The 72,089-nt window shown below is 35.1% G+C and overlaps 3 protein-coding genes and 1 pseudogene across 3 annotated transcripts; all 4 read left to right on the top strand.

Annotated features, from left to right (window-relative positions):
- Positions 1–15,350: 15,350 nt before the first annotated feature.
- LOC132609687 (probable LRR receptor-like serine/threonine-protein kinase RKF3) lies at positions 15,351–17,861 on the top strand. The gene has a single exon (XM_060323794.1). The coding sequence runs from the start codon at positions 15,710–15,712 to the stop codon at positions 17,642–17,644; it is 1,935 nt and encodes a 644-aa protein (XP_060179777.1). The 5' UTR covers positions 15,351–15,709; the 3' UTR covers positions 17,645–17,861.
- A 983-nt stretch (positions 17,862–18,844) lies between these two features.
- LOC132611734 (probable LRR receptor-like serine/threonine-protein kinase RKF3) lies at positions 18,845–23,007 on the top strand (annotated as a pseudogene).
- Positions 23,008–40,539: 17,532 nt separating this feature from the next.
- LOC132610069 (sugar transporter ERD6-like 7) lies at positions 40,540–45,569 on the top strand. The gene is made up of 18 exons (XM_060324322.1): positions 40,540–40,932; positions 41,202–41,264; positions 41,878–41,967; positions 42,066–42,125; positions 42,213–42,278; positions 42,385–42,450; positions 42,923–42,998; positions 43,150–43,214; positions 43,298–43,390; positions 43,499–43,579; positions 43,670–43,754; positions 43,968–44,011; positions 44,114–44,176; positions 44,256–44,315; positions 44,396–44,449; positions 44,560–44,619; positions 44,691–44,805; positions 45,085–45,569. The coding sequence occupies exons 1-18, from the start codon at positions 40,759–40,761 to the stop codon at positions 45,201–45,203; spliced, it is 1,434 nt and encodes a 477-aa protein (XP_060180305.1). The 5' UTR covers positions 40,540–40,758; the 3' UTR covers positions 45,204–45,569.
- A 17,491-nt stretch (positions 45,570–63,060) lies between these two features.
- On the top strand, positions 63,061–71,532 carry LOC132610747 (sugar transporter ERD6-like 7). Its single transcript, XM_060325100.1, has 18 exons — positions 63,061–64,035; positions 64,145–64,207; positions 68,085–68,174; positions 68,278–68,337; positions 68,424–68,489; positions 68,587–68,652; positions 69,037–69,112; positions 69,261–69,325; positions 69,409–69,501; positions 69,608–69,688; positions 69,771–69,855; positions 70,130–70,173; positions 70,274–70,336; positions 70,421–70,480; positions 70,558–70,611; positions 70,741–70,800; positions 70,870–70,984; positions 71,294–71,532. Exons 1-18 carry the CDS (start codon positions 63,829–63,831, stop codon positions 71,407–71,409), a joined length of 1,464 nt encoding a protein of 487 aa, XP_060181083.1. The 5' UTR covers positions 63,061–63,828; the 3' UTR covers positions 71,410–71,532.
- Positions 71,533–72,089: the final 557 nt, after the last annotated feature.

Here is a 72,089-nt window from a genome sequence, read left to right on the forward strand (position 1 = left end):
ACAAATTTCGGTATGGTAGCACACGTAGGTTATATACCCTATAAAGTAAGTTGATTTGGACTCTTTGACCATGAAGCTACAGTATAAGGATGATAGTTCAGATTTAAGACCCCACGGGGTAGCATGTTACGAAGTTAACCGCAGCAGGCATAAATTGTCCACGGTAGTTTTGAGCAGGGGAATAGCCTAAGAGCCAACCACTTGTAATACTAGAAAGTCTCGACTTTTTCAAGGATATATATATATATATATATATATTTGCCACATGAACTATGCACATTACTAGGAAGGGACTGATGCGATAAGAAAACCACGAGCAGACGATATTGAATTTTTTGTAGGGTTAGTTTTAAATTATTTAAGCTTATTCAGATCAGACCTAGAGAGTATGACGTTAGTAATTTACTACAAGAAGCAGATATTACTATGAGATAAAAGATATGACAATCCCCTCTTAGGTTATGCAATTAAGTATTTATCCCGGATGTGTATAGTATGATATAATTTTGAAAGTGTATAGGGAATTTGGGGTTAGTTGTTATAATAGTATGATATAATTTTGAAAGTGTATAGGGAGTTTGGGGTTAGTTGTTCCAATTCCTTGTTTGAGACAGATGAAGTTTCCTAAGTGTGATTCATGTCTATAGTTCAGAAAGACAGTATACAACCCCAAAATAGAGTCAGATAAGGAGGAAAGGTTAGAAATAACCTTATGCTTCACTTTAGTACTCAGAGAAGAATTAGAGGATATAATGCTAGAAAGTGGTTAAGAGAAGCATAGTGAGTAAGTTTGAATAGACACAGTGAATTAGAAATTTTCAGCAGAGTTAGTAGAAGTACGATTTGAGTTACTTAGTCAAGTTAGCACTACTAAGGTAACTGTCTGAATACACCGAAGGAGTGTTAGAACCCAAAGGGTTTAAGTTAAATTTGAGGTACAGAAATTGGTGAAAGAAGAAAACCATCTAAGCAGTAAGAGAGCAAGCTATAGAAGAAGAGTCTTTAAGAGTTATTAGAAAAGAGTTTTCCCCAAGACTGAAAAAGCTAGTATGCCAGTTATGTACATTAGAAACCCGTTCATTTAAGTAATCCAGTTTTCCTAGTAAGTAATACTTGCTTGAAGTAAGCGGAAAAAATGAGTCATCAGTATTTTAGAGGAAATTAGCAGATCCACTAGATGACCACTTATCGCTAACTCGAGAGATCCACAGGCTTTAAATGTCAGCTTTTGAACTAAGGGGGAGATCGTGCGATAAGGTGCCAATATAGATTATGTGTTTCGTAAGTTGATAGGTGTTAAGGAGATTATGTTAGAGGATCAAAGTTTCATGTATCCAAGATAAGATACGTAAAATGTGATTTTTGTCAGGCTGTTGAGATCAAGTACTAGGTAATTATGTTATAAGATAAAGTTCTAGAGCGAATAGCGGGTTTTAAGGGTATAACGGTTCCAATTCCAGAGTAATTCATGTACTATGTGGTACTAATGCCCAGATGTACTCTACTCATGCCTTTCATACTTATATCATGCCCATGTTAGAGATTGATACTCCGCGTTTAAGATACAAGAATTAAGACTCCATACGATAGTAAGCTATGCAAGGGAATGTTCTTTCATGTTTCTCACATCAGGTTGTACTCATGTCCAAGGTTAAAGACCACATTCATGTCTCACGTATCTATCGTGCTTTTATACCCATGACCACGTTCTAGCTTCTAAGTGCTTTCTGAATATGATGTTGATTTTGATAATGATTGAGGAAAAGGTAACACAATAGTTGAAAGACTAAGAATCCTATGGAATGCCCACATGGTCCTTGAACAAGGAAAGAAAAAAAAATGCCTTAGGGAAATGATTTATTTCAACTCCAAAGATATGCTACCTACGTTCTCACGTACTCGTGCCCACGACCGACTTCTTTGATCATCCACATATAGAAATAACATAACAGTGGGGTTGGTAGGTAATGATAAGAGTAAGACAAGATGGATGTCCTACCCACGATTCTACATAACTCATGCTTATGTTCCTCTGGTTACTGTTTTAAAGCAGCTCGTAGCTTGGCACAAAGGATGCCATTTTCTTTTCCGAAGTACTTATGCCCTATTTAAGTTCAAGGTGACTTTCTACTTATGCCTTAGGTGCTTGACGAATGAAGCATTCAAGCCTATGATCTTTTCCTTCATGAGTTTTATTTTATAATGAGGGTGACGACTTACAGTAATAAGAGTAAACTATGTTTAACCATGTCCCATTCTGTAAGTATAGCTAAGTTCCAAAAGTGATATCTTATCCATCCCTATGTCCCTAAGCACTCAAGAGTGAAGCCTACAACTTATACTCTATTTAAGTCACACTTATGTCTTATTCACACTTCAATATTCATGACTTAAATGTCAGGATATGTAGCTTCGAAGTACTTATGTAAACGTCGTGTCTCTCATGCCCCATGCCATGCTACTCATGTATTCATGTCTTATGCCATATTAGTCCCATTTCCATGTATACATGTTCCATGTTATGTTCTTCAGTCTGATGTACCCATGCCATGTTTATCTTCGAAGATGAAGTGTCTGATTCGTATGAATGATCCCTTTCTCTCACTCCTTAATGATCCGCCTACAATAATAAGCAAGGTAAGCCAAGATATTCATATCTATGTTTCAGAGCGAACAAGGTAAGGTTTGAAGTAAGGTATGTTCCAAGTTCATAGTGAGATCCCTTCAGGTATCCTATGGTACTTATTATCTCAAAACATTCTACTCAGATTTGATGTATCATGTCATGCCTACGCTAGAGCTTTATGAACACCTATGTTAGAATCATATTCCTAGTATATGACTCAACTCTATCTCATTCGCACCGAGTTGCACTTACATTCAGAGCCTAAGTCGTACTCTTATCTCGTATGTCTATCGTGGTAACATATGAACATCTATGATCAAGTCTCTAAGTGTTCAGATCCTACCTGCTCAGTATTCAACCCTCATATTGTAACAATCATGTTTTCGACATTCAGATCTCATGTTGATGTCCATGTTTACACGTGTTTGTATCTTATAAAATTTTAGCACTCATGTTTTCATGCCAGCCAGTCTTCATGTATTTATGTCCCACGTCATGCTCCTCACGTCCAGGTAATCATGTTATGTTCGTGCCTATTTTCCAGTACTCATGTCATTCATGCCTACAGATTTTCTTCCAAACCCCATGTATAGTAATCATGTAATCATTCAGCCAATAATCATGTATTCAGGCCAGGTCAGTATTCATGTCAGCCACATTCAAGATTCAGTAATTAAGATTATGCCGCATCATACGTATTAAGATACCCTGTGAGGTTTATGTTGATACTTTAGTTAGCTGACAGGCATTTGAAAAATGTCATGAGAGTCCGAATTACGAAGGAAGTCTTGCCATAATTTTCATAAATTCTAGAGTTAGTAGTAACTCTTAATCATTATTATGAATCGAGGACAATGGTTTCATGATTCTAGTTCATGTAGGTGCTACTCAGTTTCATGTTCCTATGTACATGCTTATATGTAATCACGTATTCAGTTCTCATGATTCATGACCATGTTTTCATGTAATCATATCAAGCTCTTATGTTTCACGTCATTTTCATCACGTTCATGTATTCATGCCATGTCCAGTCCCATACCTAACCAAGACCCATCATTCGAGGACGAATGATCCCAAGGGGGAGATATATTGTAACACCCCGTATCTTGGAACTAAGTTCAGACTCATATCATTAGAGTTTTAGTGGAAAAACTGAAGGTTTGAACGTTTTGCGAAATGGTTGATAGGCCTACTTCGGGCAGCCATAAATCCTTGATTAGTTGGGAATTTGGGAAATCACCCTTAATGAAAGTTGTAGTATGTAGAAATAGCTTTCTAACTACATAAGGACCAAGCCAATCAGAGATCGGAGCAAGGAGATATGATCGTCTCAATATGGCTAATAGTAAGGCACTTAAAATTCTATAGAATCGGCTAAGTTTTCGATACGTCTGCCTTCCAATCATATTTCGTGAAAATACATTGGGAATTTGAGGAAACTTAAAACATGAAAGTTGTATCCCTTTGAAATAGCTTTCCAACAGTATATTGTGGAGCCCAAACAGAGCTGTGTACAAGAAGTTATGTCCATTTTACCGAACACTGTGCAGAGCCGACACACGTCGCTTTTTCAGGCGCGTGCGATGGCTCCGCGCCGCGGGCCGATCGCACCAAAACCCCCTCTCTGACTATCGATATGCATGGGGGTCGCGCGATGCACGTGAGTCGCGGAACCAACGCATAAAAGGTCGGGTTTCAGGTCAAAAGTCGGATTTACGCGTTTTAAGTTATATTTAAGATTTGGGGTTTATTTCCCCAACACCCATTCACGAAAAATCACCCTAAATTCATAGAGAACAAGTCCCAAACCTCAAGAACCTTCCAAGGTAAATTTTATCTTGATTTTAGGTTGAATTCAAGTCCCTAATCCCTTTCTAACATATACTCTAATAATCTAAGCAAGAAATCATTGTTCCTAATCTAGGGTTATCAAGAAAACCCATCTCAAGGTTCAAGAATCAAGATTTAGGAAATCTTCTCCAAAATTCAAGTCTTTAATTCAAGATTTTGGAGCAATTAAGGTATGTAGAACTTCCATCCACATGTGGGAATCTGTACGTTCTTCCCCATGCTCCGTTTCTTGATATTCATGAAGTTCAAATCCTAGCGCATTAAACCCAACATATTGGTAGCCCGTATTTATGTATTTATGTACATGAATTTTGTATCTATATTCGTTATTGTATTCTTAATCTTCCATTACGGTTATTAGGAACCCTAGCTTAATCCATGAATCATGAATTCTTTCTCATGTGTTCTCATTGTGTTTATATGAAACTTTATGATTTTATCTAGCAAGTTACAAGCATGTTTTCAAGTCAATTATATATATAATTATGAACTATTGTTATTACTCATGAATCAAGAACATGTTTGCAAGGCTTTGATAACTTATCTCAAGAAACCATATTACAAGATATTTCATGAAACCATATTATAAGTTATTTCGTGAAATCATGATTACAAGTTATTTACAAGTTATTTCACGAAAATCATGGGCTTCTTAGCCAACTATATCATGTTCATGTTTTTGGGAATTGCTTAGTTAACCGAGAAGGCTCAGGTAGCCTGAAACTACGTTGCTACCGTAGGATAAGGGTTGTCAGCAAGGAGGCAACACCTTCATTATGCAGTTTGGATCCTTACATGCTTATTATCACGTAAATCTCATATCCCTAGCAAGGTGTCACTACAAAAAAAGGGTAATTTACGGAGGTTGAAAGTTGGAATTCGCGGGGATTTTAGCCTCCACTAATTGCTTGAGGAGGCTAAAAACCCCACGAATTGCAACTTTCAACCTCCGCAAATTACCAATTTTTTTTGTAGTGTGTGAGTGTTCTGCTGGTAGGACGCAAGTACCATATCATGTTGTCGGTTATACTATAGCGTTCCCCACGTTACAAGCAGTTTTTACATACATGTATTTACATTGATTTACTGTTTTCAGACTTTACTCACGTTTCATGCTCATGTTCAAGTTACATTCAGTTTCAGTTCATGTCCTATACCTATGTTGTGCCATGTTATTCATTTCAGCAGGTTTTACATACTAGTACTATTCACGATGTACTAACGTCCCTTTTGCCCGGGGCCTGCACTTCACGGTGCAGATACCGGTTTTCAGGAGCATACACCTGCGCAGTAGGATCACTTCAGTTATCAGCTTATTGGTGAGCCCCACTTCTCTCGGGGTTCAACATAGAGTCTGCATTAGTATTCAGTTTGTGGTAGTCCAGGGCCATGTCCTGGTAGTTAGTATTCAGACATGTTTTAGAGGTTTCATAGACAGATGTTAGTTCACAGAGTCAGTTGTGCATTCATGTTTGCAGACTATTATGTTTTCATGATATTTCATGCTATGAGATAATTTCAAGACTTTATTCCGCAAATTACATTTTCATGACTCATTTAAATTGCACCATATATAGAGTATATTGATTTGATGCCCATGTTGACAAGCAAGCCATGTGGTTCGCTCGGTCACATGCAGTATGGCACCGAGTGCCGTGTTTCGCCCAGGCCATGGTTCGGGGCGTGACAACTAATAACAGACAAAAAAACAAAATGGCCATTGCCGTGTACGCCCCAAGTCTCAGCAAATGTGAACATTGAATTGCCACCTTTAAAAGGCACTTGTAATTTGTTGAAGGTCAAATAATATAATTAACAGAGATCTAGACACTAGACAGTAATAATAAAGAAAGGAAGAAAATTAATTAACTTAAAAAAAAAAAAGGATTGCAATTGACTCGATAAAAAATGGGGAAAAATAATTGGGTTGTGAGGGAAGCATCCTGTCATAATAACTGCAATCTAAATGACTTCCATCATTATTCCTACACTTAACACATTAAGAAAGCAAGAATGCTTCACTCGATCCCTCTTCACACGTACGCAACTATATAGTATACATTTTACAATTCTGTAATTGCTTTTGAGTTCTCATCAATCATCATCATCATCATCTCCACTACGTGTTTCTGCTAGTATAATTTACTCCAACTCTTTTTCAATTTACGTGGCAGAATAGAACGTATCACAATATTTGTATCCTTATAAAAGTGTATCATTCAGGTAGAATAAAAAAAAACACTTAAGTTATTTTACTTTCAAATATAAAAAGGTATTGCTTTTTTTTTTTCCTTAGATTGTCTAATAAGAAAATATTGCTACATATATAGAACGGAACAGAGTGAGTACTATGATTTATCGCAATGATAAACTGTTTGTTCCATGGTTACTTTCTTTTGAATTCTATACAAAATTAAAGAAAAGAAAAAGAAAAACCTTCCATGCAACATTATAAGCTGCACCAGTCCAAAAAAATAAATTTAAAATTAAAATTAAAAAAGCAGCACCAGTCCCTTCCATGCATGATGGAAGATTTGTGAATTATTATGTGTATTCCACCACCATTTATCAAATTATGAGCAGATATAGGTAAAAAGAGGAGTAAACGTGGAATGCAAACCTTGCAAATACGACTAATAAATAATTTACTACTCCTACTAAATCAATACAGTATTATGGATCTTTAGTGGATGTGCGGACGTCGTTGCTTTCAGTGGATTTCTGTGGAGATTATAGACTTCTGGTATAAGTTATGTCAGTGTTAGGAGACACTTTTTGGTTGGCGTTTATTTTTCAACTCACAACAATTTGTCTGGGATATATACGGTATTGCATTAACTAAGTTTTCTCGTGTGTACTTAAGTAGTCATTTCCTTTTATTAATATACATATGTACGTTCCCTTCCCTTTCCCTTTGATCAGCTAGCAGCCTTTAATTAAGAGGACTCATCTTACTGCCAATGAGATCTAGAACCATGCACCAAACTCATTTAGCTGGCTCCACATAGTATAATGACCACGTCCAGAGCTGAATCTAGGATTTTTGGAGCATGAGTTTACCATTAAAAAAAAAAAAAAAAAAATGTATTAAGCGGGAATTGATCCCTAGTCCCTTAGGTAAAAACTCAACTTTCAACCAAGTGCACAATTTAGTCTTTTGTAGTATGTGTTCCAGTGGGTAGTATTTATACTAATTTTAGAAAATATATACATAAATTACCTAGTTTTACGGCGAGATCATGTGTTCACGTGCTCCAAAAATAGTGCTAAAATCGCCCCTGGCCACGCCACATGCATGGAATGAATTTAGTCCTTGTTCTACTCAAGATTAATTTATATTTAGGACTTTCAGATTAATTAAATTAAGTAATTTTTTAATTTGAAATGTATAGACTAAAAACATTTACTAAGATTTCTTTTCATACCACTAATAGTTTAAGATCGAAGTACCTGTGTTTTTGTTGACTTATATATGCTAGGGCTATATTACTTTGAATTGTATATCATAACAAAAGAAAGGCGGAAAAATAAGTAAAATGAGACGGCCAGGTTAAGCCATGTAATTTGGGTAGAATGCACTGATAATATAAGTGTTGCACCCTATTTTTACCAAAGGCTAAACAAAGCACAACTTATGGAACTCAAAAATAATTAATTATGTACAGAGTCGCCACCTAGCATTTAAGGTATACTAGGGTACCTATGAATTATTAATATATGCAGCTTAACATGATCTACGAAAATAAGTGAGATTCTAGGTAAGGGTTCAAATTATTCCGAAGGGAAGGTGTTAGGCATCCTTCAGAATCCACAAATGTGGTTCCCGGCTGGACCAATTTAACTATACGAGGTATGTGTAAAAGGCTTGATTATTATTTACAAAAATTAATAGAATTTAGACTAAGAATAACTAACATGAATGTTTATGTAGTAAAAGGTGTAAGTATTTACATATGTATAAAAATACGTATTACGTGATAATTTACAAGTAAATAAAGTGCGCAATTACCGTGACTAAAAATTTTAGCTTTAAATGAATATATTATAAAGATATTTACTTAACAATGAACGATTTGCTTTTGAATGAAAAAAAAAACAGATTTAAACATATGTGATATAAACAATTATTTAAAAAGGTTATCTACAACTTAAGAGCTTGAGTATGTGAAAAGGTGTAAGGAATGGACATGAAATTATTCTGCACGCAAAGTGTGTTAACTAATTTAACTAGCTAAGTATGTACACCTAATCAATTAATTATGAGAGTACATTTTAAAACCTAAATATTGAGGCAAATCACCCTATTTATTTACTTAAGTGTGCTAAGCTACTAAATTAAAACTCTGGCGAAACATGATAACTATAAGAATATTAACTACAAAAATAATAACTGTCTAATATTAATTTATCTAAAACACATGAAATTTAAATCACCTAAGCAGATCATAAATAAATACCACTAGCCTACACCCTAAAAAGTAAAGTTTCACTATATTTTATGCTTGCATAATTTAAGAATGTAAAAAAAAAATATATATATATAAACAAAGAATTTAAGAAGCTATTTGAACTTCTTTTGAGTGTCATCTTCAAAAAGTAACTCCGGATACCTGCGTGAGACTTAATAAAAAAATGTTAGTAAGAAAATAAATAACTATCGGATGAATTAAAGAAATAATGAATAAAAAAAAACACCCGTCTTTGTACATGGAAGGCCTTGGAAATCGACGGAAATTTCTTCATCGGCCAACAAAGAATTTTATTCAATATCAGTCACACAACATAAAAAAAAAATAAAAAAAAAATAATAATAAATAAATAAAACAGCAAAAGTGAAACCAAAGCCTCAAAACAAAAAAAAATAAAAAGATACGAAAAATGATGAGACGATGGTAAAGATAGCGAGATAGCGGTGTAGCAGTATGTTCAGATAAATCACCGCAAAGATTCTACCGGTGGCCAGCCACTAGTGAAGTACCCAGCCAAGCCTATCAATACAATAAGTTGTATGTACATAATGTGTAATATAAAAAATATGTGTATGGTATATAGATGCACATAAATGCAAAGTAGGTAAAAAAAAAAAAAAAAAAATTATAAATAATGTGAGATGTAAAATGCAGAAAATAATTGACAAAAACGTATGGAAGTAAGAGTGTGGATAAAGAAAAAAAAAGTCTTTACAGAAATCGCTATTGTATGCAAAGTGTTGTTAGGCAAAGAACTAAAAATGAGAGCCCCCTTTTGAGCAAAAAATGAGGGGATCGGAAGTGATGAGCAAATGAAGAGGAGAAAGTATTTTTTTCCCAAAATGAAAGAGAGGGAGCTAGAAGATGGAGACGAAGTGGTGGAGGTGTGATGGTTCGCAGCTGTTGTTGGTCGTAGCTCGTCGGAGCAGTGATGGGAAAGAGGGTAAAGGGAGGAACGGAGGGCGTAATGGGCTGGTGGTGGTTACAAGTTGTTTGGTGGTGTGGTGCGTCGGTGGTTTGTGGTTGTGTGGGTTGGTGTTCGAAATTTGTTGGTACTGATTGTAACTTGGAGGAGGGTAGTTGTGTTTAGAAGAAGAAGAGAAATCATCTTCATCCATGAAAAAGTTGATAAGGGAATAATAAGAATGAAATGGGGATTTGGTTGCTATTCTTTAATCTTTCCTAGTCATTCTTCTAGGGAAGTCATTCAAACGATTGAAAATAGTTTTTTTTTTGTCATGGAGATATAGAAATTGTCTGACAAAAGAGATAGATAGTGCTATGCTATGTATAATAATATCATAAATACAAAAAGTCAAGACCAAGAAAGAGCTTAGGAGATTAGCTTTTTATTATTTTTTATACACATAGAAAAAAGGGAGAAACTTAAATATATGTGAGTGGGAGTAGGCATGAGAAAAGCTGTCGGCGTGCATCACAGTGATGATTCAAGAATTCATGATCATGTCCCATTATTATTTCACATTCTTTTGCCTCCTAAATGCTTATTATTTCACATTCTTTTACCTCCTAAATGCTTACTTTAATCCCCTTTTAAAAAAAAATGATGAAACCTTGACTTGACTTGATCGAATTTTACTCTGCGTTTAAAAAATTAATTACTTCGATTTTCTCTACACTGTCAGACTGTACTAAAATATAGTTAATTAATACATGTATAAATAATAACGCAAGTATAAAATATAAACATTAATGTCTATGATATGAAAATGTATTGCTATAAAATTAAGAAACAATTATTAATTGCACAAAAAATGATAGTATTACGCTGTACATGTGCAAAATAATGATTCTTGAAAAAAATGACAATAAATTGAGAAAATTCCTAAAATAAGGATGATCATCAATAAATTGTTGAAAAAATGTAAAAATGTGTAAAAAATGTATTTCGTGCTCTTTAACGAATCAGGGCCCCCCAAAACGTTAATTTTAAGCACGTCGAGCCAAAATTAGGTGTCAACAATAAGCATTTTACTTTACTGTATAAACAAAATAATTCTTGATATGGCTATGAGGTACACATGTGAAGAATGTAACTACAAACTAGCACATGTGTATAACTCCAAGACAATTAATTAAGAAATTAATGTGTACGAGAAGATTATTACTTAGTAATTAGTCATCGGGGAGCAAGCACAATTATCCAAGATTGGGAAGATGGTTGGCAATCCAAGATTGGGCAGATGGTTGGCATGTTTACACAAATTTTAAATTCACTGGTTGATTATATGATTTTCTTATTAGTCTCTCACGTGATTGATAGTAAAACAATGCATACGGTGTCATTCTAATCCACCTAATTAGGTTTTTAAGTCATGCTTAAATTTTACCAATTGTGGCTAGCTAGCCTCAATTACGAAGAACCTTAATCTTGACCACCACTTTGTCCATTTATAGCTATACTAATATACTAAATGAATAAATTACAAGTTGCTAGTATGTAATTTAGATATAACTAATTGACCACAGCCAGCGAGAAACTAGAAGCTAATTAAAGAAATAAACTACGTAGATAATTACCTTATTTTCTCACGTTTTACACACTATATATGGTCGCTTAAAATTTCAAGAAATACAATACAACTTGTATTAAAGTAAACAAATTCTTTATTTGGTTATAAGTTATAAATAGTCAGAATATGTAACTAGCTTTGAAAAGTATATCACTTGGATTGTCATCAAACTCTTGGCCATCAGCTTCTTAGTTATGGGGTTATGCGTAAGGAAGTATACAAATTTCACGTTTAGATTCATCAACACATAGTGATTAGTGTTTACGCTTCATTTGGTGGATAGTTGACTTAACTACTTTATGTAGTCCGTATTCAAGATTAATCTAAATTCAGCAGAGTAAGTAAAAAGGGTTCTGAGCATCTTTAGCGATGCGGCTAAAAACTTTTTACCCCTTAACTGTAACTGTTTATAATTATCGTCAGTATATATTCAATATATAACAAAATTATACTAAGTGCATACACAATGTATGATATATACACACTCATTATTATGTAGTGATTGTACTAACTAAGATTTTTGAAAGATAAAGATTAAAGTTAGTTTTAATTTGGATATTATTTAGCTGCTGTATAGTGTAAAAATACCCAAGTAAAAAGAAAGAAAAGGTGGTAAACTTTGGGCCATTGTACTTTGGAGCAGAGTGATTTGGGCTCGAAAAAGTCTTGCAAATACAGGAATGGCTGGATCACCATGAAGCCTGGTTGGTCATTCGCACTTTTGTCCTGTTTTGTGCAGGTATGTAGTTTCTGTCCTTCAAAAACGAACTTATGGATATAGGGACATAAGTTACACATTATAATTTTCACAATTTATGTTCGTACCCTTAAAGAGCTTATGTCCCTATAAGCATAAGTTTGATTTTAAAAGGCAAAAATTAAAGACCAGTCCATTTGAAGGGAAAACCGTGCAATTACCTTAAGCACTTGGGGGTTCTTCTGATTAGGGCTGTGCATATTAACGGTTAAACCAATAACCCGAACCAATTAATGGGCTATTGGGTTAATGGTTCGGGTTAATGGATTACTGGTTCGGGTATCGGGTGGTGCCCTGTGGTTATTGGCTTATTGGGTCGGGTCACGGTTTGGTCATTTTTGTTAACGGGTGAACCAATAACCCGATAACCATTTATTAATTATAATTCTACCGTTCCATATATAAAGTCACTTGACTAAATTTAGGGTTCACTTGATTTCCACTTCATAAACTCAGTCTCTCAAGAGGTGTATCACAACAGAAACCCTTCTTCTCCAACTCGCAAGACGCAAGCCCGACTTGAAAACGTAAACTTACTAAACTATTTTTTACTTCTTCTACATTGCTTTCAATTCTCACTCTTGTTTATGTGTTTTTGTATTTCTCTGTTTTGGGGTGTTTGTTGGGATTGGGAAATTAGGGAAATCACTTCCTAGCAGAAAAAGTTCTTCGTTCTTGAATTTTTTTTGTTCGGCATAGTCTTAGGAGATGAAGCGACTTTCAGTTTTGAAGATGGGTTCCTTGTTCTTGAATTTTTTTTGTGTGAAATCTTAACGGTTAAACCGATAACCGAACCGATAACAAACAACAACCGATTAACCGATAACCCATTAACCGATATCTTAACGGTTCTTTAATGGTTTAACATGTCTACAAACCGATAACCGATAAGTTGAACCGATAACTTTGAAACCCGAACCGAACCGACCGATATGCAGCCCTACTTCTGATGTGGAGGACTCTCTTTCCTTTCTATTTTTTTTATTTTTTTTATATATAACTGAGAAATATATTATTTCCAACTTCCAACATTGAAAAATAATGAATTCGTCCTTTAACATTTCGTTACTTAAAAAATAATGGTGCGCACTGATTCGACCATCTATATATTTAAATATAATTATCGTTATAAGTGATTTGATTGTGTACATTTTTTATATTAATACATGAAATTAAACGTTTTAAAAAAAAAGTCCTACATGTTCCAAGAAAGGTGAATTTGGCAACAGTTAAACCAACTGCTAATTCAAATCCACCTACTGGGTTCAGACTTTTCGTTGATAAATCATTTTTTGTAAACAGATGTGCAGACTAGCATCCAAATGAGAAATGGTTACCATATCAAATTGACTTTTCCTACCATTAGCAAGGTCCTACTATAGAATCCAGCCACAGCCATTAAATTCCAGAGGTGGGAGTTGGTGTTACGTATAGCTGGGCCAATCCTAGCAAGACTTGAATCAGCTTTTGTACTACTAGTAGTAGCATAAGTTGGTGTTTTTGACTTTTTTTTTTTGGCTGTGCATACCTAATTTGTTTCATGAATACCTGGTGTCGTTTGGTTGGAAACAGGTTATCCCATGTTAATTTATTTTGGGATTAGTTATTTCATTCTTTTACCGAAATAAAATAACATTATAATTTCGGGATAATTAATCTCCAGATTAATTATGCTGCTATTTTATTCCAACCAAACGTGGAATAAATTCATCTCAAATATAATCTCGAAATTATTTATCCTTATCCTCATACCAAACCAGCCCTACTGGTGTTGTTTGGAAATTATACAAGATGCTTGGATGATTACTTCAATTTAGAATATACTAGTATAACAAAATTATTGTATTTTAGTTATTTGATTTGCTTTTATTTTTTCACTTCTAGATTAATTTATTGGGAACGTGCTACCTTTCATCAACACATATATAAAATGATTTGAGCGTGTCTGGGGAATCTTATAAGCCGGTCAAATTGCCCATAAATACCTTTTAACTTATCCAAGAATTTGATAAATTTCAAAAGTGCTTATAAAATGATCTGAAAGTCATAAGCTCGCCACCCCCAACTTATGATTTTTCAGCTCATATAAGTATTTTAAATTTGATCAAAATTTTATGATTTTATCCTTGATTTTTTTCTTCTAACTAGCTCTCCAAATCAAAATCCCTGACTCTCCTCCCCATTTCATACCCGTCATTCCTGCTTTTCTTTCTTATTGCTCTTATATTTAAAAGTTTTTCTAAGGAATTTAAAAATATCTTAATCATTTTAGCAATAAAACAGCTTACCAATATTTTTTATCAAGTACATTCACTACGTGTCTAATCCGTCGGTAGTTTGTCTCAATTTATGTTACCTTTTACTTTTTAGTATGGCCCAAAAAACAAAATATTTTCATAATTAAAAGTAACTTAACTTTTAAAATTTCTCTTTTATCCTTAATAAAATGATTATAGTCACACAAATATCTAAGATTTGTTTTAAATTACAAATTTCAAAAGCCTTTTTTTCTTTCTTAAACTTTGTGTCACGTCAAACAGTGTCTCATAAATTGGGATGGAGGGCGTTCACTTTTACTTGTCCATTTTTTTAATTTTGCATTCCCCTTAAGAATTACTCCATCCGTCTCATATTAGTTGTCTACATTACTATAAATATCTGTCCCAAAATACTTGTCCATTTACAAAATCAAGATAGAATTAATTAAATTTTTCCTACTTTGCCTTTAACATTAATTTTTTTTTAAAGTAACCAATATTGATTAGAGTATAATTAATTGGAGAGAGATAAATGTATTGTAATAAAAATCCAAATTTATTTATGAGTTCTTAAAGGGCGTGTAAAAAGAAAAATACATAAGTAATATGGGACAGAGGGAGTAATATATTAAGTATAGATTTTGCCATAATACCTATATTAATTAGTGTATAGTCTCAATAGAGTTGAAAAAAAAGTTATTTTTCTCTTAACATGCTAAAATGGATCAAGTAAAAGTGAACGGAGGGAAAACTAGGTGTTCTTCACTTTTAACTCTTTTGACATTTGACTAAACAGATACACAAAGTGGGACCCACTTTCCTATGTGACAAAATATATCTCAAATCTCAACCAAGACATTTCCCAGAACCCACACAACTTCAAGAACTCAAAAACTCTAAATTCCAAGGCTGCCTGCCAGATATGAATATAGATTCATTGCATTAAAATAATACCACTAAACAATAACTAGCAAATAGTGGATGATTATTGATTCTATAATCAACTCCAACTCAACAATTATTTCTCCTCCATAACCAACACCACTATTGAGCAACCGGTTCATTAGATCGAGTGTTCCCCTCGAGTTGCCCTCTATTCTGTTTGTCAAGTGGATAGACGGATGTATGAGTATGTGTATTGATTATCGACAACCGAACAAAGCGGCCATAAAAAACAAACTCCATTACTAATCTTGTTTCTTCAACTCTCAACCATGTTTCCTGTTCTTCATCTCTTCATCTTTCTCCAATTATCCTTAACTTGTCATGGAACACCTCATCATCGTACTCTGCTCCAACAACCTAGTACAAACTCTTCATCATGTCCTCTTGACTTCAACTCACTTCGTGGAATCATAGATCAAATACCAAAAAGACCAACTACAAACTCAACAACACAGTGTCAATACATTCGTCAAGGCTTACGTTTAGTCCAAGCCGAATATCTTAAACTTACAAACTCTTTCTTTCCACCTCTCATTTCTGCTAATTCTTGTTGGAAGTCTTACGAATCTTTAGTCGACAACTATGTCCCTAACTTCAATATCCTTAACACTTGTGGTTTTCAAACTTTTTGGATATCTCAAGGTTGTATGAATATTACAACTCGTTTTGAATTTGAATCTAAAGTCTCACCTGCTGCACTTTCAAATATTGTTTCTGCTTGTAATCAGTCTTTGGAGAATAATTCTCCTTGTGCCACGTGTACTACTAGTTTATCTAGTCTTGCTTCATATCTACCTGGTCCTTCTGTTGGGAATGTTTTTGATTGTGCTTCTTATCCTTCGATATATGCAGCAGCTTTTGCTAACCATTTTGGACCTACTGATAGGGGTACTGCAAAATGCTTGTTTTTTTTTGATATTACTGGTGTTAGTTCAGGGAAAGGTAAAAAGAATGTGGTTATTGTTGTTGTTGTGGTAGTTTGTGTGTTGGTTATTGGACTTGCTCTGTTTGGTTATTGGTTTTTGTGGAGGAAAAGGAAAATTAGATTGGCTAACCAGTGGAATACTACTAGGAGATTGGAGAGTAATTTGAGTTCTCGTATGGATTCGATTAGTGGAAGTACTACTTTGGTGAGGTTTACTATTGATGAAATTAAGTTGGCCACTAAGAATTTCACGAGGACGAATATAATTGGGACAGGAGGGTATGGGAATGTGTATAAGGGTGTTTTGCCTGGTGGGGTTGAAGTAGCTTTGAAGAGGTTCAAGAATTGTTCGGTTTCTGGTGATGCAAATTTCACACATGAAGTGGAGGTTATTGCCAGTGTTAGGCATGTAAATTTGGTAGCTTTGAGAGGATACTGCACTGCTACGACGCGTTTCGAGGGTCACCAGAGGATCATTGTTTGTGATTTAATGAAGAATGGGAGTCTTTATGATCATTTATTTGGGACGGGGCGTGAAAAATTGAGTTGGGGTATTAGGCAAAAGGTTGCGATTGGCACTGCTAGGGGTTTGGCTTACCTGCATTACGGAGCACAACCTTGTATCATTCACAGGGATATTAAGGCTAGTAATATACTTCTAGATGAGAGTTTTGAGCCTAAGGTGGCGGATTTTGGATTGGCAAAGTTCAATCCTGAAGGGATGACACATTTGAGCACTCGTGTGGCAGGGACGATCGGATATGTAGCCCCCGAGTATGCTTTATATGGCCAGTTGACAGAAAGAAGTGACGTTTATAGCTTTGGAGTTGTGCTTCTTGAGCTTTTGAGTGGAAAGAAAGCAATAATAGAGTTTAATGATGGGCAGCCGACGCTTGTGACTGATTGGGCCTGGTCATTGGTCAGGGAAGGCAGACCGTTAGATGTTCTTGAAGACAACATTCCGCATTTAGGCCCTCCAGAAGTTGTGGAGAAGTACGTATTGGTAGCTGTTCTTTGTTCCCATCCACAATTGTACGCGAGGCCAACAATGGACCAAGTTGTGAACATGTTGGACGCCGAGATACCTGTTCCAACCATACCGGAGAGACCAATTTCTCTCATTGCTGATCTTGATGACATTGAAAGGTCTGTTAGCAGTAGTACTGGTGGTTCAGGTAATCTGTCCACTGCTACAGGCTATCAGCCATACATATTTGAGCGTGAGGCACCCTTAGCAGATAGTGATTCCGTCAAAGCCAGAACATTGGATCACAGATAGTGATAGAGCTGCACAGTATCATTTTTACTGCCTGCTTCGATAGACATTCTATGAGTTTTGATGAATTGCTCATTCATTGGTTTATTTGCCTCCAATTTGTTTCTGATTTAGGAACCAGAACACTAACACAAATTATACAGTGGCTATGTATGTATACTCAGTTTTGATTCTTATGTACTACAGTTAGGCTGAATAAAGCTTGATATTTTGTATGCAACTTGCTCTCCCAATGTCCCTTGCTTTACCAAGACTAAAGATACTGTTTATCCTATTATGTAATGCATTTGATTACCTTCAACTAACTGATCCTGCAATTACATATGTTTCATTTATTGCTTCCTACAATAGAGTGACGTTAGGTGGGAAAGGCCATGTTAGGAATAACATGGGTGGAGCTAAGTTCATGGCAAGAACTACATCACCTCTAGAGCTAGCATAAGTCAAATGTAAATTGCATTATCCATTCCCCACACTTGAGGACTGATGATCTTTAGCTAAGCGTTTTTGTTTGCCTCGCTATAGAAATGTTCATTTGTTCCTTATTTGGATCAAAATTTGCATGACCAGGTATTGTTCTGCTTTCTACCTTCTTGTCTATAGCAGTATAGACAGTGGTTGACAGAAGATAGTTTGTTATTTAGAGGTAAGGGTTTACTTATTTACATTGTCAGTTTTTACGTCTTTTTTTTTTTTTTTCCTTTGACGACAAGGGAACCACAGTTTTTACATATTTTACACTATTAGTTTAACTGAGTATGACATGTTACTAACTTTTACACTTACCCGTATTAAAAAATCCATTATTCTGGTGGTTGTACTGTGGTGACTCCTACATTATGGATATAGAATATTCTTCAACAGGAGGTACTAGCTAAAGAGCAGGAGGAATATGTATACTCAACTTTGGATTCTTCTGTAGTAGGTAGGAGGAATTAGGCATTATGTTTAATAAGCAACTGCTCTCCAAATGGCTGTTGCCTTACCAAGACTAAAGATACTAATAGATCCTATTTTTTAATACCTATGATTACCTTGATCTAACTGACCTGCAATTACATAGGTCTCATTTGTTGTTTCTCAAGAATAGAGTGACAATAAGTGTGAAAGAGCATCCAAGGGTGTGGCCTAGTGGTCAATAAAGTGAGTTGAGCACCATGAGGTCTCAGGCTCAAATCCCAGCAGAGAAAAAACACTAGGTGATTGCTTCAAACTGATAATGGTACTGCAAAATGTTTTTTCTTCTTGATATTACTGCTGTTAGTTCAGGAAAAGGTAAGAAGAATGTGATTATTATCAATGTGATGGTGGTAGTTTGTGTGTGGTTTTTGCACTACTTGTGTGTGGTTATTGGTTTTTGTGGAGGAGGAGGAAAATTAGATTGGCTCACAAGTGGAATACTAGGAGACTAGAGAGTAGTTTGAGTTCTCGCTTGGATTCAATTAGTGGAAGTACTACTTTGGTTAGGTTTACTGTTGATGAAATTAAAGTTGCCACGAAGAATTTCGCTAGGGCGAATATAGTTGGGACAGGAGGGTATGGGAATGTGTATAAGGGTGTTTTGCCTGGTGGGGTTGAAGTAGTGTTGAAGAAGTTCAACAATTCTTCATTTTCTGGAGTTTCAAATTTCACACATGAGGTGGAGGTTATTGCTAGTGTTAGGCATGTAAATTTGGTAGCTTTGAGAGGATACTGCACTGCAAAGAATCGTTTTGAGGGTCACCAGGGGATATATATATATATATATATATATATATATATATATATATATATATATATATATATATATATATATATATATATATATATATATATTTTGTGATTTGATGAAGAATGGGAGTCTTTATGATCATTTATTTGGGTCAGGGCGTGAAAAATTGAGTTGGGGTATTAGGCAGAAAGTTGCAATTGGCACTGCTAGGCGCTAGAGGTTTGGCTTACCTGCATAATGGAGCACAACCAGGTATTATTCACAGGGATATTAACACTAGTAATATACTTTCAGATGATTTTGAGCCTAAGGTGGCGGATTTTGGATTGGCAAAGTTCACTCCTGAAGGGATGACACTCCTAAAGGGATGACACATTTGAGCACTCGTGTAGCAGGGACGATGGGATATGTAGCACCCGAATATGCTTTGTATGGTCAATTGACAGAAAGGAGCGACATTTACAGCTTTGGAGTTGTGCTTCTTGAGCTTTTGAGTGGAAAGATAAAATAATAGAGTTTAATGATGGGCAGCCGACGCTTGTGACTGATAGGGCCTGGTCATTGGTCAGGGAAGGCAGAGTGTTGGATGTTCTTGAAGACAATATTCCGCATTTAGGCCCTCCAGAAGTTATGGAGAAGCATGGATTGGTCGCTGTTCTTTGTTCCCATCCGCAATTGTATGCGAGGCCAACAATGGACCAGGTTGTGAACATGTTGGATGCTGAAATTCCTGTTCCAACCATACCGGAGAGACCAATTTCTCTCACTGCTGATCTTGATGACATTGAAAGGTCTGTTAGCAGTAGTCCTGGTGGTTCAGGTAATCTGTCCACTGCCACAGGCTATCAGCCATACATATTTGAGCGCGAGGCACCCCTAGCAGATAGTGATTCTGTCAAGGCTAGAACTTTGGATCACAGATCATGATAGACATTCTATGAGTTGTGATTAATAGCTCATTAATTGGTTTAATTGCCTCGATTTTTTTTATATAGGAACCAGAACACTAACACAAAATGTACAGTGACTATGCTTGTGTACTCAACTATTGATTCCTATGTCCCACAGTTAGGACGAATACAGCATGATGTTTAGTATGCAACTTGCTCTCGGGGCGTCCCTTGCTTTCCCAAGACCAAAGATACTGCTAAATCCCATCATGTAATGCATTTGATTACCTTCAACTAACTGATCCAGCAGTTACGTATTTCTCGTTTATTGCTTCCTGCAGTAGAGTGACGACAGGTGGGAAAGGCCATTTTAGGAATAACATGTGAAATATCAAAGAGGCAATCTCCATGATATTGAAGGTTGTAAGGCCATCAAAGAGGAGACGTTTGATTAGAATCAACTCTGCTCCATATTAGATTGAAGTGCTCGGGAAAGGTTGCGACTCAGTTTCTTCTACAACAGCAATCATGATGAGTGGAGCTAAGTTGGCTAGCATACGTCAAATGGTAAATTGCATTATCCATTCCACACTCTTGTAGACAAGTGATCTTTAGCTAAGCGTTTTTGTTTGCCTCGCTGTAGAAATGTTCACTTGTTCCTTATTTGGATCAAAATTTGCATGACCAGGTACTGTTCTGTTCTCGATCTGCTTGTCTATAGCGGTATAGACAGTCCTTGGCGGCCGATCTAGTTTGTTATTTAGTGGTAAGGTTTTACTTACTTACATCGTCTGTGTTTGGAATTTTAACACTGTAAGTGTATTTTAACTGAGTATAACATGTTACTAACTTTTACACTTACCTGTATTAAAAAAAAACCATTATTCTGGTGGTTACACTGTGGTGGCTCCTACATTATGGATATGGAAACATTCTTCAACAGGAGGTACTACCTAAAGAGCAGGATGGAATATGTATATTCAACTTTGATTCTTCTGTAATAAGTAGGAGGAATTAAGCATTATGTTTCATAGGCAACTGCTCTCCTAATGTCTTCTGCTTTACCAAGACTAAGGATACTAATAAATCCTATTTTGCAAGGCATTTGAATTACCTTAATCTAACTGACCTGTAATTACATAGGTCCCATTTGTTGTTCCTCAAGAATAGAATGACAATAAGTGTGAAAGATCGTGTTAGGTATAACATGTGAAACTTCAAAGAGGCGATCTCCATATATTGAAGCAGAGCATGTAAGGGCATCAAAGAGGAGAAACGTTTGACTTGGATCAATTCTGCCTCATAAATCAGTGGCCGAGCCAAGAGTTTGAGTGAGGGGATTGAAAAAAATTGTATAAAAATATTACACCTAAGATATGAACCTATGTCAAGGAGGTTCTACAGTTTATAGATATACAAGGGACTTAATTTTACCCTTTTTGCACAGTGTTATTTTTCGGTAAAGTGATTCAATTGAACCCCTTTCATCATGATAGGTGGAGCTCAGTTCATAGCAAGAACTGCATCATCCCTGTTTCTAGCATATTGCGTAACTCCAATGCTAAATTGCATGATTCGTTTCAATTTCTTGTGAACAGGTTATGTTATCGTTTGGTAAGGATTTGTGTTTTGCCTCTCTGCAGTTACGCTCTTTTGTTCCTTATTTCAATCAAATTAGGCATGAGCATGTATTGTTATTTTTTTAATCTTCTTGTCTATAGCTAGCAGTATTGAAGGTGCTTGGGCGCGAAGATATTTAGTGGTAGGATTTAACTTATATACATTGATAGTGGATATATTTCTTACATTATGTGTGCAGTTTAACTGATTGTAACTAGTTACTAACTTTTACAATCTTAGTGCGTAAAGTTAAAACATGTAGTGATAAACCGTGATTCTGGTGGTTGTAAATTTGTAATGTGGTGACTCCTATATTATAGATATGGAATATTCTTCAACAGAACTATACTTACCTTCTATCTAGGCCACTTATTTAACCAAAACTCCAGTTTTACTATTTGTCTCAGTCGGTCTTAATATTCTTAGTGTTCTGTGTGTGTTTGTATGGCGTTCGTGGACGTGTTTTTTCACCATGTCACTCCAGGATTACTTATTTATGAAAGCAAAACAAGAAAACCTGTAAAGTTTATCATGGTTCTGCAATATAAGATAGGATATTAGGAGCTTTACCTTCTTTTACATAACTCGATATCTGATTGTTAAACACCACTTTATAACGATCGCTCTTCTTGTCAAGCTGAAAAATTCTTTTACTAGTATTTTCATTTATCCAGAAATTGCCTATTTATCGGGGTTATTGATGGGCAGTAAGATTTTGCAAAAGAAAAAGACACTATGTGCTTATTTTTGGACTACAAAATGTCAAACAGAGAACTCGAGAGCACGGATAGTCAGGGGCAGAGCTAGGGGGCTCAAGAGGTTCATCTTAATCCCTTTGCTGAAAAATTACATTGTATATATAAGGTCAAAATTATTTGTATACTAGCGAAATTCAGTTCGAGAAGACGAAGGGAACAAACCAAGCCTGCTCGAAGGGAGTCCGAGAAGATAAGTCCAAATCTGAGGAAGGTTATCCTTCACAGATTTATCTCCGAAAGCCACACCCACAACAGACGTGTCCGATATTTTCTGAACCATTTACCCACTTTGGAGCTCGTGTCATTTAGTTAGAATAGGACACTAGCACTATAAATGCATATGTAACAACCCCATTAGAGGGTATCCTCATCTCATCTCCATCTCTGAGTTAGCAATTACCATATAAAAGATTCCTTCACAGTAAAGGCCCAATATTAGAAAAGCTTTGTCACTCTTATCTTATTTTTAGTCCAAACAAGGAGATAAATCCTTCTCTCATTCGGACCCATCATTTGCACTTGTTACACAGGCTATCCTCTCTTAATTTTGTGTTATTCGTTACTTTTCGATTATTCGTTTTATCTTGTTAACAAGCTCGGTCACATATCCTTTAAACCGCGTACAAATTTAATTGTTGCTCTCTTTTGAGGGAAAATAGATATGTAGATATAGATTATACACTATAGGTAAATGTATAATGTATATAAGTAGTGTAAACTCAGTTTCTACTTTGTGTATCTTTAATTTATCATGTATATACACTGAGTAAATAGTAAATTCACATCATATATACATGGTATGTTCAAGTAGCCTTCAATGTAGTGTTTGATGTCCAAAAAAATTCGTTTTCCTCGATGACGAATAGCATGGTGTTGTAAAATTTTCCGCAAAAAATTGTTTGATATTTTTTAAAATTCTATGCTTGAATGATAATTTATGCATCATTATTACCTTTTTAAAAATATTAGAAAAAAAACTTACGGATAATTGGAACATATAAAAATTATTCCAGGATCCAGTTATATTTTCTTCATGTTTGTCATCTTTTCTCTCTCTCTATTTAACTTACACACTCCCTTAATTCTCTTATATATATATATATTCTATGCATACTAATGTATTTATATACATGGTATGATTCATTTATAAGATAATTTTATTGACGTATAATATAATATACATGGTATAATTCATCTTTAGAAGTATACCGATGTATTTTATACATGGTATAATTTAACATATACTATGATATTAAGGTATACTATTAAATATCTGATATAAATATAATATACATGGTATAATTCATTTTAAGATGTATATTGATGTATTTTGTACACAGTATAATTTAATAAATATAATATATGGCAAAATCAAATTACTTATATGAAAAGAAAGTAGGAACACAATTGTTGGTGTGAAGATAACTTTTTTACCAAAAGTGTAGGAAGAGAATCAAGGTTGTTAATGAGTGGCCATAATCTCACCCAACTACATTCCTTTAATAGAGGAATCATTACAATATGTAACTCCTCACTGCCATTCAATGTTGATTAAATAATTCTGTTAAGGTTTTGTAAATATTTTTCTCTTATTGTATAGTTATGTTTTCCCCCCTTTTGACTTAAAAGCACCAAATAAGCCAATCCAAACATGCTCTAGATCTCTAATCAATCTATCAGACTGTTTGACTATCTGGCTGGTATGTCGTAACTAGGGGTGTACATGGACCGGGTTGGTTCGGATTTTTCAAATACCAAACCAAACCAATTGTATCGGGTTTTTAAATCGATAAACCAAACCAAACCAACAAAAGTCGGGTTTTTCACTCTTGGTTTTTCTCGGATTTTTCGGGTTAGTCGGGTTTTTTTTTCTCTTTTTGGTTCAATACGAAGCATCTTATAATAGCATTTGCTTGACCAAAAATAAGCATCTTACCCTTCTATTTCTAAATATGTAAAATGAAAAATGTGTGGTGAATTCATTGACTCATGAAATAAAAAATTCATAACAATTGAATCAAATAAGTATAGAACATGCATGTGATGTATAACTATAACAATCAAACAGAATGTAGTAACAAACAACCTCAATATTGTTCCGTAAAATGGGTTTTAGTTAGCTTTTAAACATTTACTTAAAAAGCCTATTGCTAAATGAACAAAAAGATTATAACTCAAACTTAGCATTAAGAATTAATTATACACCACAAATACTTACAAGGAGGATCATACAAGAGGTGTTTGTTAGAGGTTCCCAGCGGACAACACTCACAAAAAAATTGGATGAGCTGATTTTCTACCCTTAATCTACTAGTTTTGTTTATTGTTTGAGTTATTTTGATGTGATAAAGGCTAGTTTTGATCACTGCTAGGCTGTTCTGCCATATTAGTGTTTTGACATTGGTCAACAATAGCTATTTGTAATGAAAAAGTCTCTTTTAATTGTCAAAAAAGAATTAATTATACAATCGGATGTGGTATCAATTCTTAAACGGATTGCATCACAAACGAAGCTGACTAATCAATGCTTAAAAGTGATAAAGTTATACACGTATTTATAAATTATATATGTATAAAAATATTTATAAATTGTATATATATAATCGGATCGGTTTGGTCTCGATTTGACTTTTTTTAGTTAAAACCAAACCAAACCTATTATGATCGGGTTTTTTTATCCAACACCAAACCAAACCAAACAAACCACTACTCGAGTTTTTTTTTTCCGGTTTGGTTTGATTTATCGGTTTGGTGCGGTTTGTCGGTTTTCATTGTACAGCCCTAGCCGTAACTATGTCTCTAAACATGAGTTACGTGAGAGGTGCAATAGTTCGTTTCAAAAGCCACTATTATCCGTTTCAATTTTTGAAATCCACTTCTTCCTCTAGGTATCTATGATTAAAAAGATTCTCAAAAATAAAAATAAAAAATTGATTAATGTTCATGAACAAATCATCGACAAGTACAAACAACAAAAGTTAAAAAAACAGAGAGTATGTTTTCAATTTAGTCATTGTAACTATTTCGGACTATTCATTTTATCTGAGCTCTTCTATAAGTATTCGTCTTAAGCTTTCCTATCATCCAGCGTAATAAGAACTAACCAGTAATCAGTCTTTAAGTTTCATACAATTTAATCATGGTTCAGGGTCAAATTGTAAGAGATAATGAAGTAACTTTTTGATAATATGCACCAACTGGCGGTTAACGTTCCTCCTGTGTTTACTGTCAAAGCTTTCTGGTCAGGCATGTTAGGAACTACTTTTGTCAGAAATATCATGGTACATCCTATCATGATCAATGTAACAACTACTCTCTCCGTCCCAAAATGATTGTCTTAGTTTGACTTGGCACAAAGTTTAAGAAACAAAAGAAAACTTTTGAGATTGTGGTCCAAAACAAGCCTTCGATATTATTGTAGCTACAAATCATCTCATAAAGTTAAATTGTTTCTAAATATAGAAAGGTGTCAATCTTTTTGGGACAAAGGTAGTACTATGTTAATGACTAGCGGCCACTGCCCCTTATGTTTTATGATGACTACAATTAAGTTTATATAATACTAGTAAATATACCTGCGCTTCGCGCGGTTATAATTTATAATTTTCATAAATGAATATTAAGTACTAATTAAATATTTCTTTATTTTTCTATCATGACCTATTGCAATGGATCGACGACCGATTGTCCAGGGTGGCTCAATAGTATTAAGGGCCTAAAGCCAAGCCTCATAATAAGGCCTAAACTAAAGGGGGGAAAGGGCAGCTTGGTGCAGAAAGCATTCCGCGTTAGCGGGGAAGAGTCGCACCTGTAGGGGTGTGATGTAGATAGGCAACCCTAATGCAAGAATTAGTGTCTACTTCCACGACTCGAACTCGTGGCCTATAAGTCATCCGAAGACAACTTTACTGTTACTCCAAGAGTGCTCTTCTAATGAGGCTTGAGCTTAGTTCATAAATTTTCATTGAGAGTCTATTTCTCTAGTAATTATAATCTTTTTTTCGAGGACTAAAACAAAGGCTTCATTTGCCTATGCTAGCCTTAATCCCCAGTGACTATTAAAATTGATCTCTCTCTCAACATAAATCATGTTTCTGTCAAGCACCAAGCTCCAAGTCCTTCAAGATGAAACCGATACCAAGGCAACTGTCTCACTGCACCCAACATTTCGTCCAACAGATTTCTAATATAGTCACGCTAAAGGCTCAACACCTAATTTGAAGAAGTTTTTTTTTTTTTTTTTTGGCAGAATTTCAACCGGTGCAACATTAGTGGTGATTTAGTATATACTACCTCCGATCCATGTTATATTGTACTTTTACCTTTAATCCAAAATAAATGATTTTTCAACATGGAATGAGTACACGCATTACATTGAATGGCATGTAAGAATGACAGTACTGAAGGACTTTGAGCATGAATAAGCTAACATGTAATAAGACCGGAAAGACCAAACCTGTGAGCATTTGAAGTTCCATCAGCACTTATTATTGTCTTCTAGCCTCTTCATCAGTCACTTCCCATGGAATATTCTCAAGCTAACAAACATTTAAAAATGACAAGCACACAGTCAGTTCATTATGGGATTGTGATGGAGGAATAGCATAGCCGTGTCACAAAATTAAATAACCAAAGCGTGCAATAAGCTAGAGGTTAAGACAATCTCTTAAAATAGGCGATCACTTCCCTAAAATATTTAGAATAGAAATTTAAATTAGTACATACTTCCTCCGAACCATATTATATGGGCATTTTTAGATTTTATATTTAGTCCAAAATAAATATTTTTTTTAATAATCAAGAAGGTATTTGATGTGCATGATCTTTTTTTTTTTTCTATTGCATATGGAAGATAAGTTGTATTATGAAGATCTTAACATATATACGGAGAACTATATTGAGCAGCTTAAATCTAAGTTAAACTCTATTAGAACTGATCATCGTATAGGTTGCGTTTATGCTTTATGTAAATGTCAAACACTCAAAGAAGGCAGAAACACATCATAATGGAGCAAATAAAACTGCAATTGACATTAAGTCACTAGACAACTTGTTCTTTTATACCTCATTAAAGTTGTGAAAATATATTCATGGACGGATAGCAAGCTCCCCGTTTTTTTTTTCTTTTTCTTGCTTTCATCTCCAGGCTAAACTAAAATAAAAACATCAGAACGGGAATAACAGAAACACGCAAATGAAAGCGATCAGACAACTTGTTCTTTTATACCTCGGCAAGTTTTGAAAATATATTGATGGACGGATAGCAAGCTCCTTGATTTCTTTTTGCTTTCATCTCCTGGCTAATAATTAGTACAACTTTAAATTCAGAATAATTAAGTTGGTAGTACAACAACAGTGAAGGAGTAATTCAAAGACATGTTAGAATAAAAACATCAAAACGAACGTAACGGAAACCCGAAACAGGAAAAAGACAACGATTAAAGATATAGACATTAGTAGATGAGTTGAAGGCTTTTCTTAAAATAGGTGCGTATAATATATAATTGAAAAAGATGTCAACTATACCGCGTCACACACGTCGAAAATATGTACCATAAGCAAATCTTCGTGCACCTTCTAAAATTGGTTGAATTTGTCAGAAGTCATAAATATAACAATGGTCAATTTGAAATTTGACTTTAAGCTCCCATTAAATCCAGAAAGCAAATTCATTTATTCCACATTCTGATTCTGACAAGTGACAAATTGTAAGGGCCATTTACCATATAATTTGAGCAAAATTGACGAAAGGGAACAACAGATCGAAAAAGGTTGGAAAAGGGGGGGAATGAAAGAAAGTTGAGACAATTGAAGAATCGGTGTGCAAGAAAGGAGTGGGGGAACGTTGTTTTTAGTTTATGGTAATAAGTGGCAGGGTTTGTAACTGCTTCTCTTTTAATTAGTGTAGTAAGAGTTACGGTGTTTAGGAGAAGATGTGACTGTTAGAATATCTGTTGTGATTCTGTGATGCAACGTAAGCGGGCCTTTGGCCTGCTTATATATATATATATATATATATATGATTTATATAATAGAGGTGAATCCCCTTTGCTTATTGGTGTGGTTATTTCTTTATACAATTTTGAATCCCCTTAGTGAGAATTATAGTTCCCACTACTAATGCTAATTTATAGTGGGTGCTGCTAAGTTCTTTTGGTTTAAACCTTAAAAGGAAGACAAGTTGCGGGACAAACAAAATATATCTAAGCACTGGATGCTCGATAAGCAGAATACTTGACATGCTGTTGCATGCAGTAAAAATGACAAACGAGGAAATAGGAAAGTAGCAATGTTCAGTGATTCCGCTAGCTGTGCAAGTCTTTTGGACTAAACGTATGTACACATATCCTTAATTTATCGATATATTGTCTAATACTATAAAGATATTTTCGAGGAAAACCTTAGAAAGAGGAGTATTTTTAACTGTTAAGGTTCCAAGAGAAGAGGTCAGAATAGCACGCAGAATGCAACCGTACATGTTGATCACTCAACTTTGGGTAATTGGCCACCATAGTCACTTAACTTTATTTTGTCTTCCAAAAGTCACTCAACTTTGGATGAGTGGCCTCTATAGTCACTCAACTTTGTTTTGTCTGACCTCTATAGTCACTCAACTTTGGGTAAGTAGCCTCTATAGACACTCAACTTTAGGTAATTGGCCTCCATAGTCATTTTAGCCGAAAATATAATTTTCGGTACATATTTAATGACGTGACAGTTATAATTTATTTTTAAAAAAATATTTCAAAAAAAAAAAATCAATAATTAAATTTATTTATTTAGGATTCAATTCATCATAATTAGTGCACATAATACTAAAATTTAGGATATTAGTCATCATTAATGCATAGAATTATGAACTTAGACAATATATCTCAAGTAATATTGCAAGGCATAAATAATAATAAAAATTCTTATAAAAATATAAAATTCTATCAAATTAAGACTTTAGGATCTTAATTTGGATCTTCCGTTTGCTAACAAGGCTAATCTATCTATCTATAATATAAAGCTAGATATAGACAGGGTGAAGTGACACCTCTCTAAGGTCACCATTCACATTTATCTTTTTTCGACTTTTTTTTTCTATTTTTTTAACCATTTATATGTTATATTAATATTAAAAAGAAACACAAAAGTCACAAATTAATTCTCTTAATTATGTTGAATCAATGAATTCCCAACCGTTTACCTGGACCGGTGGAATTTCAGGTCAAACAGAGTCGGCACATTAGAACTCGAAATTATATGAGCTAATACACACGACGTGTCTCAAAAAGAAGGTCCTCGGTGTTTAGACCAAATAAATGAAAAAAGAGACTACTTCGTGTCCGTGTCCGCGCAAGCAATGCGTATACGTCCCCAGCCGGTTTGGTGCGGACCGGTGGAATTTCAGGTCAAACAGAGCCGGTACATCAGAACTCGAAAATGTATGAGCTAATACACATGACGAGTCTAAAAAAGAAGGCCCTCGGTGTTTAAACCAAATAAATGAAAAAAGAGGCTACTTCGTCTACTCTACATATCATTCACCCATGATATGTTACATTCCCCTCTACAACCGTTGGTTATTCATTGTTGGAATTTAATGTAGAAGTTGAAACATATTTGTTTCAATTAATAAGAAATTTATTGGAATAAAAGACTCTTCTCCGGTGAACTTCGATGAAAAGAATGAAACAACAATGGAGAAATTAGAAACTTTCTCAGACAAAGGACAAGTTCCATGACAACTATGTTATGTTGTCGGTGAAGGAGATATTTAGAAGAAATGGGTTTATTGATTTATTGGGCCAACATTCAGAAAAGGTTATTTGGGTTGACGCAAGAGATACAGTGCCAAGCCCATATACATACAAGTTTCAGCTGAAGCCCATGGGAAATCACATACATGTATAGCTGTCGCAATATACACCTGTACATACTCTAGAAGTTTCCTTGTATATACATTTCTGTATTTTCTTTTTCTTTATAGGATAGTTTGTTACATAGGGAACCAATATAAGTTAGACCAGTGTACAAGTTAGTTAGTATTAGATTCTTTTCTTTTAGTATTTATACAGCACTGTAGACAGAGGAATATACACAGAAAATTTCAGCAGACAATCTTCTCTTATATTTTTTCCTTGAAAATCAAAGGAGTCCATCACGTATTTGCAGGTTATGAAGGAGTTTTTATCATTAAGCTTGAAGGCTACCATATGGTATTATATAGATATGCCTATCATTCAGCACATGCTTCTACTTCTAAGCTAATGCAATGCCTTTATTTTCTGCTACTTTCTTAGTAAGTTTAGATTTTTTTTTTTTTAATTTAATTTACTCCATTTGGTTGATAATTTTCTGATTTTTTAGGTGCTAGAAATGGTTAGATTGCTATTGTCTCATTCAAAGAAATGGTTTTGATGTACGTTTGATGTTGCCGAATGATGGTCAACTATCTTTGCTCCTAGACGCTGCAATGGAAACTATTTTGTCACACCATATATTACAACTGAGTTTGCATAGGTTTTGTAAGTTTTTGTGTTATTGTATTTGATACTTTCTCTTTTTGTGTTATGGATTGTGCTGTTTAGATAAAAATATTTTAAAATAACTAAACAATTCTGATGTTATGGAAAAATTTAATTATTCATATACTTCAACAATTTAATTAAATAATTGGAACAACAATTTAATTAAATAATTGGAACGATATAATTTGAAACAAATCATCTTAAGAGATTGCTTGAAACGTACTCATCTAATGTATTTATGTTATTTACATACTAGTTATATGAGGCCCGTGCTACTTACTAGTTATATGAGGCCCGTGCTAAGTCCGGGCCCAAACTCGAGATATAAAAGCAATATTATTTTAATTAAGGAAATATGATTTGCTTCATAATTTCTTATCACATAATTAATATAATCCAGAGGCATCTTAAAATGCATTGTTAATAAGACTTCATAATTATTAAAGTTTATTCACCTAATTCGATGATTTTTAAACATTAAATTATTTATAGGAAGGACGGTTGGCAAGAGAATTATTAAATACCAAAGGAAAATAAGCGACTCGACATTCTGCAAAGTAAGATGATTTAAATAATTACAACTCAGCGAAAAACTTAAAATAAAAATATTAGTTTTTTTAATGAATTTTTAACTTCTTTATTTTATAGATCTGGATAGATTTCTTAAATATAAAATTAGGAATTAATTTCTCTCATGATATTCTATGCTATAAGAATTTATGTTAGTTAAATGTGCCGGTTTAAGCTTTGCTTTCCCACGTATGAATGCGTGACTTGAATGATTTTAGTTTTAGGCGAAGAAAAGGAATATAACTAAATTTATTAAATAAACCTCAAGAACAATTTAGTTCCTCATATATGGTTTATGCTTTAAAAAAATTGTAATTTATAGTACTTTTTGTATAATTTTTAAATATTTATATTTTAATTTAAAATATTTAAGTTTCTCTAATTTAATTTAACTTCAAAGTTTAATCAAATTGACTCTCGAAAAAAATGTCACATAAATTGATACTCCCTCCATTCACATTTACTTGTCAAGTTTCGCTTCTCGAGAGTCAGTTTGACTAATCTTCAGAGCTAAATTAAATAAGATTAATTCGGTATTTATAGACGTTCGGAAACTATACAAAAATATAAGTTGCAATTCTTCTTATATTAATATGATGAAAAAAAATCTTAAAATATTGGTCAAAGTTTATTCAGTTTGACTCTCAAGAAGCGCAATGTGACAAGTAAAAGTGGACGGAAGGGGTATGAAGGAAGAGTAATTAGTAAGATCTAATAAAAGCTTTAGGTGGAAACGAAAATGTGGCTCCAAAGTTGCTAAAATTTTACCATGTATAATGACAAATAATGCAAAGGGTAATCTAATACTCCATCCGGTACATATCAAAATGTGTTTTTAGTTTGGACATGCCCCTTAATAACCTTAAATATGTAAGAAGTGTTTTCACTACATTATCCTTAATTAAATAGTACAAATTTAATATGATTTCTTGGTTATATTAAAATTTCACTTATCTAAATAAAAATAATTTTTTAGACAAAAATATTAATATCTTCTTGGTTATATAAATAACATATTTATTTTAAAATAACATATTTATTTTAAATTAAGTATAAAAACTAAAAATACCATGAAATATAAGTAAACAGAAGGGAGTAAGGAATAAGGACACGAAAAGATTACCACAATGTCAATATATGAATGACAGAGGCCCGTGATGAATGGGCTTAAAGATTATTTTTTTGGCAAACTTACTCAAATGACTATCTTATTGTAGCTTCCTACCATTTGTAGCTACCCTTTTAAATATTACCATTTGTAGCTACATTTTGACAAAATTATTTTCGCGTGTATTTGTTGCCAACAAATACATGAGAACAGGGTAAAAAAAAACATGATCCTTGATTTTAGTCTTTAATGGTGGAGCTATTAAATTATATATTAATATATATATTTTTTGATGTATTTTAGTGATTTTTTTTTTAATGTATTTCAGTGATTTTTGTTTTTGCCATAATGTATTTCCGTGTCTTTTTTTTTTTTTTGATGTATTTCAGTGACTTTTTTTTATGTATTTCAAATACATTGTGTACATTCCAACTACTATGAAGCCAAATATATTCAAATTTCGTGTATTTGAATGGATTTCAACATATACATTTAGATACAAGACCAAAAAATTCAAATACATTCAAAAAAATAATGTGTTTGGCTATTAACAAAATACACTAAAAAATACAAAACAAATACATTCAAAAACAGTGTATTTGTAAGATGTAGATTTTTTAATGTATTTGTATTTGGCTTTTAACAAATACACATGGCCAGATCTGAGACACTACCACCACCAAAAAACCCTAATCTCTCCAACACCACCAAAATCCTAATCTGAGACACCACCACCACCAAAAACCCAAATCTGAGACACCACCACCACAAAAAAATCCTAATCTTTCCATCACCAACAAAACCCTAATCTCTCCACCTCTACGTCATCTTCTCCACCGCCATCTCAAAATCAGTCCATCACCGCCGCCACCAACAATGCACACGCCCAGATCTGTAGAGTGAAAAGAGAGAGAGAGGGGTGAGCACAGAGGGAGACGGAGAAGAGAGAGAGGGGCGGAGGAGAGAGAGAGGGGTGAGCACAGAGGGAGAGGGAGAAGAGAGAGGGGGGCGGTGCTGCCATGGTGGTGGTGGTTGAGAGAAGGGAAGAGAGATTTTTTAGGGTTTTGAGAAATGAAAAATCTGAAATGGGTAGTGATTGAGAAAAAAGAAAGATGTATGTGTTTGGGTATGTATTTTTTGATATCGCTACCATTTGTAATTTAGAAAAGTTAATTAGCTGCTAAATATAATTAAATAAAAAGATAGTTAATATTAATAATTAGGTCTTAAAAGAAGCTACAATGAGTAAAAATTTCTTTTTTTTTTGGAATAACTACATGATATAACAAACAATAGTGGGTATTGACATTTAATAGCTATAGTTTAATTTAATTACTTCTCATAGCAAATATTTGTGTGTTAATACCATTTAGTAACTATATATATATACACACAAAAAAAATAGAATACTCGTCCCACTATTCACTTCCAACCCATCTCTCCTATCTCTTTCCCCCCTCTTCTCCCCACTACCCCGCCGCCGGCCACCACCGCCACCGGAGCTCCGGTGAAATGCCGTGACCTTTCACCACCGTCACTGCCCCTTCCCCTTTTCCCGTTCTTATCCGGCCATACCCTTTTTTCCTTTCTTCTCCGGCGCCAACAAGGGGAAAAAAACTCAGATCTACGCCGGAAAAGCACCAAATAGCGACGGATCTAAGCATTGTTGGAAGCAAAAATGAAAAAAAAACTCAGATCTATAACGGATCTGAGCATTATTAGAAGCAAAAACGAAAAAAATGTTGTTGTTGTATTAGCCGGAATTTTTTCCGATCGCCAGAATTTTTTCTGGTCAGATCTAGAAAAAATCTAGATTTTCACTGTTTTTGTTGTATATTTACAGTGTATATAATATTTTTCGCTTGTATTTGTTGTATACATACTGGAAAATATGGCGTACTTGTTAATTTTTTGGTGTATCTATGTTGTATACAGTTTTTTCGCTTGTATTTATTGTATACATACAGAAAAATATGGCATATTTGTTAATTTTTTGGTGTATTTTATATTATTCGTGTATAAGTATTCAGTTTTTTAATAGTTGTATTCATGAATACAACAAGCCAATTTATGAATACAGATAATTATTTTATGAATACAGTTGGAAAAAAATTGTTGTATTCATGAATACAGCTAAAAAAAAAAAATTGAATACACATGTGGGAGCTGGACTGATTTGCTACAGAACATAAATATTGAAACATTAGCTATGCAGCTTGATTAAACCCTAAATGTTTGCCATTTATGTAAAATGCCCTTTTTTTTTCCTAGGGGCTTAAAGAAAAAGAGAGTGTGAAAAATGAAATAGACAAGGAAAAAGGCAGTAGGAGCTAACGGTAGAGACCCACGTGTAGTAGCTTGATTGATCAAAGTATCAAAATTCTCAACTGTGAGGACGACAAAATCTATGGGTTCTCTCTTATATATATGAGTTTCAAACATTTCCGCCTTCCCTGTTCTCATAAACAAATACACATAGCTTCTCAACAATCAATTACCAGAGAGTTTGTAAGACAATTTCGTCGCACGCTCTCTTATTTCCATTTATTTTCTTTGTCTATTTCTTTTTTGTTTCCTTTCCTTTTATTTTGTATTACTTTTTTGGTAAGTTTTAGTTGAAAAAAATGAAAATAATGTTAACCTTATCAGAGCACAAGTGTCTCAACTCATAACACTAGAAAAAGGCATTAGAGGAAGAAGAAAAAGCAGGGACCGCCAAAATTAGGAACTGGATATTATTTATTCTCTTTGTTTCAATTTATTAGGCACTATTTTCCTTTTAATTCGTTCTATTCTTAATGAGAAAACTTTTATGATCACACAAATATTATAATTTTAAGACCACAAATTTTAAAAGGCTTATAGTCACATGTATAATATATAAGCATATTTAGATCACAAGTTTTAAAAGGCTTCGTTTTTTCTTAGACTTTGTACCGAGTTAAAGATATTGAAATGGAGAAAGCGCCAGTTTTTATCTTTTTTTTTCATAATTTTTTTCATTTCCTTTTTTCCTTATCCGGGCATCTATACTAATTTAAATGTGTTTTCAAAGTTAACATGTAATTTCTAGCCAAAAATAAATAAATTATGTATGGGCAATTAAAGAATCATGAAAAAAATCATAGAATTCTAAATGATATTTGATTGGTAAAGATTGAGTTTTAAAAATTTATGACTTTAATATGAAACTTTTGTTCTCAATCACGCGAAGCGCGGATACATATACTAGCGTGTTACAAGTTGAGAATTTTTTGAGCAAAATGGCTATTGGAGAATTCCCGGGTGAAGATTCTGCTAGTAATAGTGAAGATAAAATCGAGGCTGAAGGAGGGGATAATGTTGTCGAGATAGAATTTTATATTCTTAGAATATTTTTTTTTAATTATTTATGCCTTATAATATTACTTGAGATATATTGTCTAAGTTCATAATTTTATGTATTAATGATGAGTAATATCCTAAATTTTAGAATTATATGCACTAATTATGATGAATTGAATCCTAAATAAATAAAGTCAATTATTGATTTTAATTTTTTTAAGATAATTTTTTAAAAAAAAAATTATAACTGCCACATCATTATATATGTACTGGAAATTATATTTTCGGTTAAAATGACTATGGCGGCCTATTGCCCAAAGTTGAGTGACTATAGAATTTACTTACCCAAAGTTGAGTGACTATAAAGGCCACTTACCCAAAGTTGAGTGACTATAAATGCCACTTACCCATAGTTGAGTGACTTTTGGAAGACAAAACAAAGTTGAGTGACTATAGAGGCCACTAACCCAAAGTTGAGTGACTTTTGGAAGACAAAACAAAGTTGAGTGACTATGGTGGTCAATTACCCAAAGTTGAGTGATCATATAAGCTTCTAACTCATGGTAATACATATGAAGTTTATATTTAAGGTGAAAAACAAAACTAGTGAAGGCGAATTTGGGATTTAAAGTTTATGAGTTCCTACAATGAGCTTAAGTTAATACATATACAGAATCTGGGCTATTGGTTCATGTGAACCAATAGACGGCCTTTTAGATCCGCCCATTCAGATTGAAAAAACTGCATTATGTTGTTGATTTCTGTTGAAGAGTCTCACATCGGATGAAAAAGGGATGAGTGATCTCCTTATATGGGTTATGAACTTGGGTATTTTCCCCCTCATTAGTTAGCTTTTGGGGTTAAATTAGGTCCAAGATCTATTTTTTTTTAATATATATATATATATATAGACTTGGACAATTCTCCTCTCATGAGTTAACTTTTGGAGTTGAGTTAGGCTCAAGATCCATTTCGTTACCATTTCTTTGACATCCAGACGTGGGATGCATCAGAATATTGACGTTAGTTTTAGCACATTAATTAAATCTTGAATGGAGAATTAACAAAGGCAAATGGGGTTCAAAGTTCAATCCCATGTGATAAAAAACGACATGCCTTCTTGTTATTAGAAGAAGACCGATCGGATCTGACACTGATCATATGTTCATCTAATTGGTGTTTTATAAGCTGTATTTTGGCAGCCAACCTTTATAGTTGCTCGTGCTTATAAGCTTTTAATAACAAGATATTTCTATAAAATAATCCTTTTAATAATAGTAGTAATAACTAGTACACCTCAATTCCAAATTAATTGGTACTACAACATGAACCCTCAATATCCATGTTCTATGTGGTTTCCGGTCATTCCAATTTATTTTCTCCGTCCCAATTTATATAATATAATGGTCTAAAACAAATTATAGATATTTGTGTGGCTTAAATCATCTCATTAAGGGTAAAAGGAGAAGCTTTAAGATAAATTATTTCTAAATATAGAAATGTATCATTCTTTTTTGAATAGACTAAAAAAGAGAGTATCACATAAATTGAGATAGAGGGAGTAATAATTTGTCCTTATTGACATAAACATTTGAAACTAGTACTATCTTCCCGTATGCAAATAGGGCCAGATGAATGTTGGCACCAATTTGTTGATATCATGGTATGTCATTAGTGGATGAAAATCCCACATTTCACCTTGCCTTTTGTTGTGGTCTTGTGGAAGACTCGGTTTTATGATCATCATAAATGTTATTTTAGTTATATACTATGACATTTTTCATAGAAACTCAATGAAAATAAGGCAACAGGGAAGTAAAATTCAAGATATTTCGGCAATTCAAATTCCAAGTGATCATTTCCTCTTTTGTTTTAAAAAAGCAAATATATTTTTGCGATTCGTCAACATGACACATGAAAAGTCATACTGTATTATTGAAAACTTGTCAAATGGCTGCCACATTTTAATCTCTTTTCGCTATCATGCATCGGAAACCTTACTGTCCTAATCAAACAAAATTTCCAAAAAGAAAGGACGTAGTTGGCTAATAAAAAATGATCTTGATCTCTGTCACTATCATGGTGCAAGTTGCCTTTCTATAATCATAAACTTCAGCATTTTTGACACAGATCATGGCTTAAAACGCCAAATATAGATTGGATCAAGCCAACCAATAAATGACCTTTCTGGATTGGAACTACTTTGACAATAAGATGCTTAAATTGTCATATGCAGAATTGCCCAAAAAAACATAATAATTGGGTAATCTTTGTCCCTTTGTCTGCCTATCTACGTGTGTCTGTGTATATACATAAATTAAAAAAATTAAAGAAAGCCTAGCAGCTTAGGATAAGGACCACCGTTTTTGTTAAGATATTTAACGCAACATTTTAAATGATGAAAACACAAATGATCTGTACGAACAAAGAATATACATTGGTTATAAGGGAATAATATTAAACTCTAGGACAAATTTATATGTACAGGATCTGGAAAATAAGGACCAGTACACATCGGATTTGACGACACAGGGATTTTTAATGGATCTTAAACGATCCAAATCAGAAGGGGTTAAAAGAAGAAGAAAAAAAGAAAACGTAAAGGAAGGGGATTAAACCGGTATGCCTGCTCGAGAATTAATTGGTCACTGTCAGAAAAGAGCCAAGTACGGACCAAATACATAGAAAAAAAAAATCCTGTTTTTTTGTTGACAAATTTGAATTCAAAATTTAGACGTCATGAGTTCTGAATTAAAGAATGAATTTACAAATGTATATTCAATTCAAGTCATACTTTTTATTTACGCATATAAAGTTCGATCTCAAAACTCTGAATTGTGCCTAACACGCAAATTCACATTTGAATCCGCCCTATCATTTTATTAGAAATTACTTCCTCCGTTCTAAAATAAATGAATTTTTGAGATGTAGCACACTCTTTAAGAAAGTTAATTAAAGACATTAATTAAATGGTAATTAGTCAATATTATTCTTTTGCTTCTTTCCAAACTTATATTAAAACTAGAGATAGGCATTAAATATATGGTAATTTTGAAGAAAAAAATGCCTATTAAATATATGGTAATTTTGAAATAAAATAATTAATACATTTTGGACTTTCATCAAAAACATCTTTGGACTTTGGAAAGTTTATTTATTTTAGACCATAAAAAAAGTGTCAGAAATTCATTCGTATTGGAATGGAGGGAGTAGCTCCATAGGTAATTACTAGAAACTAATGTACTTACCCGCACTTTGTGCAGTAGTGAGAAAAGACTATGTGACTGGATATTAAAATCACACATAATTTTTACAAAAGAAAATGAATTTTACAAATCAAATAACTTTTCATGATTTTTTGGACATCCTATTTCTTTGATAGAAAACAGATGCTTAAAATGTTGCATGTTAAAAATAAACAATGGTAATGAAATCCAGGGATATTGTAAACCTAAGACGTAACCTACTTCTTTTTTCTTCTTCTTCCAAGGCATTTTTCTTAATATTTTATTTCATAGCATGAATTGTTGATACTTATGTTTTATTTTTTTCATTTCTTGTTAGATAAAAACTAAAAAGGAAAACAAAATAAAAGTGTGGTTGCAATTTCCTGATTTCTAGTACTTCATTTTTCCTTTTCTTCATTTCTTTTGTAGATTTCCATGTACCCAGATTTAGGTGCATGTACTCCTTCTCTTGGACCATATTTCCTTGCAGAGGTGTGTCTAGTTCTCTGGAAAAAAACTGCAACTGGTGATATGAAAAGCCTCTAGAGAAAAACTGCAACTTGTGTGATACCGAAAACTTTGAAATAACAATTGAAGACAATATAAAATAAAAAAATACCTTTTGGTTCCTTAACAAAATGATAAGCAAATATATACATGTATCATCAGCCATTACCAATTATTCCTCTTAAATCACAACTCTATAATTCCTTTTAAAATTGAAGAATAACAAACATTCAGTCAAAAGATTTGTATTTGTGTATTAACAGAAAGAGAAAGACAGGTAAAATGAAGAGTGAGACTCACTATCAATCTTAGCTTTGCTATTAAAGATGACTTCTTTGTTTTGAAGTGACAGGGATATGTGTTTGGAATACTATTATATACTATTTTTGTGGCTGTTAAGCTATTGCAATTTACTTACGTTACACTCATCTTTGGAGTAAAAACTTAAGCATATTTAACATAATAAAGAGAGACTTTAATGAGTGAATTTAAGTCTTTTTACATAACACACAAATCAGAAAAAAAATAGGGAAAAGGCCAAAAAAGGAGAAAAAAGATAAATAGAAATAGTGGTCATAGAGAGGTGTCACATCACCTTGTCTATGCCTAACTTTATATTTTATATATATATATATATATATTAGTTTTGTTGCTTTAATCAGTTTCACACATCTAAAATTCTACCTCTGCCAAGTCATTTGGGATGTAGATCTGATTACACATAGAAAATTACTAAACACAACTAGAAAGGAACCATTTGTATAATTTCCATAGCATATAAAATACGCATATGGCGCTCATCCATAAACTCCCTTCTTTTCTTGCTTGCCTCAAAAAAATCTTCTTACTTGTCTAGTCTAACTAAGCAAGCACCACAAAAACAAATATGAAGGAAGATATAGAGCAAAGTGAGAACAGAACTCCTCTTATCATCCAAACAAATAAAAGAGTAACTGAAGAGAAGGCCGAAAATGGATGCTATGAGAAGAAACAAAACAGGTGCATGGTTTACCTCAGCACATTTGTTGCTGTCTGTGGTTCATTTGCGTTTGGATCTTGTGTAAGTTTATCTTTCTCACTAGTCTGCTCTTGTTTTCTTAGTTTAAGTTCTATGCACTTGATGATGTAAGTATTTGCATAATCAGATTACCTACAAGGTAAACAGGTAAATTTTTAGGATAAACATTAATTCGTAATCTGATAAAAATGGTTACTAATTATAAAATCTTAGATTGCATTGATGGTGTAAAAATCATTGTACTGTTAGTGTATATAACTTAAATTCTTATTATTTCCCCTTCTTATATGTGACTATTTTCAACTTTTCAGGCTGGTTATTCATCACCAACACAATCAGCCATCAGAGAGGATCTTAATTTATCTATAGCAGAGGTAAGTTAAAGAAAAGATGTAGTTCATATACACTTTTTTGGGCAGGAGTATACCTGTTGCTATTAAATAAAGTAAATACTATATTTTCAAGGAAAGAAAGGTAGTGGATAGATACTTCGGCTGCCTTATAAATTTCTATACAGATAATTTTATGCCTGCATTTATGCAATATGCTTTCACTCACAAGTATAACTTCTATACACTGGAAATTTAAAAGCAATTTTACAATATCAGGTTGCTTAGAAGATAACTACAAGTAACAAATCACAATAAGTGAGATTAGTAACTAGGAAAACAGAACTACATATATAGTGTAAAAATTTTGACATTGTCAATGTATATAAGTTAAATCCTTCACTCATTCACTTGGTTATCTGAGCATTTTCTAGTTAATCTGACCAGGAAAAGTTCAATCTACTTGCAATCAGCCTAATGCTTCTTCCATAAAACAAAAAACAAAAAAAAGAACACTAACATGATGTCAAGAATCTACCTTGATTAGAATACTTCCGTCTTTAATAGAAAACTAATCTTGTTGTAGCAATTTTTGGTATTCATAACCTGTGTTTTTGTAGACTTTACCTTGGATGTGCCTAACATTTTTCCTATACAGTTCTCGCTCTTTGGTTCAATATTGACATTTGGTGCGATGATTGGAGCAATTACAAGCGGCCCAATTGCTGATTATATTGGCCGTAAAGGGGTAAGCTTTTAAAACTTCTGACACCAGTATCCACCTTGACATGTACGTCTTTATTACAGCTGATAACTATCTGATATCATCGATTTTGACAAAAACAGGCGATGAGAATGTCAAGTGCTTTCTGTGTTGCTGGATGGTTAGCCATATACTTTGCTCAGGTTTATTACAAGTTCTCTTCTCCTATTCCTGACAAAGGAATTGCTGCATAGGTCTTACAAACTGATAATTTTTTTTCCCTCTTCAAGGGAGCACTTTCTCTGGACATTGGAAGATTGGCAACAGGATATGGAATGGGAGTTTTTTCTTATGTGGTACATACTCCGTCTCCTAGAGATTTTGTAGTTTTATAAAATACCTAACTATAGTATGCTTTCAAACTTCTTGATTCCAACATTTCCCTTGACAACAACAAATCAGGTACCTGTATTTATAGCTGAAATTGCACCTAGAGATTTACGAGGAGCTTTGACAACCATAAACCAGGTAAAGAAATACTACCTGTATTTATATTTTATAGCTGAAATTTGATCATATAAATTTAGGATCTTTTGATACATTAAAAAGAAAAGATAGCATAAGACAAATTAATATATCACATTCTTTGTCATGTCTCAAATAATATAACAAACTAGTTTCATGGACAAGTACTGAATTAAAACTAAAGCCTAGGGGCAATTTCGCAGCTTGCTGGCCTTCTCTAGTCCTAAGGTAATTTAATGGTACGAGACACTATTTTAATATGGTATTACTAGTACTATGACTCTAACTTATTCTTTCATTTATCAAGTAGTCTATATCACCATTTCTTTAGTTGAGATAAATTGAAAACAATATGGTTATTCAGTCTCAATAAAATAAAGAAACATACTATACTTGTATAGGGTGTGGAGTAGATATTGTAGTTATTGGGTCTTGATTATCATCTCTTGACTGTTTGTTGTGTCTAAACCTCCAGCTGATGATATGTTGTGGAGTCTCAGTTGCCTTCATCATAGGAACTATGCTAACATGGAGGACTTTGGCATTAACAGGTTTGTCTTAGAATCAAGTTGTATTGCGAGATGTAGGAATAGCTATCTTCGACTGCAAGGGAAAAGACACACTTAAAAAAAGGGCAAAATAGAGAAATAACCACCATGAACAATGCTTTCAAGTAATAAGAGTTTATTTTTCTTTTTCCAGGATTAATTCCATGTGCTATTCTCCTTTTCGGTCTCTTTATCATTCCAGAGTCTCCTAGGTGGTTGGTGAGTTCCAAAATCAAATGGTTAAGAGTTCATCCAGTCAGTAAAATCTAGAAAATAACATAACATTTCCACCGTATCTGTAGGCAAAAATAGGACACCAAAAGGAGTTTGAACTTGCACTCCGCAGACTTCGGGGCAAAGATGCTGACATATCTGAGGAAGCAGCTGAAATCCAGGTTTACTATTCTGGAAAAATCAAATTTCAGTTTCTTTCATTCTTTGGAGGTAATCTAAGACTTCCTTAAAACACTCTCCTAATATTACATATTTGATCTGCCTGGCAGGATTATATTGAAACCCTTGAAAAGCTTCCCAAAGTCAACTTGTTTGATTTGTTTCAAAGAAGATACTCGAGTTCACTCATAGTAAAATTCCTTTTCCATACATAGTTTTTCGACATTTTGGTAGCTGAAACTGTAAGTTAATTTATATATTTGTGATAAATCTATGACCAGGTGGGAGTTGGACTTATGGTGTTTCAACAGTTTGGTGGAATCAATGGAATCTGTTTCTACACTGGTAGCATATTTGAGTCCTCAGGTAACAATGCCTCATTGTCAAATATCATTTTACATGACAAGAAATGTACAACGTTCAACATTGTAAAATCACCTATTGCGATGGGTAGATGAGGAAAGATATTCCCCATTTAAGTTTAAAGGCCTGTAAAATATAAAATTTCAGTTCATTTCCCTTCAGCTCAAGAATATAAACCATAAAGTTATATGTTCTTTAACAGTATTTCTTTTCCAGGGTTCCCCTCTGACATCGGAACTATAATCTATGCAATTATACAGGTTTCAACTCTTACTCTCTCAGTTCTATGGATGTCAGATATGTCCCTCCTAAGGGTTTGGTGTTACAAAGAATAATTCACCTTACTTTATTTTCTTCATCAGGTTCCTATCACCGCTTTGGGTGCAGCCTTAATTGACAGAGCTGGAAGAAAACCTCTTTTATTGGTATATCTCGAAAAAGAAAGCCACTTGAGGATACTACATGTTGCATTCACCAAATATAATGATAGAGATATCTTTGCAGGTTTCTGGAACAGGACTTGTCATAGGCTGTATACTAACAGCAATCTCATACTATCTGAAGGTCAACATTAAAACCAAAATTGCTTAAAATTCTTAGCGTCTCTCTTGAACATTTTGACAAAAAAATTATTATTGGACCAGGGACATGAACTTGCAATAAAGGCAGCACCAATACTTGCTGTAACAGGCATACTGGTACCATCACTATCCTTTCTGATTGTCCTCTGCATTATAGCTAACTCTGATCCCCACTTAAACCTGGAGGTTTTCTGTCCAGTTTATATAATAATCATTCTCAAATGCAGGTCTATATCTCGTCCTTTTCAATCGGAATGGGAGCAGTTCCCTGGGTTGTGATGTCGGAGGTTTGTAAAATCCATACAATCCTCCATTAACATTATGAGACATTTTGAGCTAAGAATTGCCTTTCATGCAGATATATCCTATAAATATTAAAGGGGCTGCTGGGAGCCTTGCAACACTGGTGAATTGGTTCGGGGCATGGGCGTGCTCCTACACTTTCAACTTCCTAATGACCTGGAACTCTTTCGGTAAGCTGTTGTGGCAGATATCATTTCTAAAGTAATGCAAAAATGAGAATTGTGCAACAAAAATTTGTAGAAGTGCCTTGAACCTATATTGGAAGGTATTCTTGCAACTTGCAAGCGTACTCGAATGAAGGATAGGGTTCTTCATGGCAAAAGAATAATTGGCAGAATAAAAGAGAAACTAATACGAAAAGGGAATGAACATTTTGCTGCATATCAAGATAACTTAAGATTATATCAAATACAAGATATTTCTACTCACATTGGTTTCACTGTTTGCAGGTACTTTCATGCTTTATGCTGCTGTCAATGCACTCTCCATTTTGTTTGTGATCAAAATAGTACCTGAAACCAAAGGAAGAACTTTGGAACAAATTCAGGCTGATATTAATGCATCATAAAATATCTTAGCACCTTTGCTCGTCTGAAATTTATCAAATAGCCAGATAGCTGACAGGATTTGTGCTGCCAGTTGAAACTACATTCTCATATTAATCCTGAGTTCTTCCAAAGATTTAAAACGTTCAAGTGCTTATTGCACCATGGACCACATTCGCCATTTACTTAAGGTATTGAACACTGTAATAAAAAAAATGATTAGCATGAGTTGTTCCAGTAGTTTTCTCTTTTTTTTTTTTCCTTTTTTTTTTCTTTTTGCTCTTTGTAACTGCAAAAGAAAAGCTTTCCAAGATGTGGGATCACATTTTTTTAACTGTAATCATTGATTTATATGAAGAACCCTAGCTTTCTGCTTGCTTCATTCTTAATTAGTGGCAATCTTTGAGAAATTCACCTCTCTTCACAAACTTAATGCCTTTTTTTATCTAGCAACTAGTAAAATATGCCCGCGCTTCGCGCGGTGCATTAGTCAATTTGAAGAGGAATTGATGTAGTGTATAACTGTATATAGTTTATATGGATACATATATTCTACTTTTTTCTTCGTTATTGAGTTCGATTGTAGTACTTTCTTCATTTCTCCTTTGAAATTTTAAAGAAGCCGAACTGAAAGGGGAAAAGTGCACACAAATTGGATTCATCTGTCCTAATTCTACAAAATCAAATAATTTTTATTTTTCTTTCCTTCCCTTGCTATTTTCTTCTTCTTTGTTGTTCTTGTTTTTTCCTCTTTGTAGCTTACTTCATTCCCCCCCCCCCCCCCCCGCGCGACCCCACCCCAAAAGCCGTCTATATTCCATTTATTTTTCTTCTTCACTTTTATTACCTTTCATAACCGGGCATTCCTTCAAAATCATCAAACTTATTACTAAAGTGCACAAAAACCAAAATAATATGATTATTTCTTTTGAAAATTTCATGCAATTGCATCAAGAAGGACCTAAGACAAATAATCCATAAGACTGGGAAAAATAAAAAATAAGAGAAGAAAGATAAATAAGAATGCTAACTTGAGAGAGTGTCATGTCACCAGGCGTATGTACTCTCTTTAAATGATACATAGATTAGATTTTGAATATATCTGCAACTGCACTATTTCACATAGTTACAAAGTTTCATTATATATACATTACCTGTATCTCCATCTCACCTTCTTTTCTACTCTTATCCTTTTAAATGTTAAGAATCTTAAGAGAACTTTTTCCTTTTTAATGATGATGTAGCTTCGTCATAATAATATATTGCATGATTCAAATGATTTTATGAAACTCAACATCAAGGTAAGAATTAGCATGTCGGAGAGTTCTGTAAAACTGGTACGGATTCTCCTTATAAGGGAGAATTTTATCCTCCAATGCAGGACTTTCCGGTGCTAATCCGGATATAGTTGAGCCCGAATGTGGATATATACCACACACAGGATGGATAAAAAAGATATTTATGTTTTTTTAAAAAGAAAAGTAAGATGCCATTAAAACTGATCAATTGGGGAAAACGAATTATAATTGTACTACGGCCGACAAACATCTGCACAAATATCTGGCTGTAAATGTAAGAAAATATTTGCCGTGATTATTCTCATTCCTTGAATAGGTTAATATACATCATTTACAACATAATTGTAGGCTACAAATTAGGAACTAATTTGACTAATTAATTCTAACATACGCTATCCTAAAATAGAAGATTACAAAATATATTTGACTAAATATTTACATAATCTAACACACCCCCGCAGTCGAAGCGGGAGGTTTACGAACGGTTAGACTGTCCCGAAAATCATCAAATAGTACGCGCGGAAGACCTTTGGTGAAGATGCCGGCAATCTGATAACGGGACGGAACATGTAGGACACGAACCTCTCCACGTCTAACCTTTTCACGAACAAAGTGAATGTCCATTTCAATATGCTTGGTACGTTGATGTTGTACCGGATTTCCAGACAAGTAAATGGCACTCACATTGTCACAATAGATCAAAGTTGCTTTACGAATAGGACAATTGAGTTCAAGCAACAGATTACGAATCCAACAAGATTCAGAGACAACATTAGCAACCCCTCTGTACTCAGCTTCAGCACTAGACTTAGATAGAGTAAGTTGGCGCTTGGAAGACCAAGAAATCAAGTTATCCCCAAAATATACACAATAACCCGATGTGGAGCGTCGAGTGTCTGGACATCCTCCCCAATCAACACCTGTATATGAAAGTAGTGACTGTAGAGAGGTTTTGTATAAGTGTGTACCAAAGTCAATCGTACCTCGAATGTAACGCAAAATGCGTTTTAATGCTTCCATATGCTCGACTTTGGGATCATGCATAAACAAGCAAACCTGTTAGACCGTGTATGATATGTCTAGCCGAGTAAATGTCAAGTATTGCAAAGCACCTGCCAGACGACGATACTTCGTAGGATCTTCATACGGGGCGCTCGAGGTAGCGCTGAGTTTTCCTTTTGTATCAACTAGAGTGGGGCAAGGCTTACATTGTGACATGCCTGCCCTATCAAGAATATCCTCTGCATAAGAACTCTGAGACATGAACAGGCCATTTTTGTCCCTAGAGATGGCAATCCCCAAAAAATAGCTCAACGGATCCAAGTCTTTCATTGCAAATTCCGTAGCTAACTTGGACATAATACCTAGTCTGAGAGAATCTGAAGATGCAGTTAGAATAATATCATCCACATATAACAAAATGTAAGCAGTATCCTTTCCACGACAATAAGTGAAGAGAGAGTTGTCAGATGTACTATGCGAGAAACCAATGGTTGCCACATATTCAGCAAAACGCTGATACCATGCCCGTGGTGCCTGTTTTAAGCCATAAAGAGACTTACGCAAGAGACAAACATGATCAGGACGAGCCGGAATCCCAGAGGCTGATACATATAGACGGTCTCATTCAAATTGCCATGTAAGAAAGCATTCTTTACATCAAGTTGGTGAATGGGCCAAGAATGAGATAAAGCAATAGCAAGAACCACACGGATAGTTGCCGGTTTGACCACCTGACTGAAGGTCTCGTCACAATCAACGTCTTCCCGTTGAGACCTGCCATCACCTACAAGACGGGTTTTATGCTTCTAAAAAAAACCATCAGATTTCTTTTTATGCCGAAAAATCCATAAAGATCGAATAATATTAGAATTTGGAGGACGAGGGACCAACTCCCAAGTCTTACTATCAATAAGAGCATTATATTCATCTTGCATAGCATTTTTCCAATTCAGGTCATTAAGTGCACCGACGGGATTCCGAGAAATAGGGGAGATGGAATTGTTGGTGGCACTTAAGGCTTGATTATGGTATTTCAAGTTCGGCTTAAATATCCCATGTTGACTACACGTAGTCATGCGAGGAACAGGTGGGGGGCTGATGCCGTTTTGGGGGCTGGCAGCGAGGGAGACGGAGGGCCTGGCAGTGGCGGGACTGCCGGCTGGACCGCGGAAGGATTGGGAAGGAGCTGGCGGGTAGCTGGGGTGGTGGGAGGGTTTTGTTGGATAGACGACGAGAGAGGAAAGGAGATGGGTGAGCTCGGGTGTTGGGTTGCAGAAGGCGGAGCAGCGGCCTGGTCATGCAACAAATGTATTCTCAATGGGGAATTATCATCACCCAAAAACTCATATGAGGTAGAAGATGGACTATTTATTTGTGAAAATGGAAAGGAGTTTTCATCAAACCACACATGTCGAGCTATGATTATTTTTCGGCTTGATAAATCATAGCATTTGTACCCCCGATGATTAGAAGGATACCCCAAGAAAACATACGGAGTGGACCTAGATTGTAGCTTACGAATTTGTGTGGACGGAAAAAGAGGAAAGCATAGATAACCAAAAACTCGTAGATGAGAGTAGGATGGATTCTTTTGATAAAGAATCTGAGTGGGTGTCTTATATGCTAAGATTTTAGAAGGGAGAATATTGTGTAGGTACGTTGCCATGGCCAAGGCGTGGTGCCAATAGGAGAGGGGCATAGATGCATCGGCAAGGAGTGTACGAACAATATTATTTATGGATTTAATTTTCCGTTCCGCCATACCATTTTGGGGTGAGGTGTGCGGGCAAGAAAATCGAAAAAGCATCCCGTTTTGTTCACAAAATTTATGAAAAGGACCATTATCAAATTCACGCCCGTTGTCACATTGAAAGGTTTTGATTTCTTTTTCAAACTGAGTGCGAATGAAAATCCGAAAAGACAAGAAATAATCATAAACTTGGGACTTTGTTTTGATGGGAAAAGTCCAAAGAAAATTAGTATAATTGTCAAGAAATAAAACATAATATCTTTGACCAGAAGAGCTAAGAACAGGTGAAGTCCATAAATCACTGTGAACAATGTCAAAGGGCATAGTAGTAGTTGAAAGAGAGTCATAAAAAGGCATTTTAATTAATTTTCCCAAAGGGAAAGAATGACAAACATTGTTTCGAGCCTTATTACATTCAATGAAATTACTACTACGTAAAGAACTAAGAATTACATCCCCGGGATGACCTAAACGGGAGTGCCAAATATGAGGAGAGATGACAGTAAAAGCAGATGGTGCGGAAGGCGAGATGGCTCGATAATTTTTGAAGAATGGATAAAGATCACCCGAAATCTCACATCTCATGAGTTTGCTCCCCATCCGTAAATCCTTCACAGAAAAGCCAAAAGGATTAAATTCAACAGAAACCATATTATCGATAGTAAATTTACGAACGGAAATAAGGTTTTTGATGAGTTTAGGTGCATGTAAAACATTTTTCAGGTTTAAGGAGGGATTTACTTCAAGGGATGTATGACCATAACCACGAATCGGAATCATGTTACCATTACCAACAACAATGCCATTATTTTTGCTCAATTGATAGTAACACGAGAGAGTACCTTGGGAGTTGGTCATGTGAGATGTGGCTCCGGTGTCCATGTACCAATTGTTGTCATCGGGCGGATTCAAAGACATTGTGTGCATAGCCTGATCAATATCCGTGGGCGCATACCCACCATGTGATGACGGGGCTGCCGAGTAAAATGACTGTGGAGGACGAGCACCAAGAACTCCCTGTTGCGATGGGGCTCGGCGTGACTGCTGCCAGCCGCGAGGTTGCTGCCACCCTGCGGTGGGGTGCGGGAACGGTGGGGTGGCCCACGGCTGTGGCCCCTAAGCAGCCCACGGTGGAAAATACCACGATGGGGCATTGGCCCCCTAGTGCTGCGACGCGGCGGGCAGGTTTGTCTGGGCATTGTTTCGGCAGCCCCCGCCACTTCTTTGCCCATTCCCGGCACCACCGCGGTTGTTGTTGCGGTTGCCGCCGCTGCGACCGCGGTTGTTCTTCTTTCCACGATTGTGAGAATTTCCTCGATTGGTGAAGGTATTTTTAGAATTGTTGGGCTGCCCATTACCAGAGAAATTATGAGGATTAATATTGCCGGAAACGAGAGCAGCATTCGACCCGGAGTCGTGAATGGCGTCCTCGCCATGGCTGTCTTCCTCAAGTTCGAGCATCGATCGGACAACGTCAAAAGATGGGAGAGGAGTACGGTGCTGCACCGTCATTCGAAAAGTTTTATATTCTTCCGATAACCCTCGCAGAAGACGAAGCACAAGTCGTTCGTCGGAAACTTTGTGGCCGACGTTGGCGAGATTGTCTGCAAGAACTTTCAGCCTGGTGCAGTATGCTTTCACATTCGAAAAATCCACCAATTTTGTGTTGGTGAATTTTGCATCAAGAGCAAGAGCCCTAGCCGATTTGTTGTCCTGAAAGAGATGAACAAGGCGATTCCAAGCCTCGACTGCGGTGTCCTCTTGATGAATGATCGTGTTGAGAAGATCATTCGATATTGTACCATATATCCATTGCCGAAAAATGTCATCTAGCCGTTCCCATAGATCCTTTGTAGCAAGTTTCTCGGCTGCAGTTGCCGGTGGTGGCACGGTGCGGGAGGCAGGAGGTAGGATGTGGTCGATCACCAAGTTTGCTCGGCAATGGATCTTGAAGAGGGTAGCCCAGTTATTGTATTGGCTTCCTTCATAGTCAAGAACAATAGGAATGCATGATTTGATATTGGTGACTGTAGTCGCAGGATGCAACTTGGACGCGTCAGCCATGGAGAAGAGGAGGAGGAAGGGCCGAAGAGGAGGAAAACGAAAAGGGGGGTCGGCGGCTAGGGTTTAGAATGCTAGGGTTTTAGGAGAGACCTAGTCTGATACCATGTAAGAAAATATTTGCCGTGATTATTCTCATTCCTTGAATAGGTTAATATACAACATTTACAACATAATTGTAGGCTACAAATTATGAACTAATTTGACTAATTAATTCTAACATACGCTATCCTAAAATAGAAGATTACAAAATATATTTGACTAAATATTTACATAATCTAATAGTAAATCCCCGTCTTTTGAACCTAAAAAATAACCTAGTATGTTAGCACATGTTTTATGAAATCTGTACAAACTACCAATATGGTATCCTATACAAATGGTAGAGTTTCTTAAGACAACTAATGCATATGAACTTAGTTAGGATAGTTAATGCAAACAGTAAACTTTTAAACTTAAACCAATGACAATCATATTTTGATATTACGATCTTCAATACAGGTGAGTAAACGTTAAAGCAGAGAATGCAACAAATCTTCTAAATCAAGTAAATGGACAAACAATATCATTAAGTAAAATATTTTAGGAAACTTGAACTTCATCCGTAGTCCAGAACTTAGAAGAGACCGAGCTTATTAGCATGGAACCTTCTTGGTACAGATTTCCGAGCGTGGCCCCGTAGGTACCAAATAATGGAGTAGTAATCCTCCACAAATGCCTTTGCCTGCATCAACATCCATTTTATGATAAACTTGTATAGTGCCTACACCCTGATAATCAATCAATGTTGGAAGAGTATCAAACAAACAGTCAACAACATACCCAGTGAAATCCCACAATGTGAGGTCTCGGGAGGGTAAAGTGTACGCAGACTATACCCCTATATCGGAAGACAAGGAGGCTGTTTCCGAAAGACCCTCGGCAGTAGCAAACAAACAGTCACATAAAAGTATGATGAAAGGAAGAGTAATTACATACATGTGCGTTTCAAGAAGGAAGGAGAACATAATCGGACATATATGAATTTGGGAAAAAGTGAGAGGAAACGTTTCAAGATAAGTTATAACTTATAGATTAATGAGGTAATACAACAAACTGCAAAAGAATTCAATAGAACACTTTGCTTCTTGCCATGGTTGGTGTCATAGCTTTTGTTGCCCGCCCCGATCTCTTAACCAATCTTGTTATCGTCATCAGACTCATTGATGTATCCGTGTTTGATGGCTTCTATAAAATTAAGAAACACATTCCATATCAAAATATAGTTGTTTAATTGTGTAATTGTACAATGAAATTGTTGCAATATGGAGTAAGTTGCACGTGCAGTGCACATGGGGATTAGTTAGTTGGTTAGTCAATACTTTGTAATTAGTTGGTCAATGACTAAATGCCAACTGGTGACAGCTGTAGTAGTTAGTTACAACTAACTGATTTGTATAAGTATTTGTGTGTTTAGAAATGAAAGCAAGTTGAATCATTTTCTTCTTCTCTTCTTCCATACGACCAGTCGTGTTTCCTCCATAATCACAAATCTATTATGGTATCAGAGCAGATGGTTTCCGCACACCGATACTCGCATCTCGTTATCAATCTCGTTTAGATTTCAAAGCAAAATCACAGTTCGATTGATAGATTAACACAAAATGCCTGTTGAGCTTGAAAAATCAACAATGGCGAAGGTTGATCATCATCACGCACTGTATCTGTAACCATCGGATTCTTCAGGATCACTGTCAATTCCAGTAAAGCTGAAAGGAGCTGAAAATTACGGTTTATGGAGCAGATCCATGAAGATTGCACTCCTAGGTAAAGGAAAATTACGGTTCGCCAATGGAACTTGCAAAAAGGAAGATAAAAAACAAGGGTTACAGGATTGTGGGAGAAATGTGATGCGATTGTTCATTCGTGGATTATGAATTCAGTAGAGACGAACTTATTGAATGGAATAGTGTATGGTTTGAGTGCACACGCAATCTGGGAGGAATTGAAGGACTGATACAATAAGGTAAATCGAATGAGGACTTTTCAATTGCACAGGGAAATTGCAACTCTATCACAAGGTATTTTGTCTCAGTAAACTATTCAAAATTGAAGAAATTGTGGAATGAGTATGATATGATTGTACCTACTCCTAGTTGTGGATGTCCAAAATCTAAGGATTATGTTGAGCATCTCCAGGAACAAAGGCTATTGCAGTTTTTAGGTGGTTTTAATGATTCCTATGACCACACTAGGAGATAAATTTTGCTAAAATCAGTTGCACCAACAGTTAACCAAGCCTATGCCATGATAACTTAGGTGGAAAGTGATGCTTCAATCAATATACACTCTAATATTAGGATAAAATCACAGAATGATCCATTGGCTATGCAGTTTGGTAAAGGGCAAGTTTTCCTGGGGTCAGCTGGTAGAGGTCAACCACCCTATCAAGGTGCAATTGGAAGGGAACAACCTTATAAAGGGAAGAAACCATTCATGATATGTGAGTGTTGTGGAAAGAAAGGCCATATAAAAGAACTGTGTTGGGAAATAATTGGTTACCCAACTGAAGCAAGAAAGAGGTTCACATCTGTAAACAACATAGCTGGTGAAAGTTCTACCATGAACAACAATTCAGCAGAAGAACAATAAGGATTTGAACAGCTAGGAAGGAAATCTATATTCAGTGAGGAACAATACAAGCAAATCCTTGGAATGCTAAACAAGGATACTAGTTATGAGCAACAGGTCAACTGGGCAGGTATGGCTACTTGTTTGATGTCACATAATATGCGTACTGAATGGATTGTAGATTTAGGAGCTACACATCATGTCACAACTGATTTAAAAATGATAAAAGATGTTGTTAAAGCAATAGGAAAGTCAAGTGATAAAGTACAAGTGCCAACTGGTGAAAGAGCTGATATAACACATTTTGGTAATGCAAAGTTATTTGGCAATGACATTATACATTGTGTGCTACATGTTCCAGATTTTAGGTTCAATCTGCTGTCAGTGTTAAAACTAACCGGAGCTTCATTGTTCTGTGACTTTTCTGCCTAATATATGTGTATTTCAGGATCTGCCAACCGGCAGAGTCAAGGGGATTGGTAGAGAAAGAGAAGGCTTATACATTTTATCTGATGATGTAAATAAGTAGAGTAAGAATGGTATGCAAGTAGCAGCAACAATAAGGAGGAACGATGAACTCACCTTGTGGCATAGAAGGCTGGGACACTCTTCACCAAGTACAATGCAGAAACTAAAGTTTTTGAAAGGTGTTGGTAATTTCTTACAAAATAAATGTATTGTTTTCCCCTTAGCTAAGCAGGCTAGACTAATGTCTCCAATTAGTAGTTCAAAAGCAGATCATGCATTTCACCTTGTACATATGGATCTATGGGGGCCTTATAAAACAACAACCTTTGATAAGAAACAATATTTCTTAACTATTATTGATGATTACGATAGATACACACGGGTCTATTTGTTGCAGCTTAAAATAAAAGTTATAGTGGCACCAACAATCTTTCTGAACATGATAAAGAATCCGTTTGGTGTCATAATCAAAATAGTTAGAACAGAAAATGGCACAGAGTTATTTAACTCTCAATGCACCACTTTGTTTCATGAGCTAGGAATTATTCACCAAAATAGTTGTGTGTATACTCCACAACAAAATGGCATTATGGAGAGAAAACACAGACATATTCTTGATACTGCTAGAGCCTTGAGGTTCTAGGCTCACATTCCCATCAAATATTGGGGTATGTGAATTAAATTTGCTGTTTATATAACAAATAGACTTCCCTCTAGTGCTCTAGGTGGCTTAGTTCCTTGTGAAATGTTGTTTAGAAGGTAAATGTCAATTGAACATCTTAGAGTGATGGGCTATCTGTGCTATGCCACTGTGGTGCCAAAGGGTGACAAATTTGCTGAAAGGGCTAAAGCTGCAGTCCTCATGGGTTTTTCAGAAACACAGAAAGGATACATTCTCTTGGATGTTTCCACTCACCAATTCTTTGTTCGTAGAGATGTTGTTTTCAGAGAAAACACATTTCTTTTTCTTAATGCACAAACCTTGAAACCTCACAAATATCCTCCACTAGAAGAACTCCAGTTACTTGATGTTGAACCATGCTCACACCATATGTTGCAGACTGGCAATCATTCTGATAAAAATGTCTCTACAGACACTAGTTATGATTCATCTTCTCCTACACTGCAAACTACTAATCATGCAGATGTGAAGATGAATATGAAGACTATTGATGATCCTACAGATGTGGCAGTTGCTGTAGATATGCATGATCTGGAGACTACTGATGATCATACAGACGTGGCAGTTGCTGTGGATATGCATAATCATGCAGCTTTGGAAGATGATGTTTCTAGTTCTCATGATCCTACTTCTCGTCCTGGTCATGTGACCAATAATGAGGAGGTTATGCAGCCTGAAGTGTTACCCTTGATAGATGAGCAGGTCATCAATGATCCTACCTCTGCTGAAGCCTATAGAAAAATCTTCTAGAATTGGCAAGGAACCTATCTGGGTGAAGGACTATGTATCACAAAGGAAGGTGTCTAGTTCCACCACATATCCCTTGTCCAAATATCTATCCTACGACAACACATCTTCCAGCTATCAAAGTTTTTTAGCCAAGTTTTCAGTCTTGGTGGAACCTCAAACTTTCAAGGAAGCTGTACAAGATCCTAAATGGTGTGAAGCAATGCACCAGGAGATTCAGGCCCTTGAAGCTAATGGCAGTTGGAAAATTGTAACCTTTCCACCTGGAAAGAATGTTGTTGGATCTAAATGGGTATACAAAATAAAGTACTTAGCTGATGGCAGTGTTGAGAGGTTCAAGGCTAGACTTGTAGCCAAAGGATATAGCCAAAGAGAGGGGCTGTACTACCATGACACATTATCACCAGTGGCCAAAATGGTCACTGTGAGATATGTCATCTTTTTGGCTGCTTCAAAAGGATGGGAAATGTTTTAGATGGATGTGTATAATGCTTTTTTGCAAGGTGATCTTAGTGAAGAAGTGTACATGAAACTACCTCAGGGTTTTGACAGCAAAAGGGAGAACAAGGTGTGTCAATTGATGAAGTCATTATATGGGCTTAAGCAGGCGTCCAGACAATGGAACATAAAGTTGACTGAAGCACTTGTAGCTGCTGGTTTCTCAAAAAGTAATCATGACTATTCTCTATTTACTATGAAGCAAGGAACTGACATCGTCATCATCATCTTAGTGTAGGTAGATGAATTACTCATCACTGGTAGAAATGATAGATCAAGCAAAGGCCATCATGCATCAGAAGTTTAGAATTAAGGATCTTGGTTCCCTTAAATATTTCTTGGGAATTGAGGTTCTGAGATCTCACAAGGGAGTTGCGTTGAATCAAAGAAAGTACATTTTAGAACTGATCTCAGAAACGGGATTAAGTGGTACAAGGTCATCAACTACACCAATTGAGATAAATCAGAAGTTGACTACTGTTGAATATGACTTAGCTACAATACCTAGTGGTGATCCTATGTTAGAAGACATTATTGCATATCAAAGATTGGTTGGTATATTGTTGTATGTTACAATCACAAGGCCAGATATTAGCTTTGCAATTTAGACTTTAAGCCAGTTTATGCAATAACCCAAAGATTCTCATTCGGATGCTGCAATAAGGATAGTAAAGTACTTGAAACTGGCTCCTGGACAGGGTATTCTTATGAAACCTCACTCTCTCAGTCACTCACTTGTTGGTGTGACTCAGACTGGGCGGCTTGCCCAAACACAAGAAGATTAGTAACCGGTTATGCAATCAAGTTTGGTGAATCTTTAGTGTCATGGAAGTCTAAGAAGCAAGTGACAGTGTCTAAAAGTTTAGTTGAGGCTGAATATAGAAGCCTAGCTACTGCTATAGTTGAAATTACTTGGCTGACAGGATTATTTGCAGAATTAGGAGTTTCAATCAAGCAACCAGTGTGTGCATATAGTGATAGCAAGGCTGCCATGCAAATTGCACTAAATCCAATCTTCCATCAGCGTACCAAACACATTGAGATAGATTGCCATTTCATCCGAGACAAAATCAAGGAAGGAAAGGTAGTAGCTGTGCATGTGGGAACCAAAGATCAATAGGCTGACCTGCTCACTAAAGGTCTGGGAAGGATTCAACATGATCACCTATTGAGCAAGCTGAGATTGTTCAATGCTCTTCAATCTCCAGCTTGAGGGGGAGTGTTGCAATATGGAGTAAGTTGCACGTGCAGTGCACATGGGGATTAGTTAATTGGTTAGTCAATACTTTGTAATTAGTTGGTCAATGACTAAATGCCAACTGGTGACAGCTATAGTAGTTAGTTACAACTAACTGATTTGCATAAGTATCTGTGTGTTTAGAAATGAAAGCAAGTTGAATCATTTTCTTCTTCTCTTCTTCCATACGAGCAGTCATGTTTCCTCCATAATCAGAAATCTATTAGAAACAAACGAAAAGATACAAACTTGAGTAGTACAACGAACAAAAAAATGAAGGAGAATATGAACATATTGAATACGAAAAGCAGTTTTTTTTACCTTTGGCGAGTAGGAAGAAGAGAGAAAAAGGAGATAGAAGTTCTGGAAGAGGAGTTGTACTTGAAAAAGGAAAAGAGGAAGAGATATACTCCAATTAGAGGGATGGTACAAATTGGCATATGAATAGACGTGATCTTTGGATTTCCTTAACCTATAAAATTGGGCAAAAAGAAAAAAGGGAGTGAAACGGCTAAAAATCAAGGAAAAAGATAAATATGGTTCCTGCTTTTTTAGAGCACCATGTCGGCGGGCCTATGTCTTTCTTTTATATATATATAGATTCTCGCAGACCTTTGCAGAAAGATTAATTTGTATACTCTTATCATTAACCACTTGCTGTACTCTGATAGTTGATTGAAAGTCCTCATTCCTCCAAGTTTCTTCCCTTTAAAGAAAGGAAGCTATGTGGATATTCGGCTGATACGGTCTGAGAATACTGGTTCCACAAATTCAAGTATAACAATCCACACTCTTGATTTCTAAGGAAGACCTTCAGGAATTTAAAAGAAAAATTGATTATGTAAGTGATAAAGAAATCTAACGTCGAAGATATCATAGCTGTAGTTATCAGCAAAGTTGGTGTAAGCGATAACTGCTTAAATTTCTTTTAGGGTGACATGAAATAGTGAATAATGGCTAATGGTAAATCACCATCTTCCATTTATTTGGCTGTCTCTGGCCGAAGTTTCAAACCATAGAAGGAAGAAGAGAATTACACTTTGCCTCTAATTTGCACATTGAATGCTTAAAATTTTATATTATTAGGAATGAATTTATTTCAAGTGAAGTTTTTATTCCATTAGAGAGGTTTGATACAAGAATGGATAGAATGAGAGAGATATCCAGTGCTCCTGAATTGATCTATATGAGGGGTTAATAATTTCAGTCTTGTTTTCAGTATAACGCATTAATCATTATGCATCAAATAGAAAACCAAAGAAATATATAAAAAAGAGTTCGACAAAAGTTGCTAGGTAAAACATTGTAATGGATGACGTTGCAAAAGAAAGAAGGAAACAACGGCACAATAGAAAAGCAAAATTGGCACTAATAATTTTATCAGCATTAGATATTGCACTAAATCATAAAATGCACGATCATGTCTTTTTTGTCGTTCAATCACTCTAATATGTACCTCACTTTAACAAAACTATTTAGTTTAGTTAAGTTTACTCACGGGACGTAGATTGGCCTGGTAGAGGTGGGGATATTAAAATTTTATTGTGTCTCACATATTTGTTATGTGAGACATTTTAATTGATTGGCAAAAGGATTCGTGGAACCATATGTATAACAAGTAAAGATCGTTAAAGTCCAGATGAAAGTTCTCCAAATTAAGGCACTCAATGAATTTTAAAAGAACCAAAAGACTATTTTATGTACAGCATAGAGGTTGTGTAGTGTTTTCTATATAGACAAACTATTTTGAAATTGAGCCACAATATAAGACTTCTTAACATGACATACTCCTATTTATTTTATGAATTTATCAGAGGAACAAAATTTGAACAAATAAAAAGAACAAAAAGGAAAATACTACGTTTAATTTATTTGAAAAATTATAACTAGCTCGAGATAAAGAAACAACAATCTATTGTTATTGTTGCATGCATAAAAAATAAGCCTGGCAACAGGTTTAACCGGAATCGGACCGGTAACCGGTTAGGGAACCGGCCGGTTTCTGTTTAAAACACCGGAACCGTTTAACCGGTTCCGGTTTACCGGTTTGAAAACTCAAACCGGAACCGGTCCGGTTCAAAGTGTCCAAAACATATATTTTTTTTTTGTATTATATATATATATATATATTATAGTATTTATTAGTATATTGTAGGTATATTTACATATGTTATACAAGTTTATAAGTAAAGTTTAAATATTTACTGACTAACAGGCTAACAGCAAGTCAGCAATACAGAATATACGTATACATATATATACCTAAAATATAGTAAGAATATACTTATACATATATATCAATATATGTATCTATATACTTAGGTTATATAACTTAATATATATAAATATGTTTAAGTTATATATAGCTTATATATATGTATATAACTTAATATATATATATATGTTTAAGTTATATATAACATTATATATGTATAACTTACATATATATATATATATATATATATATATATATATATATATATATATATATATATATGTATATAGCTTAATATATAACTTTTTAGTTTTTAATTTAAGTATATTCTTAGTATATTTTAGGTATATTCCTAACTTAATAAAAGTAAAAATATGAACACAAGTAAATAGAAGAAAGCTCAATGAGCCATATATTTTATTCATTCTTGGATAACATTTATTTGCAAGTTGTAGTTTTTTTTAACTTGCAAATAATACATGAGTTGTACAAAAATAGTAGAATAATAAAATCACCAATTTTGAACCATTTCGTTAATTTCCCCCACATCATATTCGGTCATGGAAATATCTTCAAAGTCTTCCATTTGATCCGGTCCACTAGCTATCAAATCTTCAATTTCTTCCTCTTCGCCTTCCTCCGCTTCTGAGTTTTGGTTGCATCGCTCCGATCTAATCCAATCGCGAATGCACACTAGTACTTGCAAGCTAAAGCCGGATACTGAATGTCTATGGTCTCCAATTTGCTGTCTTCCTTGGCTAAATGCGCTCTCCGAAGCCACGGTTGATACTTGAACCGTAAGGATATCTCGAGTCATTCTTGAAAGTACCGGATAACTTGCCTTGTACTTCTTCCACCATGCTAAGACATCCAAGTCATCCAGTTCCTTGATATCCACATTTGACTGCATCAAATAAAAGTTATATTCATCAAAGTTTGCAGTAGAAGAAGAAGTTGGCTGTGAATGTAAAACTTTTAAACCCGACAAGCCATTTTTTCTACTCTGAGAAGTAATAGGGCGTGGCGCAACGGGTGTAGCACGTTCTTCCAAACTAGAATAATGAGTAAAAACTTTTCTAAACTCATCATCAATAGCGAGTTCGGCTTCAGCTACAGATGGTTGAACTCCCTCTTCAATTTCTAAAAATGTATAAATTTGACTAACCAAATTTTTAGTATAAGACACTTTTAAACAAGGATTTAAAAGAGAACCCAATATAAATAAAGTTGGGATGGGAAAAAAATACTTCTTAAATTTGATTATCATTTCAAAAATATCCACTTGATAACCAGATTTATATTTATACTCTTGTAAAACTCTAGCTATTTCCGCTAAGTAGGCTAAAATTCCGATTACCGTGGGATAAAATTGTCTAGAAAAAGCAAGAGTTGCATTATAAAAAATTTCTAAGAGGTCAACACATTCTTTAACATCTTCCCAATTCATAAAAGTTAACCAATCCTCACTATTAATATTATATTTGTTGTGAACTTGTTGTATGGGAATCCTATACTCATATGCTTGTTGTAGCATAATGTAAGTGTAGTTCCACCTATTCTCAATTTCTACTTGAATTTTCTTAGGTCTAAGGTTATTTTCCACACAAGCATTCTTAAAATCTCTAATTCTTCCCCTATTAGCATTACAAAAAAGAAACGCAACCGCATCTCTAACTTTTTGAACAGAATCTTCAAAATGCACAAGACCATCTTTAACAATTAAGTTTAAAATGTGACAACTACATCTTACATGAAAAATATTTCTTAGCGGAGGGTTTAGTTCTCTTTCTATAAGACCTATCGCCTTTGTATTATTAGAAGCATTATCTAAAGCAATACAAAGTGTTTTTCTATAAATGTTAAAAAATCTCATAATAGTAGATATTGAATCGGCTAAAATTTTTCTATCGTGACGACCTTTTCCTTCATCATATAAAAAAGCTATAAGTCTTCATTAAAAGTGTCGGTATCTCCTATGGGATTTTCAGGGGGTTGTGTTTCATCATCATCATCTAAGTCTTCATTAAAAGTGTCGGTAAAATGTTGTTGCATTGGCTCATGACCTAAAAGTGGATTATTTCCACCAAACATCAATACCTAAATTAGGTGTTTCTTCCACAAATGTTTCCTCATTAAGCGCACCCCTAACAATACGACTACTACTACCGGCATCACGTCTTAATCTCTTTAACATTATTAAATGGAATTAATTTAAATCACAATCAAATAAATCACAAGAAAATAAATTACAACAAATTAAATTGCTAGAATTAAATTGCGTAAATTAAATTGCGAAAAATAAATTGCTAGAATTAAATTGCGAAAAATAAAGATAGAGTTGGAACGAAGGTACCAAATTGCCGGATTAATTTCCAACAAAGTGAAGGCGGCTAGAATTGCAAATCCACCAAAGCTACTTCGGATTGTTGCAAAATCACCAACTCCACCAACAATATTATAATTGCAAAATTAATAATTGAAAGTTGAAACTATAATAAGATTTTGTGGCTAATTATTGCAAAGTAACTATAATTGAGAGATTGAAATTTGAGAGAAAGATGAAGAAGAGTGAATTGGTGTGAATTAAAATGAAAATGAAGAAGGATTTATATAGGGGTGGGAGATGGGTTAAAGTGTTAAAACAAATTGAGGGGCCAAATATTAATAAAATAACCGTTTGGCAACGACCATTTTTGCAAATGGACCGTTGCCAACGGTCCATTAACGGACAGGTGAGGCTGAGGCGGCCCAACGGCTATTTTTTTTTTTTAGTTTCACCGGTTAAACCGGTTTAACCGGTTCCGGTTTCAAAATAATCGGAACCGGACCGGTAATATTTTAAACGGTTAACCGGAACCGGTTCCGGTTCCGGTTTTACCGGTCTGGTTACCGGTTTTAACCTGTTTAACCGAACCAGTTGACGGGTTTAATAAAAAAGCAAAAATATCCCTAGCCAGATGCTGAACAGCTGAAGTATCTTGAATTGGATATTACCATATTAAATTGTCATATGTATAACTGCCAAAAAAGCATGACTAGAATACAATCTTTGTTCTTTTGTGTGTGTCAGTGTGTGTAGCCAAAAGAATAACAGGAGAAAGCCAAGCAGTTAAGACAAGGACCACTGCTTTTGTTGATGTATTTACATAGCATTAAAAGACAAATGAGCAGTACGAAACATAAAAAAAAATATATACTTGATTATAAATGAATAATGTAAAGCTCTAGGACAAATTTGTAGGACAATAAAATAAAGACCACTACACCAGATTTGACCGCTCAATAGTTTTTAATTTATCTTAAACGACCAAAAGCAAGAAGGGGTTTTAAAAACAGAAACTGTATGTCTGCTCCAGAAATTAATTAGGCACACTAAAAGAAGAGGCCAATGGTGGCAAATTCAAAAAGTCAGTGTATTCTGCACTTCATATATGTTCCGATATTTTTATATACACATATTGATTCTGTTAAACCCGATGCATCTAGCTCGGATCCACCATTGGACTCAAGTGAGGACCAAGTACACAAAAAGATTTTTTTGGTTAGAAATTGGCTCCATAAGGTGATTGATTTGTTGCTTCAATCAGTTCCACACGTCTGTTATATCTCCGCGAAGTCATTTCTGCAAATATATACTAATGTTATCGTCTCAATATTTGGATGGGAGATCTGATTACACTTGGAAAATCAAATAAAATGAACTGTTTCTACAACTTTCACAGCATAAAAATGCTAACAACATTCATCCATAAACTTACTTTCTTGTTTTGATAACAGTGGTGTCCTGACCAACTTAGTAGTATCAGGACCAACTTGGTGTACCTGTTTAATTTACTCTTTATCTGATATCTTCTACTAGCCTAGGTATTCAATAACTATGTCTACCAAGGTTTAAGAAGATGACTTCTTTTATCTCTGTTGTAATTTAAATCCTGGTCTTCCAAAGACTTTCTAAACCACTGCTCCTTTCTTGCTTCTCTTCCTCAAATATATTCTTACCTCTAAAAATCTTCTTACTTCTCTAGTCCAAGAAGACAACCTAAAACAAACATACAAACATACAAACACAGATACAAAAGTATGGCCACCGGGAAGCAGCAAGAAGATATAGAGAAAAGCGAAAACAGGTTACAGGAAGAGATGAGAGCTCCTCTCATCAGTCAAACAAATACAAGAGTAACAGAAGAGCAAGCAGAGAATGGCTGCTGTGAGAAGAAGCAAAGCCGGTGCATGGTTTACCTCAGCACATTAGTGGCTGTCTGTGGTTCCTTTGCATTTGGATCTTGTGTGAGTCCATCTTCCTCACTAGTCAACTCAAGCATTACTCTTTTCCTTCTTCTTGACTTTAAGCTTCTCCACCTACAACAATCAGTTGTGATTTTTCTCGACTTTTCAGGCTGGCTATTCGTCACCAACACAGTCTGCAATCAGCGAAGATCTTAATTTATCTATAGCAGAGGTTAGAAAAAAGATATACACATTGGAAGGAGCACACCTACTGCTTATAGATACAGTATATTACAAGGAATGAAAGCTAGTGTTAGAAACTTTGGTTAGCTTAAACTTTCTTATACGTACAATTTTCTTTTATAATGTAACACTTCTATTAAATAATAAAGATGGTGCTGGATAGTACATCCTCCAATGATTACAGCAACGTCAATCCTGCAACGTGCTAATAAATACTAGCAATTTCCTATTATCATGTGTATCTACTAGTAATTTTTACCATGAAGCTACATTACTAAAGCATTTATACTTCAACAGATGAATAAAAACATATTTTCTCTCAAAGCATCTAAGGTTTCTTTCTTTCCAATTGTCCAAAAAACACAGTTGGGGATGGATCTCCATATCCTTTTCACCTCCTTATTACTATTGAAGAACAACCATCTATTCAGGAAGTCTTTAATGGTTGCAGGAATGACCTATTTTATCCCAAAATTACTGAAGAAGAGATGCCAAGGTTGTCCATTTACTTCACAATGTAGGATCAGGGGTGCATTATTTTCAACATCTCTATCATAAAAGAAACACTTACTGCACATCTAAAATTGACTTTTTTTGCAGATTTGTTTGAGTTAGCCATTCCACGGACTCCTAATAGTTTTATGTAGCCCACAACCATGAGTTCCATTAACTTCTCGACTTCTCCAATAATACTACTCCTCATATTTAGACACTGCAACATTTCTCAATCTACCTGCAATCAGCCTGAAATACCTCTTCCTGTAGAGAAATATAGCAGAAGAAAAAGTAAATCGAGGAGACCTTCTGCTAGCCCAAGATCGTTAACTGAGGTTGGAAGATTCAACTAAAGAAGAGGAAGCTTTGGAAAGGAGAACTTTGTAATGGAAGAAGACTCTCTTGAATTGACTTGAATTGAGTTACAATTGAGTTTTGTATGGGTTGATTACAAATGCCTAATGTCACCCGTATGTATACTTATCTAGGGATGCTTCTAGATATTATTTTAGATACATCCAAAAGAAAAATCTAGTTACTCTTATCTCCTACCACTATTCTAGACTATCATGATATTATTCTAGATACAAAAGGATCTAGATAATTCTATCCTCAACTATAAATATCTAAGTGTCTAGAATTTCTAGACATTTCCTAAGTATATATATCAAAGATATTACAATATAACTTTCTAGAAACTCTTCTAAATATCTATGATATTTTTCCTTCCAAAAAATTAACTTTAATTTTTCACACTCCCCCTTAAAGTAATTTTTTGGAAGCTATCCTAAACTTGTCGTGGAAGAACTCAGACGAAGCTTTTGAGCGTGCCATGGTGAAGATCTCAACAATATTTTCTCAACACTTCTTCCTTCTTTAAATGATGATGATTTTCCGCTAATAATTGGGCCTCCAAAGAAACATGAATACGTCTTGATAAAATTTTCATCTCTGTTATGGCCAGACTTGACAATATTTCTTTTTGGCCTTTGCGAACCACGTGAATCATCTTCATGCTAAGTTTCACATTCTTGAGTTTGCAGACTCCCCCTTTCTCTTAGCTCCTTAACAATTGTGTTATCTGGAGAAGCACCTGAGTCGGTGACGATCTGACCATTAATTTTCTGCGAAGACTCAACACTACTGTAGAATCCACCACCAGATTCCCTTTTCAGCTCCTCAATGAACTGTTTGTCAGCTTCAGAGCATCCGAGAACCATATTATTTGTCTCTCCATATGAAATTGAGCCTTCAAGGTCAACCTCTTCATTTATTTGACCGTCAGCTTTTCTATTTGCTTCCAGTATTTGATCTGAGCTAGTGATTGACTCTGATATGGCAGATGATTGGCCAGAGACTTCAACTTCCACTACAACTCCCTCAATGCTTTATCCGGAATGGTCACTATTGTCATATATAGTTTCAGAAACTTCATGCTCAGGATCTACTTCAACATCCTCCACGTCCAGACTTTTATTACCAATTTCAGGATCTGCTTCGTTGATTTCCTTGATAGCAGCTACCACGTCACTAGTCTGAACGTCTTTGGAATCTTCTTGCTTTTTGTTGATGACACTAATGCCTTCCTTCTCCACGTGATAGACCGTATTATCTCTTGAATCCATGATCCAGTCTCTTTCAAAATTGAAGGAAGCCAGGGCATCTACTATTCGAGTCTCAGCTACGAAGCACCTTCCCCAGTCCTCTTCTTCTTCAGCAGCTTTCTCAACTTGAGCCATGTTGCTCTCTTTTGTTCGGCAATATCTTTTTATGTGTCCTATTTTACCACACCTGTAACACTTCAGAGTCTTCTTATAGTTATTAGTAGACTTTCCCTCCTTTTCTGGCGAGCTGGAAACACTTTGAAATCGGGAGTGTGGCGTATCTGTGAATGTCTTTCCTTTGAAGTTCCTCTTGTCGGCTACAAGAGCATTTCCTTCCCCTTCTTTAAAACATACACTAGCCATCTGTTTGGCTAGTAGCTCCTGTGATGACAATAAATTCTCAAACTCCTCCAAGGATGATAGTTGAGCCCATCCTTGAATTGATGTAACAAAAGGAATATATTTTGGCTTCAAACCACGAATGATAGTTCTTCTCATTTGTGCTTCAGAGATAGCCTCATCCGGATTTAATAAAGAGATCTCTAAACATAAGTTCTTAATCCTCAAAAAGTACTCGGCAATAGAAAGATTACCTTGAGTGGTGTTCGCCAATTCATTCTCCAATATTTGTAGCCGAGCTTCATCTTTCTTGTTGAACAAATGATCAAGGGTCCTCCACATTTCATGAGCTGATTTGCACCTTATAATATGATCAAACAAGTTGTGTGAGATGGACCACTTTAGGATGAACTCCGCCTTCGCATTAATCTACTTCCACTTCTTGTATGCACTGCTATTTTCCGGTCCGTCAGGAGGACTTGTGTAACTACCATTAACAACATCCCACAAATCCTCTCCCACAAGGTATCACTCCATACATGTCTTCCATACCTTATAATTGGACTGATGCAACAACTCCATTCCCAGTCCATTAACACGGCCGCTTAAATCCATTTAGAGAAACCAGTTGAATCTACCTCTAACCCGATCTTGAAATAAAATCTAAAAGCCAACGTATATGGCTATGGCTCTGATACCATGTAGAGAAATATAGCATAAGAAAAAGTAAATCGAAGAGACCTTCTGCTAGCCCAAGATCGTTAACTGAGATCGGAAGATTCAACTAAAGAAGAGAAAGCTTTGGAAAGGAGAACTTTGTAATGGAAGAAGACTCTCTTGAATTGGCTTGAATTGAGTTACAATTGAGTTTTGTATGGGTTGATTACAAATGCCTAATGTCACCCGTATGTATACTTATCTAAGGATGCATCTAGATATTATTCTAGATACATTTAAAAGAAAATTTTAGTTACTCTTATCTCCTACCACTATTCTAGACTATCGTGATATTATTCTTGATACAAAAGGATCTAGATAATTCTATCCTCAACTATAAAATTTATGTGTCTAGAATTTCTAGACATTTCCTAAGTATATATATCAAAGATATTACAATATAACTTTCTAAAAACTCTTCTAAATATCTATGATATTTTTCCTTCCAAAAAATTAACTTTAATTTTTCACACTTCCAAGCAAACAAGAAATGACTACTGTTAGGATGCACATGTTTGTATGTACATGGTTAATTTTCTGGAAATAGTGGTTGTAATAAAGGAAAGCACATCAACGTGATGTCAAGAATAGACTTCAATTAGAAAACTTCAGTCCTTACTGTATTACATATCTCGTTGAAGTGTTGGAATTCTAACCTGTGTTTTCGTATTAGGCTTTATCTTGAATGTGCCTAACATTTTCTCCATGCAGTATTCCCTCTTTGGTTCAATATTGACATTTGGGGCGATGATTGGAGCAATCACAAGTGGTCCAATTGCCGATTATATTGGCCGCAAAGGGGTAAGCTGGAGAAGATTCTAACTATACCAATCTTCACTTTCACATATCTTCTTTATTATTAGCCTGATAATTATCTGAACCATCGCATGTAACATGCAACCAGGCAATGAGAGTGTCGAGCGCTTTCTGTGTAGCTGGGTGGTTAGCCATTTACTATGCTCAGGTTCATTATAAGTTCTCTTCTCCAATTCATGAGAAGGAATTTCTCTATAGGTCTTACAAACTGATAATTATTTTTCCCTCTTCAAGGGAGCTCTTTCTCTGGACATTGGAAGATTGGCAACAGGATATGGAATGGGAGTTTTTTCTTACGCGGTAATACTCTGTTTCTTAGAGATTTTATGAGAATATCCCACGTAGTATGCTTTCAACCTTCTTGATTCCAACATTTCCATTGACAATAACAAACCAGGTGCCTGTATTTATAGCTGAAATTGCACCTACAGACTTACGAGGAGCTTTAACAACGATAAACCAGGTAGAGAAATACACTCTCTGCCTATGCTCCATATTCTTACCTTTTTCATATCATCTCCTGTTCAGCATCCATTGTACTAAATTATTTTAATTTCATTTTGACAGAGTGATTATTGACAGAATTTGAAAATGATTTGATGATACAAAATTAGGATTTGTTGACACCGTAAAAAGATAGAAAATTAGTTCAAGAAACTTAGTTTAGGACTCTGACTCCTAAGGTAAATGAAATGTAGGAGGCACTATATCACCAATTCATAGTTGAGATAACTAAAGAGCAATATTATTATTTCAGTCTTCACTAAAATAAGGAAAATCTAAATAGTAAAAAACATATTATACTTGATTATCATTCCATGATTGTTTCTTACTTCTAAACCTTCAGCTGATGATATCTACTGGAGTCTCAGTTGCCTTCATCATAGGAACTATGATGACATGGAGGACTTTGGCATTAACAGGTATGCTTTAGAATCAAGTTGTATTGTGAGATCTAGAAAGAGCTATCTGCAACTGCAAGGGAAAAGAAAAGAAAGATGAAGGCAAAACAGAGAAATGACCACATTGAACAATGTATTCTAGTGATAAGAGTTTGTTTTTCCTTTTCAGGATTAGTACCATGTGCTGTTCTCCTTTTTGGTCTGTTCATCATTCCAGAGTCTCCTAGGTGGTTGGTGAGTTACAAAATTCAATGGCTAAGAGTTCATCCTGTCGGTGAAATCAAGAAAATGGCGTAACATTTCCACCATATCTGCAGGCGAAAATAGGACATCAAAAGGAGTTTGAAATTGCATTGCACAGACTTCGAGGCAAAAATGCTGACATATCTGAGGAGGCGGCTGAAATCCAGGTTCATTATTTTGGTACAACCAAATTTCGTTTCTTTCCTTTTTTGGAGGGCATCTAAAACTTCCTCAAATATTCTCCTAATATTACTTATCTGATATGCTTGACAGGATTATATAAAAACCCTTGAAAAGCTTCCCAAAGCCAACTTGTTTGATTTGTTTCAAAGAAGATACATGAGCTCAGTCATAGTAAATTTCCTTTCCACAGTTGTTTTCGACATTTTGGTAGCCAAAGCTGCTAGTTACATATTCATGATAAATCTATGGCCAGGTAGGAGTTGGCCTTATGGTGTTTCAACAATTTGGTGGAATCAATGGAGTCATTTTCTACACTGGTAGCATATTTGAGTCCGCAGGTGGCAATCTCTCATACTGAAATACCATTCTTTACATGCAAAGAAATGAAGGTTATTGAAGAATCGCTTAATGTGATGAGCAAATGAGAGAAGATAACGTTTACAATTTGGAATCTAACTATTCCCCATAGATTATTCCTTAGCCATTTGTATCCATGTTCTCAATTCGAGTGTGAAGAACCTAGCATTTTATTACCCTTCTGCCCAAGAATTTAAAGCAAATAACTGTGTGTTAGGCCAGAAACTACCTGCTCTTTACTGTATTTCTTTCCAGGATTCCCCTCTGACATCGGCACTATAGTCTTTGCAATTGTGAAGGTTTCAACTCTTACTCTCTGAGTTCTAGGGATATTAGATATCTATTTCCTAAAGTATGGTGTTACAACTGATCTTCACCTTACATTATTTTCTTCATCAGCTTCCCATCAACGCATTCGGTGCGGTCATAATTGACAGAGCTGGAAGAAAACCTCTTCTATTGGTATATCTCCAAAAAGAAAGCCAATTTGTTGAGGATATTACCCGTTGCATTCACCCAATATAAAGATAAGCCATATCTTTGCAGGTTTCTTCAACAGGACTTGTCATCGGCTGTATATTAACAGGAATCTCATTCTATCTGAAGGTTAACATTAAAACCAAGATTTGAAATCCTTAGAATACCTTTTGAACATTTTGACAAAAATATCACTATTGGACCAGGGACATGAAATTGCAGTAAAGGCAGCACCGATACTTGCGTTAACAGGCACACTGGTACCACCACCACCTTTCCTGATTAGTCCTCAATGTAGTAGCGTATCCCAACCTCTACCTCCCCCAACCAAGTAGAAAAAAGTGGAGGTCTTTCCTTCCAGCTTATCTAACAATTGTTCTCAAATGCAGGTCTATATCGGGGCCTTTTCAGCAGGCATGGGAGCAATTCCCTGGGTTGTAATGTCGGAGGTATGTATAATCTAGATTATCCTTTTTTAAAATCTGAGATATTTGAGCCTAAAATTGCTTTTCTTGCAGATATATCCTATAAACATTAAAGGGGCTGCTGGGAGTCTCGCAACACTAGTGAATTGGTTTGGGGCATGGGCTTGCTCTTACACTTTCAACTTCCTCATGACCTGGAGCTCTTTTGGTAAGACGTCGTCAATTGTCACAAATATCACTTCTGAACTAATGAGAAAATGAGAATTACGCAAAAGAAGCTATAGAAGTGCTGCCTAAAGAACCTATATTAGAAACCAGTCTTGCAACTTGAAATTGAAGGATAGGGCTGTGCAGGAAAGTCCATTTATCCATCACAGTAAAAGAATAATTGACAGAAGAAAGGAGAAACTAACAAGAGGGAAGGGGAATAAACAGTTTACTGCATATCAAGACAGCTAAAGGTCTTAGATCAAAGATGAGATATTTCTACTCACATTATTGGTTTCACCGGTTGCAGGTACTTTCATGCTTTATGCTGCAGTCAATGCACTCTCCATTTTGTTTGTGATCAAGATAGTACCTGAAACCAAAGGAAGAACTTTGGAACAAATCCAGGCTTCTATTAATTCATGATAAAGTACCTTAGAACCTTAGTTCATCTTTCGAACTGAAATTTATTAAATAGCCAGACAGATATCAGGAAACATACTGTACTCATTGATTTATATTTCAGAATCCTAGCATTCTGCTCGCTTCTTTCTTAATTAGTACTTTGCAATCTTTGAGAAATTCAGCTATATGTTGACAAACCTAATGCCTTATTTTATGAGTGTTTCCTCAGTCTATAGATGATTAATTTGCAACCACTGGACGATACAGTATATCTGAAAATCACGAAAACAACAAAGCAATCAATGTCCACGAGCTACATGATACAGATGAAGGGTGATAAGTCAAGGGTGGTCAAAGATAATTTCCACCAGATTACCATTTGCAGTTCTCTGAAGGAGATCCTTCAACTGTGGCTGCTTTTGCGGGTTCTTTTATTGTTTAAGTGGCCATTTGGCCATGGATATTTTTTACTTTTTTCCCGAGTTGAATTCTGGAAATCATGTTTAGACATAAAATTCCGGAAAATCCAAATTTTCCGGAATTTGAAAATCACCAAAAATTTATTTTCACTTTTTTAACTCCAAATCACTCACAAAAATTTATAAATAACTCCAATTTGTATTCATGGTCAAACACAACTCCAATTTCCAAATATCATTTTTCACTTTGAAAACATAAACCACTTTTTCCAAATACTCAGA

The sequence above is a fragment of the Lycium barbarum genome, chromosome 9 (assembly GCF_019175385.1).
Source record: "Lycium barbarum isolate Lr01 chromosome 9, ASM1917538v2, whole genome shotgun sequence".
NCBI classification, from domain to species: domain Eukaryota; kingdom Viridiplantae; phylum Streptophyta; class Magnoliopsida; order Solanales; family Solanaceae; genus Lycium; species Lycium barbarum.

What these genes read in the sequence shown, in the direction of transcription:
- LOC132610747 (XM_060325100.1), top strand. Translation starts at nt 63,829, where the DNA reads ATGGCCACCGGGAAGCAGCAAGAAGATATAGAGAAAAGCGAAAACAGG. An exon ending in GAAGAAAACCTCTTCTATTG is followed by an intron (nt 70,337 to 70,420) that starts GTATATCTCCAA and finishes ATATCTTTGCAG; the next exon opens with GTTTCTTCAACAGGACTTGT. An exon ending in CCTGGGTTGTAATGTCGGAG is followed by an intron (nt 70,801 to 70,869) that starts GTATGTATAATC and finishes CTTTTCTTGCAG; the next exon opens with ATATATCCTATAAACATTAA.
- LOC132609687 (XM_060323794.1), top strand. Translation starts at nt 15,710, where the DNA reads ATGTTTCCTGTTCTTCATCTCTTCATCTTTCTCCAATTATCCTTAACT.
- LOC132610069 (XM_060324322.1), top strand. Translation starts at nt 40,759, where the DNA reads ATGAAGGAAGATATAGAGCAAAGTGAGAACAGAACTCCTCTTATCATC. An exon ending in GAGGACTTTGGCATTAACAG is followed by an intron (nt 42,999 to 43,149) that starts GTTTGTCTTAGA and finishes TTCTTTTTCCAG; the next exon opens with GATTAATTCCATGTGCTATT. An exon ending in TAATCTATGCAATTATACAG is followed by an intron (nt 44,012 to 44,113) that starts GTTTCAACTCTT and finishes TTTCTTCATCAG; the next exon opens with GTTCCTATCACCGCTTTGGG.